General features: G+C 46.6%; 1 long non-coding RNA gene across 1 annotated transcript; it reads right to left on the reverse strand.

Annotated features, from left to right (window-relative positions):
• Positions 1–8,209: 8,209 nt before the first annotated feature.
• Positions 8,210–16,752, reverse strand: LOC144824882 (uncharacterized). Its single transcript, XR_013609161.1, has 3 exons — positions 16,719–16,752; positions 16,030–16,151; positions 8,210–8,335 (listed from the first exon to the last, which is right to left on the reverse strand). It is a non-coding gene; the product is annotated as an uncharacterized LOC144824882 (long non-coding RNA).
• Between the last annotated feature and the right edge of the window lie 55,337 nt (positions 16,753–72,089).

Raw genomic sequence — 72,089 nt, forward strand, 5'->3', positions numbered from 1 at the left:
GCTTCCAAGTGGGTAATAAAAGAAAATAAAGCTATAAAATTCCTATTTGGGGTTGTAGTAAAATCATTATTATAAAAGTTAATCAGGAAAAAAGAGACTTTCCTTTTAAAAAATATAACTTGGAAATGTGAGTTATCTCTAGGGATATACTCAAAGCTCCCGCCCGCGGCAATATTGATCCAAGTGGAGAGACCCCAGATGGGCGTCCCATGCTTGGTTTAACTGCTAGAGAATTAAAGCAGTGGAACCCATTGAGAAACAGGTCCTTAGAGGCCCAGGTCTCCTGGAACAATACAATGTCCTGCTGGTTTATTAAACTGAGCCACTCTGGATCTCCTAGCCTTGACTCTAGGCCTGCTATGTTCCAGGACAAGACAATAAAATCAGTAGGTGCTACTCTACTTTTATGTGGAACTTGAACTTCATGACAAATCGAAAGGGATAAAAAAGGAGGATCTCTAGCAATTTCCGACAATTGGGATGAAGAAGGAGAGTCACTCATATTTACTGACGATTGAGCATTATTATTGTGTGGATTTGATTGTCAGTCAGGAATATCCAGATCTGACAGAGCAGAAAAGTGATTAGCTAAGGGTACAACTACAGGCGCATTGAGGTGGGAGAATGCCAAAGGTTTATAAAAATAACCCAAGGGGAGTGTGCCTATGTCAGTATGTGCAATAAATGTGTGTTCCTTAGATGACAAGATTTTGCGAACCAAGTAAGGACTACGAAAATTAATGCCATTGCAGTCTCTCGTAATATTTTTTGAGGATTGGCCAACCCACCCCACTCTGCGCACCATTAAAATATCGTGTAGATTAGAAGGATTAAAACCTTTGTATTTCTTAAGCCAATCCACGCACTTATTCCACAACTCTACCCATGTCTCCTTCACATTGCTTTTCAAACAAGGGACACCTGCCAAGATCAAAACATAGGGACAAGAGGCTGGAGGAAGATTCAAAACATCAGAGCTTGGGAAACCATTGTAAGTCACCAATCTAGCATTAACTGGAAAGTCCGTACACCCAGTGATATCAACAGAATGGCTAACAGAAGTCATAGACTTGGGGTGCCTAGTTTGGGACTTCACAGTGCGGGCCTCAGCGATAGATTCAGTGGAGGGTGGGTGGTGTAAAACTGAAGGGCCCTGGGTTTTAGAGCAAGTAGAACAATGGTTGACCTCCATAGTGGGGTTAACAGATGGAATCGGGAGACAGCCTCTAAGACTCTCTAAGGGGCATTCCCTGCTGACCAAGCGTTCCAAGCAATCCAATTTGTCTTGCAAAGTACTAAGGTTCTTCTCAAACAGTGCCTTGGTATAGCTCATCATAGTTCTCATGCTAGACTCCATAGCGTCCATAAAATAATCCTTATTTGGTAAAAATAGGGCTTCATCAGTCTGGGTGCCCATGGAGCAAGTGGTCGCTATGTATGTGGGGGAGGCCGTGTTTCTTAGAGTTTTAGAGACAATTTTGGGTTTGGATTTGTATGGGCCAACCCGTTTCCGTTTGGCCGCAGGTTCTAAAGATTTGTTCCGGGTCGCAGTGTTAGAGGCATGCGCCCGGGTTGTAATTCTGTGGCCAATAGGTGAGCCAATAGGGGGGGGATTCAGACATCAGCAATAATGGCGACTGTAAGGGCACATCCTCAGGCAAAGTCTGCAAATCAGGAGTAATAGAAAGGCGATGGTGAAGAATATCTCCCTGATTTAGCGCATCCAAGGATGCTCGCCTATCAGCAGTTAGAAAATCTAACGACAGCCGTCTTTCAGTGAGCTCGATCTCATGTGTGAGTAAGCTCTCGACCCTAACAATAAAGGCGTCCAGAGTGCCCACCGCTCCCTTACGCTTAGACATTATATGTTAGTGCTGATAGGAATGCCAGAAGACCAAATATTTGGTTATAGAAAAGCTGTCAATGCCTGATATAGATTCGATGGCTACAGTACCTTATAATCGCTTCTCCAGATGGCAGAAGTCAGGGGGGTGGCCCAGCCCAGTCTCCTTCGGGCTAGGACAGGTGCAGACAGGCCCGCCCTTGGCCCGGGCTTTGCCTGGGCACGCCCGCACGTGTCCCGCGCTGCGGGAGTGCCGGGTCGGTTTTGAAGGCCTGCGGCGCCCTCTCGCAGCGTCACAGCTTCTGCGCCCCCGCAAAGCACTCTGGGAGCTGTAGTCCTGGGTCCGCTGTTGTCCTCGCGGCCGCGCTGGCAATTGTGGCAATGCGAGGTCTAAGGTCCCGGGCGTGTGGCACAAGGACGGAAAAGATGATGCTAGACGTTCCCCTCACGGCAGGTACAGGATTTCGTGATGTCCTCTCTTTACTCTATTTTGGGTGCAGGCAAGACCTAAACTTTCCCAAATGATACCTCGTGACTTTGAATATAAACTGCAAAGAGTAAAAGCGATTTGAACATTCATAGGATCCAATTTCTCTGTGAGAAAGCTTTTTCAAGCTAAAGCTGTATAATTTTTTCTAAGGCTCTTCTCTTGTGAAATTTCTTTCCACATTTGTTTCATCTCTGTCTTTTCTGATTTTGTTATATATGATGTTTATGGCGTGCAACGGCAATTGAGTTATCTGCAACATATTGATGTCCATGTTTGCATTCCACATTTTCAAAATAACTGGATTATAGTCATTAATATACTTTGACTGTTCTGTTCTTTTTAAGTTGTACATATTCTTTGGAGATTTCCGAGTTACTGTTCTGTTCTTTTTAAGTTGTACGTATTCTTTGGAGATTTCCGAGTTTTTGTATGCCTTACAGCAGATAAAAAAGAATGTACTCTTCCTTTAAAAATTACTGGACGTGGGAATCCAAACCGACACTTAGTATACAATTTCTCTTTAGACTTGTACTTTCGTCTATAGTACTTTCCACAACAGTGACTTTGGAAATGTAAAACTTGTTGTCTCAAGCTTTTTTCTCTTCTTTCTCTTCGAATCTCACTGTTGTGAACGAAAGACAATACTGTTTCATCAGTATCCGTTCCAAATATCGGAGTATTCTTTATCCATAATAGCATGTGTATATGTGTATATGTGGAGCACCTCTCACTTGATACTCTTTTTGCCCAAAAAAATCAATAACTTCTCCAAGAGGACAATTATTTTTATTGCAGATACACTCCATAATAGTTTGAAATCTATGATTACAATACCTGCACACATTTACAGGATCTAATGAACACAGTCATCCAGGTGTCTTCATTTAAATTTTTTTTATATTGGAATTTGCTTCTCGTAGAAATTCAAGTACATCTTCCAATGCATACTCAGCACAGCTTAGTGTTACAAACCATGTTGGTGAACCTAAATTTCTTAACATACACTTAGTTCACCATGATGACGAACCCAATACTCATTAAATCCACATTGACATTCCATCAATTTAATTAATTGTGCTTCTATAATTTCATCTGTTCGTTAAACTTTCTCCATGAATTCTTCAGCTGAAAAAAGTGATTGATGAACTCCCGTTTTAAGTATGTGTCACTGCATACAAAAGGTGAAATATATAGAGAATGCACTGTCGAAACCTAAGACCTTCAAGTATAATCTGTTGACTGATATTCTGAAGCTGGAATCCGTACAGGTCGCTCATCAAATAGTCCACCTTGTCCTGTGGGGAACAGCTGTGGGAAACAATGTGCTTCTAAGCTTTTCTCCCATACACTCATTGGAGTGCCCTTTGCTTTTTTCATTTGAAATAATTCAATGCTGTTTCCTATTAGTTCTTTTGAATGTAGAGAACATATTGTGTAATGTTCATAAATCTCTTCACTCCTCGACTTGTCCACTTTCTCAATTTGACCACTTGAAATTTCTAATTCATCTTCTAAACATATTTTCTGTTCATCAACATTTACAGTTTTATAATAAATATTGTTCTCTACAAGACATAACGTAGCCTTTTGAAGTATTTTAACATCCACAAACTGTCATATTTTCCGACTCTTTGTTGGTACACCGCTTATTAGAATAACTAGTGCCTCATTTTCCTCTCTGTCTCCACATACAGTTTCAATATTTTTCTTGAAATCTAAAGGAAAGTACACAACTCTTCCTTTCAAACCTCTTTATAAGGCTGTTGGGTGCAGTTTACCTGTTTTAGGCTCCATATGAATTATAGCTTGAAATGGATAAACAGATTGAATAAGAACTGACTCATATGTATTCAAATCTGCCAGTTCCTCTGGAATAGGCACTAATTCTCAGTTGTTATGTACTCCTCTAGCTGGCATTTTGTTCTCTTATAATTTGTTGTAACAATATTTACAAATACGTTGATCAGTACCCAACTCAAATCGACCTTCCACCAACAAGTAAGCTCCAAATTGGTGCCACCTATTATTGTTCTCCTTTTCACTTTTTAAATACAAATTAACATTCCTAGATTGACTTTTATAATGAGTACGTCAACAACAAATACAAACATAGTTTGGTTTTTCAGTACACACTGTCTTAAACGTTCTAATTTCTTATACAAACTGATCAGTGCTAATGTCTTTCCCATATTCTTCAACATCTGCAGTTGTCAAGCCATCACTTTCTACACACTTGTTCTGAACTTAAAAAAACAAAACTTAATTTCATCATACATTTTTTCTACATCTAATAAACAACCATGTAAAAGAGCTCTGTTCAATTCACATAAATATAATGCAGGAGTTTTTACATAGTACACTTTCCTTACAAACTTCGGCATTCCTGAATGGTTTACTGCTAACATTCTTAAGTGAGGAAAAGTACTTTTACACACTTTTCGTGAAAGACAAGCAAGGGAATGTCCGTGTAACTAAGTATATTGTCTTACTTTACATGGATCTAGTCCTTGTAACAACCTACTCTTCTGTTAAACACTGTTCTTTGCATAGTGTCATAAAATATTTCACATTATGTGAATAGATTCCTGTTGAATACTGCAAATACTGCCACAATCCCACTTATTTACAGGAGCTTTTGTGCCATTCCCTTGCACTTCTTCAGCTATTAATACTTCTGCACTCTTAACAACTATTTCTTCTTTTGGAATGGGACAACCATTCCGAAATTTGTAACATTGACCTCGAGTATCAACTGCGAATGCTAATGTAATCTGTTGAATGTAGCTTTCTTTATTAAAGAAAGGCTCACTAGTAGAAGTGTGTTTCCATTCACCACTGAAAAATGTACATAGGTTACTCATATTAATAAGTCTTTTTCTTTTACTTTTGTCTTTCAGAAACTTCACGGTGTTATCTAATGATCTTATGCTCTTCAATATTAAAATAAATATTTTTCATTTGAATTTAAAAGCAGTATCTACTACAGTTTCAATCTGCTGTTTTTGTTTAAAGGCTAGTAATCTTCTTTCATATTTTTTACAGTCTTTCAATAAATTCTGAATTACTCTACTTCGAAACAGGCGTTGTCGAATCTGTTGGAATTGTTTTTATCTGTGTTTAACATGTGTTGTTTTCCCAAAAACCTTTTATTTTTACCATTTCTCCTTTTTTTTAAAAAAACGTTATTTACCAACTTCGCATTTATCACATTGTATTACCAGCTCAAAAACAACATGAAAAAAACCTTACACTGTTCACAACATCTTAGTACTTGGTACATGTCCAGTATTTCCACTTTGCTGCTCACCTTTAGATCCAACATCATTACCATTTCACGATGCTTTGAGTCAACCATTCGCTTTTGTACCAGTACCTTCATGTACCCCAACCAGCCCCCATCACAGGATATCTGCGAACTCCCCATTTGACAAACCCAAGTTGCGTATACAGGATGCATCATTTCAGAAGTCGGCCAATGCCAGTAGGCACTAGTCTGCTATTCGGCAGCATGTCAGATTGTAATTGGAACACTGTTGTGTAACGTTTAAACGTACCCCAAATACCCCTTGGGCAAGAGGAACTAGGCAGAGTGGTAGCATACAAGTCATAGTTGATATTGCAGTGTGTTAGACTACGTAGCGAAGTCTTCCACCTCGGAACTGTTTTCAGCCCCCATTTGAGCGCAATCTCCCTTTTTGACAGTAACATCCCCAACGCGATAAACTTCCAGACTGGTTTTGGAATATTGTATACAAATCCCATTAATGAGATGGCCGGTGTGGGATCTATATCAAAATCAACTACGTCCCACAGTGTACGAAATACGTCTGTCCAGAAACTACTGATTGTAGGACAAGTCCAAGCTAGATGTGCAAAGTCTGCATGCTGGGCCTTCATTTAAGACAGTAGTGGGGCCTGTCTGGGTCTCTTTTGTGGGACATCTCGGGCATGATGTAAATGAGGCGTAAAAATTTAAAATGAATAGGCTTGTGTCGACTGTTCAATGACATCTCCTTAGTTTGCATACAACATGCAGCCCACTGCTCATCTGTTAAAGGATGACCCAGGCCCGCCTCCCACACAGTCCGTATTTTGGTATCATGAACTGGGATTGTCTCCGCACAGGCCCTGTACAGTTTAGAAACCAAGTGTTCCCCTGTGTTGTTCTCAATGGTGAGGGACAGAGGGGTGAATGTATCCGGCTCAATCGGAAAGCCAGGAATCTTAGCTTTTATGTCCGCCCTCATACAGGTTAGTACAAATGTGTCCATAAATGATGCCTCTAGATATCTATCCCCGTCCAAAACCGAGACAATTTGACCCTCAATGAAAAGGTCTCCTATTTTGGTCACATCATACCTAGCAATTGTGCGCTGTACTACCTTTTTTTTCCAGTTATCGGTATCCAGCGTTGATTTGGAAGAGGTAAACTCGGGGCATACATAGTCAGATATCCCAGCAACCAAAGCAGTTTTTGCCACACCCAACTGGTGGTAGAGACTATTTGGATGTCTAGAGGGTTGCGGGGATATCCAAGTGGCAGTACTATGTTTAAAAAGGTGTCTGACATAACCATATCTGCTTCGGGCCTGAGATAGGGGATCCTGGCATCTGGGTGGATCCAAGTATGTGCATAGCTGCATTGTGCAATCAGAAAGTATAACTGAAATATGGTATGGTATGATATGGCAGGGCCATGACCTCCCAGCGGACTTCAGGACGCCTACCCCCCCCCAGATCAGCCTTATAAGGTGCGTGCTAAGTGATTTGAAGAAACAGTTCGGCAGCGGGATGGGAAGATTGTTAAATAGGTACAAGAATTTGGGAAGGACAATCATTTTAATCAATGCTATTCTCCCTGCTATAGAAAATGGAAGGCGAAGCCATCTCTCCACCTGCTGCCAGAGGTAAGGGGGAATATAACCGATTTGTGCCAATTTATACTGAGGCCAGAGTGGCTGCCAAACCTAATTATCTCTCTGATCAAGGGGGCCAAGTTATTTTGAGGGTCCCTTACATACAATATAACGTCGTCCACATAGAGTGACACCAATAGCGGTCCCGTGTTAAATTGGAGCCCTCTGTGGAGGTGGCGCTCCTGAAAATGTCAAACGAGCGGGTTCATTGCCAAAATAAATAGTATTGGAGACAGAGGGCATCCCTGTCTCGCATCAGGGGAGGGCGTAAATGAGTGAGAGATCGTACTGTTTAAGCGAAATCTAGCAGTGGGTGCCGAATATAGTGGTGCAGTAACATTTATGAAACCAAAGGGCATGCCTAATCTGTGCATAACCGTCCATATAAATGGCCATTCCAACTAGACGAATGCTTTTTCCGCATCAAGCAGCACTGCTGCTGCCGAAGTAGACGGATTTATGCGGTGCAAGACTGCGAATAGGGAACGTAAGTTTAGGGGGGTTGATCTGGGGAAACAAACCCCGACTGGACTGGGGAGATTATCTTGTCCAGCAGTAGGGCCAAGCGCACTGAGATTGTCTTGGACAGAATTTTATAATCAAAATTTAATAGCGATAGCGGACGATACGATCTGCTATGCAAATGGTCCTTGCGGGGCTTGGGTAATAATATTATCACCACCTCCCTCAATGTGGGTAGCAATTGGTTCCACTCCAATGATTCCTGATAGACTTCCAAGAGCTTAGGGGCTAGCAAATCTTTGTATTGTTTATTTTAAAAAACACCTGTGAAGCCGTCTAGGCCAGGAGCAGAAGCACCATTTAAGGCATCAATCGCGTACAATATTTCATCATTCTTCTTCTCCTTAGTTGAAAAACTCTTCTTTATCCTTTCATTCCTATTCTCTTCATGTAGTTTCTCCACAACTCTTTTAAGAAAATGTTTAGTGCTCTTACCTAAACAAACATCATCCTTAGTAACATTCTCATTTGTTGTAACACAGTTTTTTTTACTTTTCTTTAGGTAGATCTCTTTTTTTTGTTTCCTTTTCTTTTCATCTTTTCTTGGCATCTTAAATTTGTGATCTAAACAAAACAATTTGAAAAACAAAGAACAGTTTCAATAGTTTGTTATATCTGTTCAATATTTTAAAATAATTACATATAATTACTGATATTAACTACCAAGATATAATTTGCATTACTATTTTCTTGATTTCAAATATCAAACACTCCTCATTCCACTTAAATACATAGTGCGTACTTCAAAAATTCCTTCCTAAACACTCATAGAAAGTACCATAAACACTAATTCCTTTGCGGCCATGTCTTTAACCACATTCGCCTGTTGCATCTTCACTACTCAGAAACATGTAAAGTTTTCTGGTTTTTAGGCCCAACATTGGGTACCCAACAATGGGTAGGCCCAACATTGTTAGATGTTGGGCCTACCCAAATGTAAACCAGAAACCCTTAACATGTTACAGTTTAAAGTCTCACCATGTTACTGAAAGCATACATGCATCTCCCTCTGCCTTTTTCTCGTGGCATCATACTTAAAAGAAACATACAAATAGATCTATACCTGTGTTTCATAGGTATAGTATCTTCCGATACATAACTAGTGTGAAAATACATGTTACTATGGCTTGGGCCCATCTGGACTGTTCCCATGCGGCACAGGGTCAGACTCATTTCCATATGGCCATGTCTGAACTGGGGTGGCAGAGTGGGCTAAAGAACGGTGATGGATTAAACCCAGATCTGTTGACTGGGTGTGAGTGTTTGATTGGTTCAGATGCTCCGTCCATCACCACCCCCTTTTGTACCACTTTGTTCGCCATAAGTTGGCAGGGTATGCTCAGATGTGAGTCCCTTGCTCACTTTGCCACTGGATTCAAGCAAGCCGGGCTGAAGACGGCTGAAAGGCCAGAAACCGGTCCTCGGAAGCTTGTTTCTGGTCCAGGGAAGGCATGGCTCGGCAGTTCGGGCTGGACTGCTCCCATGAGACACAGAGTCAGACTGATTTGCATATGGCCATGTCTGAACTGGGGTGGCAGAGTGGGCTAAAGAACGGTGATGGATTAAACCCAGATCTGTTGACTGGGTGTGAGTGTTTGATTGATTCAGATGCTCCGTCCATCACTACCCGCCTTTTGTACGGCTTATTACCCCAGACCAGGCCCGAGACTAACGCATCTATAATTTTAAAATACTTTATGGGGACCGGAAATGGAGTGTTTTCCAATACATACAACAGTCGGGGAAGTGTCATCATTTTATAAAGGGCCGCCTTGGGTCAGGGACAGGTTATGCCAGTGTTTCACATCACTTCGGAACCGGTCGAGGGGGGGCTCCAAATTTTTAAGGAGGAAGGCACTCGGATTGGGTGTCACCCACACACCCAGATATTTAAAGGACTCTTCCGGAATTTTTAGGGGGCAATCTGCCGGAAGTAGCGAGGGCGGGCCTTTAAGAATGAATAAGACAGACTTGGATCAATTGATGTTATAGCCGGATGCCCATCCAAAAATTTTGCAAATATTCAAGAGCATTATGATAGACCTTCTGGGGGAAGTGAAGTATAAAAGGACGTCATCCGCATATGGAGAGATGCGGTCCTCCCATGTTGCAGTCCAGTGTAGTCCCCTAATCATGGGGTCCCATCGAATTCAGGCCGCCAATGGCTCTAATGCCAACGCAAAGAGCAAAGGAGACAATGGGCAGCCCAGGCACATGCCACGACTCAACGAGAAGTCCCTAGAAATATGGCCGTTGGCTACTACGTGTGCCAGGGGATGTGAGTATAACAATTTCACCCATGCACAAAATTTGGGACCAAAGCCTAGATGCCTGAGGACCGCGAACAAATAGGGCCATTCCACCATATCAAATGCCATTCGAGCATCTAAAGAAAGGATGACGGCGGGCTCCTGAAGACACGGCATGTGCGCCACTACTGCGTGTACCCTCCGCAGGTTAAGTGTGGTGTTCCTATTGGGCATAATCCCGGACCGGTCCGGGTGGATCAGAGTCTCGAGATTTGGGGTTAATCGGACGGCAATCATTTTAGCCAGAATCTTAGCTTCGGCGTCGAGCAAGGATATTGGACGGTACGATGAACATTCATCTAGGTTGCTTGCCCGGTTTTGGCACTGCAACTATAGTAGCCATTCGTTGGTCACGCAGCAGTTCCCCGGCCTCCAAGCTATTTAGAAACATTGTCAGGAGATGTGGGGCTGTTAAGTCACATGTGCATTTATAAAGTTCAATGGGGATCCCATTGGGCCCCGTAGCTTTTCCAGACTGCAAAGAGTGGATGGCAGACAGGATTTCATCTGTTGTGTAGTCAGCCTCTAGAGATAGGGCCACGTCATCTGACAGAGCCGGCATTTGGATATCTTTAATATAAGTTTGCGCCTCCTCCGTTGTCATGTGGGAGTTAGAGGTGTAAACCTGTTCAAAATATTCAGCCAAGGTGTCTACTATCTCTTCGTGGGCGGTAACATGTGTGCCATTCGATGTGCCGAGTTGAGCTATTGTTCTCTGCACTCTTTCACTCCTGTCTAACCACGCCAAGAGCCTGCCCGCCTTGTCTCCTAGCTCATAGACAGTATGCTGTATAGCCTGGAGCTGCAATTTAACCTGTTCGCCTTGGTATTCTCGAAGTGTGCACTGTTTAAGACGTAGGTGGTGCGCCATCTCCTGAGAGGGGTTCCGTTCATGTTGTGCCTGAAGTTCGGCCAGTTCAGCCTCAAGTACATCCAACTCGCCTCTTACCGCATGCCTATGGCCCGTTATTGAGGCAATTGCCTGCCCTCTCACCACAGCCTTGTATGCTTCCCATAAGAATCTAGGGGACTGTACAGAGTTCACATTTTCTTGAAAATATTGCTTTGTAGCCATAACTATATCCTTGCGGATCTTTGGGGCCTGCAGGTAACCTGGGGCAATAGGGAAAACTCGCTTTCTCACCTTAATGTGCACTGTATAGGTCAGGGAAACGGGCGAGTGGTCAGATATGCCACGAGGACATATCTCAACATCAATCAAGTGGGGCAGGCTGTCAGCAAAGAGGAGGAAGTAGTCTATATGGGAGAGGCTATTATGTACTCATGATTGAAAAGTGTAGTGTCGCTCCGTGGGGTGTCTATATCTCCAAGCATCTATGAGACCCAAAGCACCAAGGAACCCAGTCATACGGGAATCACCCGCACCTATTGGGCCCAGTAGGAATGTGCTAAGCGCCGGAAAGGCCACAGAGAGGAGGGCAGGGTGGATGTATACTGACACAATATTAAATCTCTTCCCTTCCCATTGGCATGATATGGCCGCAAACCGTCCCTGAGTATCCGTCCAAGTGTGATGTATGATCAGTGGAAATTGCATACGAACAAGAATGTCCACTCCTCTAGAGCCCGATGAGAACTCAGAATGCGCTACCATTTTGTATCCCCAACGATCCATAGCTTTACATGTTGAACCCAGCAGGTGTGTTTCTTGTAATAAGGCCACCGCCGGCAGGCTGCGCCTCACGTATTGTAGCACTAGCCCTTTTTTGAGCCTATCCCCCAGGCCATGCACATTCCAGGTAAGTAACGTCAAGGGAGACATTGGGGTCGTAGAGGGGGCATCAGTACCAATTCTAGAGCATGCCAACACTGTCTCCACCGCCATGAGTAGTATATTGTTGCAAACCAACCCCAATGCAGCGCACCCTTACAATAATACCATGCACATTGTCCTTCAATCTTTGCCCTGAACATAAAACATTAAAACTTTGAACAATTCGCAGAAACCACCCTATCCCACCCACCCCGCACCCTGCCTCCCTGCTTGACGGAATTACAACAACCCGCCACCCCAACAAAGCAGAGTGCTTAGTACCTATTCCCACTCTTCAACGATGGGGGAGTGAGAAAGTGAGAAAACTGCTCCTGCCCCCAACAATGCCCTTTACTCCGACATTGTCAATGACCCAAAGCCCATGTCGAATGTCACTAGAGAGAACTCAAAAGGGAGTAGTCTTTTAATGTCAGATCAGTTGACTGGGGGTGAGTGTTTGATTTGCTCAAACGCTCCGTCCATCATCGCCTTTTGTATCGCTTTGTTCGCCATAAGTGTGGCAGGGTATGCTCAGACATGAGTCCCTTGCTCACTTGGCCACTGGATTCAAGATAGCCTGGCTGATGAGGATTATGAATCCGAAACCCCACCGGTTTCGGATTCTTGTTTCCGGTCCAGGGAAGACATGGCTTGGCAGTTCGGGCTGGACTGTTCCATGAGGCACAGGGTCAGACTGATTTGCATATAGCCATGTCTGAACTGGGGTGGCTGAGTGAGCTAAAGAATGGTGATGGATTAAATCCAGATCAGTTGTCTGGGGGTGAGTGTTTGATTTGCTCAAACGCTCCGTCCATCATCGCCTTTTGTATCGCTTTAGACAGTATCCCAGCAGGACATCCCCACAAAACGTAGCAAAAAAATACCTTAGAGTAGCTTCTCAGCAAGACTGCAGCTATACATCTTCATATCCTACCATATAACGTTACCAAAGCGGGCCCAGTCCCGGAAAAGCAAAGCTCAGTTCCCTCATGGGGCCACAATGTCGGCCCCTCATCCTCAGCTTGCCAGAGTTTAGGGACCTGCATTCATTCTTGTTCCACGTCATCCTGCCGATCGTTTTGTCGCGGGTCGCGATGAACAGTGCGACCCTGCCTCGGTACATTACGCCATCACTCCAGCCAGTCTTGTGCCTCCTCAGGCGTGGGAAAGAACCACACTTTTCCCTCATCCTCCACTCTCAACTTGGCTGGAAATAGCATAGAGTATTTTATCTCACGCTCTCGAAGGGCCCTCTTCACATCAAGGAATCCCCTGTGCTGTTTCGTGACTGCCGCAGTTTAGTCCGGGTAGATCGTGAAACCTGCATTGTCAATGCGGATCGGCGGGGCCTTCCGGGCCGCTTGTAAGATTGCATCCCGGTCCCGAAAATAAATATGCGTGCCAGGATAGGGCGCGGGAGTGCCCCAGGTTTCGGCCTGCCCCCGGGACTTGATGTGCCCATTCAACAGAAAAAAAGGTGGATAATCCTCGTGGTTGGAGGTGAGTCGTCACCAGGTCCTCCACAAAAAGGTCTAGGGCCGGTCCCCCTGTCCCCTCCGGCACGCCAATTAGGCGAATGTTATTCAGCCTCGAGCGCCCTTCCTGATCCTCATGGCGGGCCTTTAGAAACTTATTATCCTCCTCCAGCTGATGCACTTGTTTCTTGAGAGTGGAAGTGTCTTAGGAGAGGGCTTCCGTTGTAGTCTCGATGTCCGAAATTTTGGCGGACATTTTGTTGAAATCAGCTCTGATTAATGCCAGGTCAATAGCGAGAGTCCCAATTCTGGAATCTATCTTATTTAATGTTGCCATAATATCCTGCAGGGTGACCTGCGTGGCTCCCCCCGCCGCCCCTGCCGAGGAAGGGACTTCCTTGTCCTGCGCTTCACCCTGCGACTTGGTGAATGCAAATTTGTCCAGCTTTACCTGTTTGGCCCCCTTTGAGTTCCTGCCGCTCATGGTGGCAGTAGAGGGGAGGAGTGCACGTGGAGCAGGACCCCAACAACAGGTGCCCACAGGATAGTTCACTGTATTCCTTCAAATCAGTAAACCCGAAAATGCCCCAATCCAGTGGAGGGGGAGATTGCAAATGTCTTAGGGAGTCTGGTGGTCCACAAAGTTGTGACCCCGCAGTGGGTCAGGTGGGTGTCCGGTCGAGAGAGCATTTAAAACAGTACGTGTCCCTGGGCCAAGTAGATATAATAAACGATCCTTCAGAATGGAGCAGCGCCCCAGGGGAGCAAAATAGCAGCCCAGCGATGATTACAATCTATGCTGTGAGGTCGTGCTGTGAGAGCATGTAGGAGGCTTTAACCCCTCTACCTAACCTTCCCCAGGCGCCCCCGCCAAAGCAAGTGCCCTGTTCAGGGCTGCGGGCGGTTACTCACTGGCACAAAATGGCAGTCGGGGGGTCCATCAGGTCGTCGCTCTGATCAATTATGGTTCCTGCTCCGGCTCCATTGCGAAAATGCCACCAATGCTTATCCTTGCCGGCCAGGCCGCTCCTCGATAGTTTGCTTCCCGCCGCCACCCCTAGGACGAAGAGGGGGGGAGCGCTCCGTCCTCCGGCACGGCCGCTTCCTCCAGGTCCGATGTTCAGCGCGTCCCCCACCACCTCAAAGCCAGCCGCAACGCAGTAGTGGAAAGCGCGTGGTCTATAGCGCTCTCTATCCCATAATGGCGGTTGGGGGGTCCTTCTCAGTCCTCGCCCTGACCGCTAAACTATTCACATGTAAACGCCCCCAAAGGGACTTCACCAGGCTCTGTGCTGGGCTTCTGGGCCCGTTGTATGTCGCCTTCACTCACCACTCCCACGAGGATAGTTAGGGGGGGAGAGCTCCCCGACCACCGGCACCACCGCACCCCTCCGATCCGGCACTCAGGCTTCTGTTACCGGGCACTTTCACCACTGTGGGTCTCGGCTGCTGCTCACTGTTAGGCCTCAGATCTCCACTCTCCGCCACGGCCGCTGGAAAGATTATGGGCCACTGTAATCGGCCTCGGACGGTGCCGTTCACCTTCCGCCGTGTTCCCGTGAGTTCTGGGGCTAATGAGGTCGCGGATAAATAAACGGGTTGACTGGGCCCTGAATTGGGAGCCCGGAGCCTCTCTATGCTGCGGCCATGCTCTTCGGCCGCAAGCCACGCACCCCCTGTTACCTTCCTTTTACAAATGAGGAAAGAGGAACTGTTAGAGAGCAAGAGGAAGGAGGGGGAGGTCAAGGCACATGTCATTCCCAGTCTCTCTCTCTATCTGCCGCCCCTGTAATGTAGGCAGCTTCAGCACCTGCAGGAAGCCTGACAAATACCTTAACTTATATTTACATGTGCTTCACCAGTATGAGCAAACCTGTGCACTAAGTATGCAGGCAACATTTTATTTGTTTCATCCCCCTAAAGTTAATAAAGCATGTTCCTGTTAAAGCTCCCCGCCCCCCAAGTATTTTCCAACAAATTTAATTTTACAGAATGCAGTTTTTTTAATATTTCCTGAGCCTACATTGAACCCTAATTCATCGGTGTACCTTAGTCACAAGACCATGTAGTCCTTGCAACATGACACACTGCACTCGAGTCCCATTGAAAGCGATTTTGACTTTCTCTGTGTCGTACAGATACTACCAACAGGCCAGTGAAGGTCTAAGTGCTATTTTTTACGGTAGATGGGCCTCTGTTACCTTCTTTTGACAAACAACGGGAGAGGAACAGTTAGAGAGCGGGAGGAAGGAGGGAGTCAAGGGATGTGTCATTCCCAGTCTCTTGATCTGCCGCCCTGTGATGTACGCAACTTCACCAACAGCAGGAAGCCTCACATTTACCTTAACTTATATTCACGTATGCTTCACAAGTGTGCGCAAACTCGTGCACCAAGTATGCAAGCAACATTTCATTTTTTCCATCTACCTGAAGTTAATAAAGCATGTCCCTGTTAAAGGTGCCCCAGTATTTTCCCATAAGGTTCAATCTGCAAAAGAACTAAGCACTAGGGCACTGGGTAGTGCCCCAAACCACGGCACTGTGACTGCTGCTTTTGCAGAAATCTATCGTTCCAATTTTTCATTTTTAATCCTGAAATATACTTGTTTTCATCACTTTTTCTCCAACGTTCGTTTTTTTCATTTTATGACACATTGCATCCACTTGTAAGGAAATGCTAATTTTCTGTGTTTCTCATACCCTCAATGGGCCATCCATGCCTCTTTAATCAAGAATACGTACTGGTGCAATTTTCATAAAAAGCAGTTTTATTAAACATCCCAATGCATTTCAGGCCTCCATGGGCCTTTCGTCAGGGGTAACTAGAAAAATGAATGAAACAACAATAAATATATGTACAATATGACACTTTTTCAATGAACTTAACGTCCTCTATAACAATTGTCTGTCATCTATAACATTAATGCCGCACTGACAATCCTCAACCTGATTAGCCTGAGAGCATAATAATGGTATCCTCATATTTCAAATTCGTTAAAAAATTTCGTTAACAGAATTCTCTTTTTTACCAATTATTATTAAAATCTTTTCCCAATGCCTGCGCGTTTAACCACATTCCCTTTCCCTCATCAGTGTACCCTGTTCGTATACATACATCTCCTCCCGAACTACGTTCCCCTTCATTCTTTATGCTTCAACATGCTTCCTCTATCCACCCACTATCAATCCCCACTATCAAACACAACGAGCTTCCTTCCGTTACGTTAGTATATCTTGCACCCTATTCGTGTAAAAAATGCTTCATTTCTTTTTAACTCCACACCCGCTTTATTAAGCTTACTCGTCCTTGCTGCAAATGACATCTACAGTAAAATTCTAGAAATCCGTTCACTCTGTTGTTTAGCGTCCTACATGAAACCCTCGCATACCTGCTGAAAATAGTTCCGGTCTTCTCCCTTCCTTTAGACAAAGCAGTCTTAGTTCACAACACTCCCCATGCTACTTAAGCAGCACAAGCCCCTCCTCCTATACCTGGGCTATACCTCCCATTAACTTCACGACTCACACCTGGCATTGTTTGTATATTGTAGTCAATAGCACGCACTACTACTCCCAGAATACTCGAGTTCTATAACAAATCTCTTCAGTTTGAGAACCCATTCTCTTTAAACAGGATCATAGCATTCCAAAAATATCAAAAACGGCAAAAACGAGTCCATAGTCCTTTATAAATGCTTCATATCTAGTTTGCTGCCGGCGCTTCCCAATATCAACATGCTTCATGAAGTCTGGTGTTCCGCCTTATTCGTGGATGTTGAAGGTGCCATTTCTGGGTAAATCTTTTATGTTCCATGTTTTTGTGGGTGCAAACCTAGTTGAGGCAGTTCGTAATAATTATTGTCAATGGATAGGTTGCACTCCGATTTTTAAACTGTTCATCATATGTTCATGTTTAAGTTTAAATCAACCAATCGTGCTCAATGGTGACGTGCCCTGCCCCTGTGGCACGTAGAAACAATTAAACTAAGCACTAGGGCACTGGGTAGTGCCCCAAACCACGGCACTGTGACTGCTGCTTTTGCAGAAATCCATCGTTCCAATTTTTCATTTTTAATCCTGAAATATACTTGTTTTCATCACTTTTTCTCCAACGTTCGTTATTTCATTTTATGACACATTGCATCCACTTGTAAGGAAATGCTAATTTTCTGTGTTTCTCATACTCTCAATGGGCCATCCGTGCCTCTTCAATCAAGAATACGTACTGGTGCAATTTTCATAAAAAGCAGTTTTATTAAACATCCCAATGCATTTCAGGCCTCCATGGGCCTTTCGTCAGGGGTAACTAGAAAAATGAATGAAACAACAATAAATATATGTACAATAAGACACTTTTTCAATGAACTTAACGTCCTCTATAACAATTGTCTGTCATCTATAACATTAATGCCGCACTGACAAGCCTCAACCTGATTAGCCTGAGAGCATAATAATGGTATCCTCATATTTCAAATTCGTAAAAAAAATTTGTTAACAGAATTCTCTTAATAAAACTGCTTTTTATGAAAATTGCACCAGTACGTATTCATGATTGAAGAGGCACGGATGGCCCATTGAGAGTATTAGAAACACAGAAAATTAGCATTTCCTTACAAGTGGATGCAATGTGTCATAAAATGAAAAAACGAAAGGTGGAGAAAAAGTGATGAAAACAAGTATATTTCAGGATTAAAAATGAAAAATTGGAACGATAGATTTCTGCAAAAGCAGCAGTCACAGTGCCGTGGTTTGGGGCACTACCCAGTGCCCTAGTGCTTAGTTTAATTTCATTACAAGACCGGAGGCTACATTATGCATTTATCCTTTAATAGCAACTCACACAGCCGCACTACATCACAAAGGATAAAGTTCTAGAGTCATAACAAAGGATGTATCTAGGAGATGATCTGCCTCTTTTAAAAGCGGCTCGCCAGCAGATAAGTCACTACTATTACTTGCTCCTTGTTTTTAAGCCTAGACTTGTATTTTGCTTTACTCTATATATCTATGTCGCTTTATTTGCATTGTATTGTATAACCCAGGTACCTTTATGCCTATTTGGACCTATTTTCAGCGTTTTAAAACTGTTTTTTCAGCGTTTTCTGGCATCCTCGCCATGTTCTTCCTTTAACTCTGTGCCTCAGCACAGATCTTAATGGTGGTGGGTGGCGCAGGCTTCCCCCCTCCCATCCCACCCTCCCTACTAATGGACTTCCAATTTATGGTTGTCCACCCCCCTTCTCCCCTATAAAACGCGCGACCGCGCTTCCCCTTTTACCGTCTTTCTTACTGCCCTTCCGCCGCCTTAAACGCGGATCTCCGCTTCATTCGGCAGAGGCTCGCCCGAGATTTTAATCCATTTCCTGACTTTCGGATTAGAGGAAAGCACGCTCGCGACACCCGCGTTGCGTGCCTTCCCTGCCAAGCTACTTTCCTTTCCCCCGGCGGCTGAGCTCGAGCACGACTGATTTAGCTTGTCAGTTGCTCTGCTTCAGCCGCCGGGGACCTACGACCACTGCGCTCGTCTCCCTGTCTCACCTGGGAATATTTCTAAACACGCTTTAAGCGTCCCTTCATTCCCCAATACTTCCCTTCTTTTCAACAATACCCTGCTGTTGCCTTAAACTTTGACTTCCCCATTATTTCGTTTTTGACTATGCTGTTCACCATAATTATACCCCTTTACCTGTAAATAATTACCTTCTAATTACCAAAAAAAAAAAAAAAAAAAAAGGGGGAATAGCCTGAGGCTTCACCTGCAAAAAAAAAAAAAAAAGAAACCAATTAAAAAAAAAAAAAAAAAAAGAGGAGTAATAGGGGGAGCGATTATCTTACCTGTTAATAGTCTTTCATCACCACACCATGTCTGACGTGGATTCTGATGATGCCACTGCTAGCTCACCTGCCCCCATTGACGATTCGCTTAAAAAATTTCTGCAACAAGAAATTAAGTCTTGCATGATGTCCTCCCTCAGAGATGTCATGCTCTCTAAAAGACCAGGTGACCCCCAGGATCTCCCCTTACACGGTAAGAGACCCAAAAAGACCAAACATTGCGAAAGCACTACAGGCCCTAGCGCCTTTCAAAACATAGGAGGTCCTAGCACCTCACTTTGGATGGGAGGCCACCGCGCCCCACTTGAACCTGATGTCCCTCGGGACACTCCTTTGACCGGTGCCCATGGCGGCACAAATGTGTACGGTGTCCCTCGCGGCACACTTTGGAATAGTGCTATTCAAACAAATTCAAATGTTGGTCTTGACTCCTCTCCCTCCTCCTTGGATGACAACTCCTCCAAAGACCCCTCAGACGAGTTCGTCTTTGACCTGGATGAGGTCCAACATGATCTCAACTCCCATTTCGATCCGGAACCTACTCCAAAGAATATTATTCTAAACCCTATTGGGGAGGAAATGTTTTCCCCCCTAAACATTTCTCACCCCAACAGCTCTAAATGGTTCCCGCAGGATCATGTTTCCAAATTTGTGGCACGCTGGTTGAGAAACCTTCTGGATAGAAACACCAGAAACACAATGAGGTCTGAATCCCCCAGACCTACCATTGATGACAGAGTCTGCCAAACTCCAAACCTAGACCATAGCCTCATTAAATTCCTATTTAAATTAGGACGTGACCCCAGAAAAGGCTTGGAGAGGGCCCTCAAGGGCTGCCAAGACCGACTCCTGGACGTCCTGGGACCCTTGGTTAGAATCCTAGATATGGCGGAGCAGTCCCACCTCTCCTCTACCCCCTTGAACGTCGACCTCGTTCGAGGCTGGAGCCAAAGGGCTATCGTCCTCCTTGGCAACGCCAACTCTGGTTTGAACATTGAGAGGAGGAGATCTATCCTGAACAAAATCAACCCCAAATTAGGTGACATGGCGGAGAAAGAACCCTCCCAGAACCCCAAAGGCCTCCTTTTCGGAGAGGACATAATCAAAGAAATTGGCAAATATGTAAACACCTTTACTGCCCTTGATAGAGCCCAGAACAACCTGAGACGGGTCTTCAACACCAACCTTTTTGGCCAGGCCGGCAGAAGGGGTCGCTCTTCCGGCCGAGGCAACCAACGACCCTACTCATCCTTCAGAGGAACAGGAAGGGGCTTCTACCCCCCTAGACAACCCTTCTTCCCCCAAAGAGGAAGAGGCCCGAGAAACCGTGGCTCAAGAGGCCAAGGCGCTCCCAACACCTCCAACTCTACAAGTAAGTACTACTCCTCCTTCTTCTATCCCCATAGTAGGGGGCAGGCTAAAACAGTTTTATCATGTTTGGGATTCAATTACCCAAGACCCATGGGTTTTAGAAACCGTCAGGGGCTTCAAGATAGACTTCTTACAGATTCCCCTCCAGTCACACCTACCCCACCCCTTTGTCCTCTCAGAAGATCAAGAAAAGATCGTGGAGGAAGAAATCGCTTCCATGCTCAAAAAAGACGCAATAGTGGAGGTTCCTTGGTCCGATGCAAGGTTCATAAGCACTCTGTTTCTCGTTCAAAAAAAGGACAAGGGTTGGAGACCCGTAATAAACCTTCGAGAAGTCAACAAATTCCTAGTTTATCGCCATTTCAAAATGGAGGGTATCCACCTCCTGAGGGATCTCCTTCTGGAAGGGGACTGGATGGCCAAGTTAGACCTGAAGGACGCTTACTTCACGATTCCCATGTACAAGGAACATCAACCCTTCCTTCAATTTGCTTGGAAGGAACATCTCTACCAATTCCAAGCTCTTCCCTTCGGCCTCTCTTCTGCCCCTTGGTGCTTTACCAAGATCATGAAGTGTGTCGTTACAATTCTAAGAGAAAGGGGTATCCGCCTCATCATTTACTTGGACGATATTCTTATCATGTCCCAATCCCGTTCAGATCTCCTAAGAGACCTAGAAACCTCCATGAACCTGATAGAGAGCCTTGGGTTCATCATCAACAGAGACAAGTCCATGCTCTCTCCCTGCAGGACTATAGAATTCCTCGGCTTCACTCTAGACACCACGAAATGTCTCCTCCTTCTTCCGGCCAAGAAGATTGCCAAGATCCGGAAGGAGATCAGATCTGTTCTGAAACAAGAGTCTTTAACTCTCCGCGAACTAGCCAGACTTCTTGGGCTCCTCTCCTCGTCCATCCAGGCCATTTTTCCCGGCCCTCTGAACTACCGCGCACTTCAGAGAATAAAAAGGAAAGCCCTCAATTCAGGTCTGTGGTATGGGGACCTTGTCTCTCTAGATCCGGATGCGAGAACAGAGCTTTTTTGGTGGCTAGAGAACTTAGATGCCTGGAACGGCAAAGCTATCTTTGGCTCATCCCCGGATTTTGTCCTAGAATCAGACGCCAGTCTTCATGGCTGGGGTGCTCGCTTTGGAGACCAGGACACCGGTGGGGTTTGGACCCTATCGGAATCCTCCCAACACATAAATTTTCTGGAGTTGATGGCTGGTTTATACGCTCTTATGAGCTTCAAACACTCCATCCAAGGGAGGTCCGTTGTTCTGAAAATGGACAACGTCTCCGCTGTGGCCTATATCAATCGCCTTGGAGGGACGAGATCTGCGGATCTCTCCAACCTTGCCAGGAGACTTTGGATGTTCTGTCTGGAACACAAAATTTCCCTCAGGGCGGAATATCTCCCCGGGAAATCGAACATTTCAGCAGACTGGAATTCGAGATTCCTTATAGACTTCTCGGACTGGAAACTCGACGTGAACGTCTTCAATTCCCTCTCCCTCTTTTGGGGTCCCATAGACGTGGATCTATTCGCCAGCAGGCTCACCTTCCAACTTCCCAACTACTTCAGTTGGATGCCAGACCCGGGCGCTCTTGCTGTGAACGCGTTTCTCCAACCCTGGTCCCACTTCCTGGGTTATGCCTTTCCTCCTTTCGCCATGATTCAGAGGGTCCTTCAGAAGGTCAGATCGGAACAATGCTCCCTAATCCTGATAACTCCCTTTTGGCCGTCCCAAGCCTGGTTCCCAACAGCCCTGGAACTAGCATGCGACATTCCCTTTCTCATCCCAGCCTCTCCAGGCCTGGTCTCAAACGCAGACGGGGAAGATCACCGTCTTATTCTCGAGGGGAATTTGAACCTTCTTGCCTGGAAAGTGTCAGGCAATCTAACGAGCTGTCTGGACTTTCGTCGACAGCTCTCTCTCTACTCGGAGAATCTTGGGCACCTGGGACACACCTTAGATACAACAGCATTTGGAAGAAATGGTTTCATTGGTGCCTGGAAAGGAGTCTGGATCCCGTGGAGACTCCTGTCGTGAATATCGTTAATTTTCTGGTCGAACAATTTGACAGAGGCCTTTCCTATCGCTCTATTAACTGCTTCAGATCCGCAATCTCCGCTGGTCACGCTCCTATCAACGGTAAATCGGTAGGTAAAAATCCTATCATTTGTAGGGTCCTCAAGAGTATAAGACTAAGGAGACCCCCTAGGCCTAAATATCAGACCCTTTGGGATGTCAAGTGCATTTTAGACCTTTTTTGTTCCTGGCCAGATAACTCTTCCCTTAATAGAAAGTTTCTCTCCTTTAAGCTTGCTACACTCTTGTGCTTAATTTCCTGTAGGAGGGTTTCTGACATCAGAAGTTTAGACATTTCTAATAGATGTTATGATATGTTTGGTGTCAAGTTCGAATTACTTAGAAGAACCAAAACGATGTCAGATTTTATCTTCTATCCTCGTTTTGACACCTTACCTAAACTTTGTGTGGTTGCTTGCATGAAAGAATATGACGCTAGGATGTCTCTCCTGCGCCCCAATGGCGCAAATCAACTCTTAGTTTCCTTTGTGAAACCTTTCAAACCTGTCTCTTCCACCTCCATTGCTAGATGGGTTAAGTCTACCATGAAGCTCGCTGGTGTTGACCTCTCTAAGTTCCAAGCTCATTCTGTCAGAGGAGCTATGGCCAGTAAGTCCTTCTGGTCAGGTGGTAAGTTGGATGATATTCTGAAAGCTGCTGACTGGTCAAATGCTAATACCTTTGCTCGTCATTACTGTAAGCCTATCGAGCATATGTCTGAGGTGGTCCTTCGGGGCTACGAACATGCATAATGTAGCCTCCGGTCTTGTAATGAAATTGCGATTCTCCTATTAACATGACCAGAGAATCTGGATTTCATTAAAGACACGGAGGCTGACATTATCCCTCCCTCCTCCCTTTCACAACTTGAGGGGTGTCAACTTATTACATCTACATCTTTGATGTATTGTATTTGTGCATGATTTTATGAATTGCTTCAAATGGTTTTAATCTTTGTTATGACCATGTGCTGAATTTACTCTTCAGGCTCTTGGTTCTTACTCATTTCTTTCTTTCAGGCAACTCCGTTTAACCGGCTGGCCTTTGACTTGCTGAAGTTCCTTCCTTGATGTTTCATCTCACGAAGTTGTTTCCCGTTACCGGATCTCTCAGTTCCTTTTGAAGTTCTTCCTGCTGCGATTCTTTTAAAAGAGGCAGATCATCTCCTAGATACATCCTTTGTTATGACTCTAGAACTTTATCCTTTGTGATGTAGTGCGGCTGTGTGAGTTGCTATTAAAGGATAAATGCATAATGTCAGCCTCCGTGTCTTTAATGAAATCCAGATTCTCTGGTCATGTTAATAGGAGAATCGCAATTGTTTCTACGTGCCACAGGGGCAGGGCACGTCACCATTGAGCACGCTTGGTTGATTTAAAGTTAAACATGAACATATGATGAACAGTTTAAAAATCGGAGTGCAACCTATCCATTGACAATAATTATTACGAACTGCCTCAACTAGGTTTGCACCCACAAAAACATGGAACATAAAAGATTTACCCAGAAATGGCACCTTCAACATCCACGAATAAGGCGGAACACCAGACTTCATGAAGCATGTTGATATTGGGAAGCGCCGGCAGCAAACTAGATATGAAGCATTTATAAAGGACTATGGACTCGTTTTTGCCGTTTTTGATATTTTTGGAATGCTATGATCCTGTTTAAAGAGAATGGGTTCTCAAACTGAAGAGATTTGTTATAGAACTCGAGTATTCTGGGAGTAGTAGTGCGTGCTATTGATATACAAACGATGCCAGGTGTGAGTCGTGAAGTTAATAGGAGGTATAGCCCAGGTATAGGAGGAGGGGCTTGTGCTGCTTAAGTAGCATGGGGAGTGTTGTGAACTAAGACTGCTTTGTCTAAAGGAAGGGAGAAGACCGGAACTATTTTCAGCAGGTATGCGAGGGTTTCATGTAGGACGCTAAACAACAGAGTGAACGGGTTTCTAGAATTTTATTGTAGATGTCATTTGCAGCAAGGACGAGTAAGCTTAATAAAGCGGGTGTGGAGTTAAAAAGAAATGAAGCATTTTTTACATGAATAAGGTGCAAGATATACTAACGTAACGGAAGGAAGCTCGTTGTGTTTGATAGTGGGGATTGATAGTGGGTGGATAGAGGAAGCATGTTGAAGCATAAAGAATGAAGGGGAACGTAGTTCTGGGGGGAGATGTATGTATACGAACAGGGTACACTGATGAGGGAAAGGGAATGTGGTTAAACGCGCAGGCATTGGGAAAAGATTTTAATAATAATTGGTAAAAAAGAGAATTCTGTTAACGAAATTTTTTTACGAATTTGAAATATGAGGATACCATTATTATGCTCTCAGGCTAATCAGGTTGAGGCTTGTCAGTGCGGCATTAATGTTATAGATGACAGACAATTGTTATAGAGGACGTTAAGTTCATTGAAAAAGTGTCATATTGTACATATATTTATTGTTGTTTCATTCATTTTTCTATTTACCCCTGACGAAAGGCCCATGGAGGCCTGAAATGCATTGGGATGTTTAAGAAAACTGCTTTTTATGAAAATTGCACCAGTACGTATTCTTGATTGAAGAGGCACGGATGGCCCATTGAGAGCATGAGAAACACAGAAAATTAGCATTTCCTTACAATGCAATGTGTCATAAAATGAAAAAACGAACGTTGGAGAAAAAGTGATAAAAGCAAGTATATTTCAGGATTAAAAATGAAAAATTGGAACGATAGATTTCTGCAAAAGCAGCAGTCACAGTGCCGTGGTTTGGGGCACTACCCAGTGCCCTAGTGCTTAGTTTAATTGTTTCTACGTGCCACAGGGGCAGGGCACGTCACCATTGAGCACGCCTGGTTGATTTAAAGTTAAACATGAACATATGATGAACAGTTTAAAAATCGGAGTGCAACCTATCCATTGACAATAATTATTACGAACTGCCTCAACTAGGTTTGCACCCACAAAAACATGGAACATAAAAGATTTACCCAGAAATGGCACCTTCAACATCCACGAATAAGGCGGAACACCAGACTTCATGAAGCATGTTGATATTGGGAAGCGCCGGCAGCAAACTAGATATGAAGCATTTATAAAGGACTATGGACTCGTTTTTGCCGTTTTTGATATTTTTGGAATGCTATGATCCTGTTTAAAGAGAATGGGTTCTCAAACTGAAGAGATTTGTTATAGAACTCGAGTATTCTGGGAGTAGTAGTGCGTGCTATTGACTACAATATACAAACAATGCCAGGTGTGAGTCGTGAAGTTAATGGGAGGTATAGCCCAGGTATAGGAGGAGGGGCTTGTGCTGCTTAAGTAGCATGGGGAGTGTTGTGAACTAAGACTGCTTTGTCTAAAGGAAGGGAGAAGACCGGAACTATTTTCAGCAGGTATGCGAGGGTTTCATGTAGGACGCTAAACAACAGAGTGAACGGATTTCTAGAATTTTACTGTAGATGTCATTTGCAGCAAGGACGAGTAAGCTTAATAAAGCGGGTGTGGAGTTAAAAAGAAATGAAGCATTTTTTACACGAATAGGGTGCAAGATATACTAACGTAACGGAAGGAAGCTCGTTGTGTTTGATAGTGGGGATTGATAGTGGGTGGATAGAGGAAGCATGTTGAAGCATAAAGAATGAAGGGGAACGTAGTTCTGGGGGGAGATGTATGTATACGAACAGGGTACACTGATGAGGGAAAGGGAATGTGGTTAAACGCGCAGGCATTGGGAAAAGATTTTAATAATAATTGGTAAAAAAGAGAATTCTGTTAACGAAATTCTTTAACGAATTTGAAATATGAGGATACCATTATTATGCTCTCAGGCTAATCAGGTTGAGGCTTGTCAGTGCGGCATTAATGTTATAGATGACAGACAATTGTTATAGAGGACGTTAAGTTCATTGAAAAAGTGTCATATTGTACATATATTTATTGTTGTTTCATTCATTTTTCTAGTTACCCCTGACGAAAGGCCCATGGAGGCCTGAAATGCATTGGGATGTTTAATAAAACTGCTTTTTATGAAAATTGCACCAGTACGTATTCTTGATTGAAGAGGCACGGATGGCCCATTGAGAGTATGAGAAACACAGAAAATTAGCATTTCCTTACAAGTGGATGCAATGTGTCATAAAATGAAAAAACGAACGTTGGAGAAAAAGTGATGAAAACAAGTATATTTCAGGATTAAAAATGAAAAATTGGAACGATAGATTTCTGCAAAAGCAGCAGTCACAGTGCCGTGGTTTGGGGCACTACCCAGTGCCCTAGTGCTTAGTTTAATTGTTTCTACGTGCCACAGGGGCAGGGCACGTCACCATTGAGCACGCTTGATTGATTTAAAGTTAAACATGAACATATGATGAACAGTTTAAAAATCAGAGTGCAACCTATCCATTGACAATAATCAATCTGCAAAAGGCCATTCATTTTACATTTCCCTGGCTGACTTTGTATCCCAATTCATCCCTGTACCTTAGTCACAACACCATGTAGTCCTTCCAACATGACACACTGCACTTGTGTAGCACTGAAACCAATTACGACTTTCTCTGTGCTCTACAGATGCCACCAACAGGCCACTGAGGGTCTAAATACTATTTGTCATGGTACATGGGCCTCTGTTATTTCTTTTTAGAAAGAAGAGAGGGATAAACCTTTGGGGATGAGAAAATGGAGGTGGAGACGAGTCAAGGAATGTGCCATTCTCAAACTCTAGATCTGCCGGCCCTCTAATATATGCACATTCAGCATGACAATTACCTTCACTTATATCTGTGGTTCCCAAACTGTGTGCCGTGGTTCCCTGGGGAGCCGTCAAATCTAGCCAGGGGAGCCGCACACCAAGCACTTTAGCTCATTTAATGTTGAAGGGTCTGTTGGTTTCAGTTAAACTATTTAGACTTAAATGCATGGTGTTGATGATTTGTAAATGGCATGCCTAAAGCTGTAAATGTAGTGCTTAATTGATGTCATGTCGAAGGAGATCACCTCCATATTTTACTGGATCCCCAAGTTCCAACACTCCCAAATTAAGCTGAAGATGCCTGAATTATTTTGTTAGACTTGTTAATAGTTGCGTTTTTTTTTTCAAATGCATTTTGCACAATGTAAGTTATCAGGAAAGTACAGTTGTCCTGTCTATTAAACACACTAAGTATTATTAAGTATTGACAAATATAGTTGAATCATAGGTACTTCCAGTGCACATTTCTTTCAGTACACGCACATTTCCAGACAGGTCTGCTCTCTCCTTGAGTACAGGGAAGTAAAACACCATAAACGGCATAATGCCAACATTTGGAACCAAGAAAGAGGGACGTTAAAAAAAAAATTATCAGAGGAATTTATTTTACTTGCATTGATTTGGAGCTGATTTTAGGGAGTCAACAGCAAAAATAAAGCTGTATGTGGTTTAAAAAATCGTGAGTTACCCTGCTGAGACAGGTGTGTTGACATGTATGACAAGGGTAGAAATGGAAGTGCACGCCAATCTTCGTCAAGCGCAGAAACAGTGGCAATGGGGCCTACATGCATAGGAGTGTTATCTAGCATAGTAAGTGTGATAAAAAAGTTTGAATTCTTACTCTAAAAAAGGCATGGGCAAAGAAGTGTAAGTAGGAATTTTGTATTAAATGCACCGCCTTACTAATACAAACCACCCTCCGTATATGATTATAGTACCTTCATCAGCTTCATCCCAATTATGTTCAGGGAGAAAAATGCAAGCACTTCCGAGGCCGGGCTTCCATCCATCCTACCATGCAAAAAAAGTAACAGTGGAGAGCCACGGGCAATGGCCAAAGGGTCAAGGGAGCCACGGGTCAAAAACATTTTGGAACCACTGACTAATATTCACACGTACTTCACCAGTGTGAATAAATCCGTACACAAAATATGCATGGAACATTTCCATTTCCTTTTTATCTCCCAGACATTCATAAAACATATCTCTTATAAAGAAGCCCCCCCACACCTGTATTTTCCGACAAGGCACAAACGTGGCCATTTCTCTTATGTTGACCAGGCCCATTTTGGATCTTAAATTAACCCTGTAGCTCACTCACAACACCATGCAGTCCTTTCAACATAACAAACTGCATTCCTCATTTCATGAACACACTTAAAAAATACAGCCCACTTCAACTATATCCTCCCAAAAACTCATACGAACTACCATAATCAGTAATCCCTTTCCCACCATGTCTTTGACCTCATTTCTCTTTTGCACCTTCACTACTCACCAACTACTAATAGTGTTGTGCCTACCCAAATACAAGGCAGAAACCCATTCCCTGTCAGACTTCAAAATCTCACCATATTACTGAAAGCATACATGCTTCTCTCTGTGCCTTTTCCTAGTGGCATCATACTTAAAAGAAACACATAAACAGATGTATACTTGTGTTTTATACGTATTGGATCTTCTGATACAGAACGTGTCTGAAAATACATGTAGAAGCATACACATACTCCAGCAAACTCAAAACATTAAAACAAACACTAGAGCAATATACAATAGGCCACTATGTAACTTGCAGCTATGCAGCTTTTATATATACTATTGAAAGCGATTGCGACTTTTCTATGCTGATCAGATGCCACCAGCAGCCCAGTGAGGGTCTAAGTGGTATCTTTCAACGAATATGAACCTCTGTTACCTTTTTTTTTTACAAAATGGAGGACAAATAGCGTTAGTAAGGGCCAGGAGGAGGGTGCGTGGGGGGGTCAAGGGAAATATAATTTCCAGTCTCTCCATCTGCTGGCCCTGTAATATACGCTAATTCACCACCAGCAGGAAGCCTGACAACTACCTTCACTTATATTCATGTGTGCTTCACAAGTGTGAGCAAACCTGTGCACCAACTGTCCTGCCATTATTCAATTTTTTTCTATCTTCCTGAAATGAATAAAATTCCACCCCTCTCCCCCCCAAATATTTTCTGACAAAGACCAATCTGCAAACTTTTTTAATGAATATTTTTATTTTGCATAATAAAACAAAACATCAAACAAAGCATGAATATACAATACACAGTACAGGGCATTCCATTTTGGCAGTGTAGAGCAGTTATAAACACAAACCGGCTGTCTGGATAAGTCAGTAAATGGGTTGAAGCAGACTGGGCGCAAAGGGAAACAAGATTACAGTTACATTTCTCATGGTTGTAAACGATAGAAAACCAACTGTACATCGTTCAAGGCTCTGTCCCCGGTCTTTCGGACAACGGATTCCTGCCCTCTGTGACTCCCTCCACCTCCAGCCCGTAGCATTTAATCCATATTTTCTGGAACTTCCTGGGACAGCCCCGGGCCTTATATGTCACATGTTCCGCAACCATGTACAAGTCCAGACTAGTCCTTCATTCAACAAGGATTTGCAGGGCCCCCCCGTATTTAGCAATATCCCATTTGGCTACCACCAGCCCCAAGTTGGCTAGTAAAAGTTTGCACCTCAGGATGTCTACATCTGTCAGAATTCCCAACAGAAGAAACCTTGGCTCCAATTCTATTTGGACCTCCATTATATTATTGATCTTCCCTACAATCTTTCCCCCATATAACTGTATCTCACTGCACTCCCAAAGGGTGTGTATGAACATCCCATGTTCCGTGTGGCAGCGAAGACATTCCGGGCTCTCGGCTCTCCCTATTGTATGCAATTTGGCTCTATCAAAATACGTGTGGTGTAATATTTTGTATTGAATGAGATGCAACTTCAATTTCATTGCCACTTCTCGTGGATGCACGAGGGTGGCCTCCCAACCTATATTGTCCAGCACCCCAGTGATCCTTTCCTATTTTGCTCGGAGTAGGCCTAATTTAATCGGGCATGTAGTGTTCTGTAGGTAAACAAAATGGTCTTAGCCGGGTTTTTCTCCTGAAGGAGGCGACCCTCTAGTGGGGCATATTCCGTAAGTGCCTCCCCATGAAGCCCCTCCGCAACCCATGCATGCCTCAAACGGAGGTATGCATATGTCTGAGTGTCTTGAAGTTGATATCTGGCTTGGAGGGTACTGAAAGATGCAAACACACCATGATCCAGGACATCGCCTATTTTAGAAATACCTATCAGGTTCCACTGCCTAAAACCACGCAGCTTTCCAATCTCTTTCAGCCTAGTCCCTTCCCACAATGGGGTTTCTCTGGTACATTTATGATCCCACTTCATTTGTCGCTTGGCTCTCTTCCAGGCCTCCAGCGTCCTTTGGGTCACTTGGAGCAATCTACTACACCCCTTACCACCCTAGATATAATAAAGATGAGTACGGTCTCTAAACTGTAGCCTTTCAAGCCTATAAGTTGGGTGATCCCCGGGTGCGCGGATCCAATTGTTAATTGTGATAAGATGGGCCGCTCTATAATACAGTCAAATGTCTGGCAAAGCCAAACCCCCAATATACGGGTTCCTCTGTAGTGTTGGGAGTGCGATGCACGGATGAGTCCCATCCCATAGGAGTAGTTGCAATTGCTATCAATGCTGTTAAACATCACGTCTGGAATCTTAACGTAGTTGTTTTGTAGTACAAAGCAACTGCGGGAGCGTTACCATTTAATTAATGGCAGCCCTTCCCATAATGGTCAAAGGAAGTCTCCTCCATCTCTTAACGTCCTATTGAAAGTTTAAGAAGACTCGCCTAATGTTTCAAACTAGGCTTGTTGCCGCATCCATAGTGATATAGAGACCAAGATAAGTAAATCCCTCTGTTGACCAATGCAGGCAGCTAGGAATCCCTTGTGGCACCACCACCCCTCCCACTGGGTATAGGGTAGATTTAGTCCAGTTAATCCTATACCCGCATGGCGCCCAAAGTCTTCAACGAGTCATAGGATTTGAGGTAGCGCCTCAGTCGGGTTTATCGCATATAGTAAAAAACGGCGTCCTCATATAAAGATATGCGTTCTTCGTCTATCAGTCGGGAATCGTCTACAAAACCACCCAACCATGGGAATGCCCTGACGGCACTAGCCAGGGGCTCCAAAATAAGGGTGAACAATAATGGGGAGAGTGGGCATCCCTTCCTAGTTCCCCTTTGACCCGCCAGGTCCCGGAAAGAGTTTCATTGACCCTGACCCTGGCTGCCGTAGCATTTTATAGTAGCACCACCCAATCCCGAAACCCCGGGCCAAATCCAAATTTCTCCAGAGTGTGACACATAAAGGGCCAGTGGATGGTGTCAAAGTTTTTTCAGCATCCAAAGAAAGTAGGAGATGGGCCTCTTCTCGGTCTCTAACATCCATCCAGTTGGCCAAGTGACGTAAATTGTAGCGTGTGGCTCTTTTTGGCATGAAGCCTGACTGTCTTCGTGTACCTGCGAGGTAATAACAGATAAAAGGCGTTTCACCAGAACGGTGGCCAGGAACTTTGTTGCTACATTTAGCAGTGAGATGGGGCAATAAGACCCACACTCATCCGGGGGTTTCCCCGTCTTATGAATCACCACCACTGTTGCTAGTCTGAGATCTGCCGGGAGTATTCCGCCCTCTTTGGAGGCTGTGAACATCTTAAGCAAATGTGGGGCCAACAGGGCCCCATTTGCTTTAAAGAATTCCCCTGGGAAGCCGTTCGGACCTGGGGTTTTCCCTGTTTTCAGCCAACCAATGGCTTCTATGACCTCCGCCAGAATGATATCTTCATCTAGCCTGTCCAGCTCGTTTGGGCCCAGGCAGGTAAGCAGAACCCCTTCAAGATTTTGGGTTACATACGCCTCACTTGCATAGGGCTGGGCTGCATATAGTGTAGAAAAGTATCAAGCAAAGGCCCCCACTATATCCTGAGGTGCCGTATAAATCTTGCCTTGCTCACTGATAGACGCGACCCACCTCGACTCTTGTTCCTTCCTGCCCAGCCACGCTAGCAGTTTGCCCGCTCGGACTTGGACTGCAAGCTGGTATGCCCGTGCCTCTTTGGTAACCAGTGCCTGGTATTCCCTTTTAGTAATGTCAATTTGCCGGAGCGTGTGCTCACTTAATATGGGAGCGCCCTCGTTTTCAAGGTCTACCAGCTTGTGCTCCAGCGCAGGATCGCTTGAAGCTCCCGTCGTTTTTTGTGGGTGATAATGTTTTGTGCTCTCTCGCATATCACAGTCTTGAAAGCTTCCCAAAGGGTGATTGCAGACTGCACTGAGCCTTCATTTTCTTTAAAACAAAGTTCGGTGTCTACCCTAATTTCCTTAGCTACCGTTTCGTCCTTCAGTGCCCATGCGTTCAGTCTCCATGTTTTGCCCTGACTTCTCCATCTCCCACCCACCCAGAGATGAACCTGGATGGATGATGGTGCCTCCAGAGGTCTGTGAGCCCTAAGGCCTCCTGAAACCAAGCCAGCGGGGTAGGTTCGCATGGCCCCGGTCACGTCAGTGTACGATCCAAGGAGGGGGTCACACACATTATTGAAGTCGACTCACATAAGGTGTATAGCGGGCCCCGATTGCAACAGAATGTCAGACAATTTATCCAGCGTACGTTGCTGAACACGTGGGGGAGCATAAACACTAATAATTAACTAGGGAGTGTGATTCCAGATTACTTGGACTGCCATGTACTTGCTGTTGGGGTCCTCCCATCGCCGAGTGACTCGGAAGGGGGGTGATTTTTTAATGAGGATTGCCACTCCACGAGAACCTCTGGTAAAACCCGTGTGTGCCAGGGTAATGTAATGCTCCCTACCCAGGAAAGAACAGTGCGGCCACATAAGATGTGGTTCCTGTAGTAGTATGATATCCGGTTTGAGCCTTTTAAGATAGTTTGAGACTAACCCTCTCTTGATTTTGTTCCCTAGTCCATTGACGTTCCATGTTAACACTGAGTACCCATCCAATAGCCATTGCATGAAAGACCAGAGCATCCCACTCCCACCCAAGCCCCCGAGCACTACCCATACCATGCCAGTTCATCATTGTGTCAATATTCATGCAAATTATCCAAATAGAACTACCCTCCCCTCTTCCCACAAAACCAACTCCAAAACATTTAAAGTGTCCATTGCAACCCCCTCCCCACACTCTGCAGGCACCCACACCACCCCCAATTTCGTCAACATGACAACACTGGTGTGGGTGAACCACCCAGAGGTCTGTAGCCCACCCCCGTTCCCTACTCACTGAATGATGTTACAATACCGAAACAACAACCCACTGTATACTTCCCTTTAGCGCAGCAAAGGTTCCAAGTGTCCGCTATGCTTCGCGAGTCTAACAGCATTTCTAGATGGGCGTCTGGCCCCAAACCATCATTCCTTCTTGCCATTGCTGAGAGGCGGCAGAGGTTGAGAGGCCTCACCCGGAGGGTTCTGGCCCGAAGCCTCCATCTGTTGAATGCATTCCAAGAGAAGATGTCTACTGTCCGCAGTATGGGCCTTGTGGTTCTCTGACTGGTCCAAATCTCCATTGCCACTTGATCTCTGAGATGCTTGTTACGTACATTCCAGGGCCAAGTCGTCTTCCGTGTCCGATATAGTAGGTTTCTGTTCCCTAGGCCTCAGGGACCTCCCGGCGTAGCCCTGCTGTAGATCCGGTGTTTTAGCACTCGTTTCTGTCGCTTTTCTTTAGACAGTTCCCAACTGGAGCTTGGCTGTTTGTCAGCAGATGGGAGAGCAGTAGAAGACAACCCACGCTGCAGTTGGGGCCGTTCCTCAATCCAGGACCATGCCTCTTCTGGTGTCTGGAAGAACTGTGTAGTGCCCTGAAAGATAACTTTAAGTTTGGCTGGGAACATCAGCATGTATTGAATCCCAAGAGCACGAAGTTTCACTTTTATGGGGTCAAACGTACGCTGCAGTTTTTGAACATCTCGCGAGTAGTCTAGGAACACCATCACTCTTGTGTTCTTGTATTTGAGCTCCCCCTTCTTCAGTAGTTCTCTGAGTACTAGATCTCTGTGCTGAAAGTTCAAGAATCGAGCTATCTTTGGCCGAGGGGCCCGGCTGCGGTCGGACACCAGGCATCCTGTGTGCTTGTTTTATGACGAAGCATGATGAGAATTGTGTCCCTGGGAGGGCATCTTTGAGAAATGCCAATAGGAAGTGTCCCGGATCAGAGCGTTCCAAATTCTCCGGAAACCCTACAAACCCCAGATTGCTCCTATGCGCTCTGTTTTCAGTATAATCGACTCCCCCGACCACGTCTTTCACTGTCTCCATAAGTCCCGCTACCTCTGTACTTGTTGTCCGGAAGGTGTCTTCCAGTTCCGAGACACGCTGATCCACTTCGGTCACTCTTTTGGAGACCTTTCTCAGATCTTGGCGCAGAAAGGAAACTTTCATCTGCACCTCCGCCAGCTTACCTTCCAGGCTTTCTCGTGACGTATGGATTGCCTGCAAAATCGCATCCGTATCCAGGCGAGGAGCCGTGCCTCACTCCGCTTCTGTGGGCACAGAAAGTAGCTTGGCGTAGCGGTCCAATTTCCCCTGTTTAGATGTCTTGGTCACCTTGTCTTTTGACATGATAGACAAGTTGTGGGTAGTTCGCGGCCGCGATCCCCGTCCAGGCTATGCCCCCACCGCTTCTTTCAGGGGGGATATCTCCGCTCTCCACCAGGCCTGTAGCACCACCATGTTAAGCCCGGTCAGGCCACCAAAAAGGTCCAGGGGTATGCCCTGATCACTTTCACCGGCCAGGCAGGCGGAGAAACAGTCTGCAGTCCACCTCTCTGGAGACGCTGTCTCTAGGATGTAGGCCAGCGGGCCCTTCAATGTCACCACAAGTCAGGAGAGCACTGTGTACTTACTGCCACACCTGGATTGTCACTGTGCGTTGCTGTGGCAGACCATGCTCAGGTCATCCACACATGTGCCCCATTGTATGGAGCAGTGCAGGTGGTTTTGTAGTCCCCCAAGACTGAAGGTTCTCGGCCAGGTGTGTCACGGCCTCTGGTTCTCCACCTGCACGCTCCAGATGCCAGAGGGTCACACACTGCCAGCCCTCACTTATCAAGCCAGGGAGGGCGAGGTAGCAGGGCGCGCAACGTGGGGAAATGGTGGCAGGAACACCCCCAGGAGTTGCTTCACTCTGCCGTCAATCCATCACCAGTGCCTACCCCTGGCCTAGTCATGTGGCGTCGCCTCATCCGCCGCCTCATCCGCCAAACGCCAGGTGCACCTTCCGCCCAATTCACATTAGGGGCCCACAATCCAACAAGAGCGGGAGACCCACGGAGCTGGGCTCTCCTCCGCGGAAGATCCCACCAGTCTCCATCAGGCAAATGCAGGGATCAGCAGCAGCAGCTCCGGCCACAGGACTCCCCACTCGCCAGCAAGGGAGTCCTCTTCACTCCTTCCGTTTTGGTGCTACCGCACCTCCAGCAGGGTCACAAGCTCCGCTACCATGGCCTCAGGACTCCCCCCTCGCCAGTAAGGGGAGCCCCCTCCACTTCCTCAATCACGGCGCCGCCGCGCCTGTGCCAATATCTCAAGTTCTGCTGCCACGACATGGGAGCCAGGGCGGCTTGCGAGCCGATCTCTGTCACTGCAGCCTTTGCTCGTCGGAGCATTTCACTGCCCCAACGGACAAGAGCTCCGCCGCTACGGCCCGCAGCCCCTGCTACGCTGCCCCAGCCGCCATCTTGAGAGACCGCGTGCCGGACGTGGCACCGAAAAGGTCTCAGTTTGGCATGGAAAACACCTCCAAACCCCTCAAAAGGATCACCACCGCTTGCCCATGCCTTCCATTCGTGTTTATAGGTGAGAAGGAACAGGATAAGCGGAGGATATAAGTCGGGGCCAGCAGAGCTTGTGTCCAACGCAGATACCTGGCCATGTTGCTGGCCATGCCCCAGTTACAACAATCTGCAAACGTAGGCAATTTCCTTTACATTCCCCAAACCGATTTTGTACTCCAATTTATCCCACTACCTCAGACAAAACACCATATAGTTCTTTCAACATAACACACTACACTCATGTATCATTGAAACTTGTATTTCTGTGGAGAAATGCGGCTCAATGGTTAGAGCGGCAGACCCTGATGCAGAAGTCTGGCCTGGGACCAGGGTTCAATTCCCGCCTCGGTGGGTCTCGGGCTCAATTTCCTCGGACCTGATAATTCTCGCCTCGGTGCCTATTCTAATCATGAGTCACACTCTGCAACTCTGGGCAATAGCTTGCTTAATCTCCACAACGGCCCCAACAACGCTAGGATGCCTGGCTTCACCTTGGGGGTGCCCAGGAGTGGGCACCTCACAGGGAAAGGCCAGGAAGGGTTCCACAGCGGTATTCATACAAGCGCAGAGATTCGTACAAGTGCGTAATTATCACTGTTATTATTATTTATTTGCTTAAATTTACAAATTTAAGAGAAAAATGTTCAATCTATTTTTGTGATATTATTTCATTATCCAACTAGCCATAATTACTTTTAAAAATATGAAAGGCACATGAGGCGTTATTCAGTGATTGCATAAGCTCTTTTGTACTACTGTAAGTCATTCTCTGACTGTGTTGCAGATTACATAAATACATACATACTCCTGTAGTGAAACAAAATGACTGTAACAATACTGTCTCACAGTTTCTATGAGTAGCAGTGTATTGCCAGAATAATTGGAGAAATGCTTTCATTCTACATCACTGAATAGATAAGTTCATAGATAGTACTTCAAGAAATTAATCTTTGCATACATAGTGCCTCAATGAATACTTGAGTGCAAAAGTACTCCCTCGCTCATTCCATAGCTGTATAAGTAATCCATGTTTGATTTAACTTGTCTGCTAGTACTGCCTACTTGATTCTATGTGTCCATGGCTGCTGCCTAAGTGACTACATCAGTAAAAAGATAATACCTACCGCTTTAAAACACTACATGGAAACTGCCTGAGTAAAAAGATGACTTTGAGAGAAATTTCGGGGTCATTGTGGGAGTGCATGGGGAGCACCTGAGGGAATCGATGACTGCTTTCATACTACCTGACTTATTAATTAAGTACAAGAATAGAAACGTGGGGTTTGCATAATTGTGTTGGTAATGTCTGATTCATTCATGTCTGTAAAGCACAACCTCCATGATTGCATAAAACATTACCCCTTTCATACATTTAACTACCTAGAAACTACCTTTATTTATGAATTGGATTCCTTGGTTTAGCATTTTCCTATCAGAATAAACATAAGTAATTTTTCCTAACACAGAACCAATTGGTTTGTTCCGTTCAATATTCTCTAGTTTCTACACATGTTAAATTAAACGGATATTTTAACTTTCCGCCCCTAATTGAAAAAGTTTTTTAAACTAACTCCAGTAGCTGCTGTTCTGCTTTTCAAGAGCAATTATCTTATTCCAATTAACAGCAACTGCTATTCCCTACAAGCAGGTGTCCTGTACATAGCAACTCTTTCAAAACGTGTAACATGTTGCACCAATGTGTTCTGTCCTCCCCCACATGCCTTTCGAGATAGTTTGGTGTGGCCTTCCATTCCTACTTTGAAAACAGATTTTAATACCGAACACAAAGTCAAAGCTCTACTGTTTCAACAACAAGTGCTCTCACACAACAGCTCGTGAGACCTTCAAATGGCAGGTAGCTTAACAACCAGGTGACATTGACTCACAGCTCTATAACAATATCCCACTACATTTTGCACAATTTATACGCCAAATATTTAATCACTCTGAAACCGAAGGCCTACCACATTTTTTTAAACTAGTCGACTCCCGCCTTGTTATCTCTTTTCAGACTATTTTTATAGTAGAACCGGATTTCATTCATTGTAATTTTACAAATGCATTTGGAGGGTTCCCTTGCTGCTGTTGCTGTTTGCACAGTGCTCGTTCTTTAGCTCATGCTACGAGAAGGCTGCCCATGTTGGGCTTCAACCCCATCCACTTCAATTGCAGCTCTACCGTGAACGGATGCTACAACTTTTTGAAAGCTTGCCGTTGGCGATATTTGGCATCAGATAAGGCTGAATTTCCGCTACGTGTATTTCACTTGCATGCATCTGTCTTCTACTGTCTCCGGCGCCCCTTTGAATGCGACCTGCATGTCTGCCTCTCTACTACTTCACGCGATCCCCTCGATTATGAACTGTTGCTGCGACCATTGCTGGTTCACAACAAGGACTGTCCCGGAGACACACGCTTGATGGATGCATTTCATAATGCAATAAGGTGGAGATGGAGTACATGTGCCCATACGCCTCTTACCCCAGACTATCATTGCAAGCAGGTGCCCAGACCCCACCCCCAGGCCAGCAGACCATTGGCTATTCAGCTACCAGGCAAGTCTGAGCCCTCCTCTCACACCTGCCCAGGCCCCTTAATGCCTTGCTGGGTGCACCCCAAATCATTCTCCTCTATCTTGTGAGTTGCAGCCCACATGTGCCCCAGATTGCAGTGAGCAGAGTCCAGAAGGTGGTAAGGAGACAGACTAGTGCTGTCTCTTCCCAAGACAACGATTTTCACTTTCTGTGTTTACTGTCTATGGCTGTGGTTGTTACAGTTAAAAAATGTAGTTTTAGCCTGCCATATTTTATCACCTGTGTTGTGTTTTAAATGTGTGGTTTCCCCTGCCCATGATTACCTTCATTTAGTGTGTTGAATTGTGGGATTTGCAGTCCAACCTCTGTAGTTTGTCCCTCTCATTCCTTGGTGACAAATCTGTTTTGCCTCCAAATTTCTCCTTTGCTCTGTGCTTAGGCATGTGTGTTCAAACAGTGCACCCCCAGCCACCATTTTGTGTTCACAAGCCAGTGAGGCCAGCCCCCATGCCCCCCTAGCATCAGGGGTTTTCTACATCAGAGGGTGCTTCTGTGAGCTGTTTAAACGGTATTTACTGGGGCTTGTGCACTTTGTTTTTTGGCCAGCAGGGGGTAAAGCTTTATTCAAACAGTATTGTTAGATTTCGAGTTAGTAAAGCCTTTACCTGCTGAAGTCCAAAGTTGTGGATGGAGCCTGTCTGTCTCCTAGGAGATTCTGAACAGGAGCAAGCAGCTGCCCAGACCCCACTCCCAGGCCAGCGGACCATTTGCTATTCAGCTATCAGGCAAGTCTGAGCCCTCCTCTCACACCTGCCCAGGCCCCTGAAGGCCTTGCTGGGTGCACCCCAAATCATTCTCCTCCATCTTGTGAGTTGCAGCCCACATGTGCCCCAGATTGCAGTGAGCAGAGTCCAGGAAGTGGTAAGGAGACAGACTAATGCTGTCTCTTCCCAAGACAAAAAAGTTGTTTAAAAAACGATTTTCACTTTCTGTGTTTACTATCTATCCCTGTGGTTGTTACAGTTAAAAAATGTAGTTTTAGCCTGCCTGTAATTGCATATTTTATCACCTGTGTTGTGTTTTAAATGTGTGGTTTCCCCTGCCCATGATTGCCTTCATTTAGTGTGTTGAATTGTGAGATTTGCAGTCCAACCTCTGTAGTTTGTCCCTCTCATTCCTTGGTGACAAATCTGTTTTCCCTCCAAATTTCTCCTTTGCTCTGTGCTTAGGCCTGTATGCTCAAACAGTGCACCCCCAGCCACCATTTTGTGTTCACAAGCCAGTGAGGCCAGCCCCCCTGCCCCCCCACCCAGCAACAGGGATTTTCTACATCAGAGGGTGCTTCTGTGAGGTGTTTAAACTGTATTTACTGGGGCCTGTGCTCTTCGTTTTTTGGCCAGCAGGGGGAGTAAAGCTTTATTCAAACAGTATTGTTAGATTTCGAGTTAGTGAAGCCTTTACCTGCTGATGTCCAAAGTTGTGGATTGAGCCTGTCTGTCTCCTAGGAGATTCTGAACAGGAGCAAGCAGCTGCCCAGACCCCACCCCCAGGCCAGCAGACCATTGGCTATTCAGCTACCAGGCAAGTCTGAGCACTCCTCTCACACCTGCCCAGGCCCCTTAAGGCCTTGCTGGGTGCACCCCAAATCATTCTCCTCCATCTTGTGAGTTGCAGCCCACATGTGCCCCAGATTGCAGTGAGCAGAGTCCAGGAAGTGGTTAGGAGACAGACTAGTGCTGTCTCTTCCCAAGACAAAAATTTGTTTAAAAAACGATTTTCACTTTCTGTGTTTACTGTCTATGCCTGTGGTTGTTACAGTTAAAAATTGTAGTTTTAGCCTGCCTGTAATTGCATATTTTATCGCCTGTGTTGTGTTTTAAATGTGTGGTTTCCCCTGCTCATGGTTGCCTTCATTTAGTGTTTAGAATTGTGGGATTTGCAGTCCAACGTCTGTAGTTTGTCCCTCTCATTCCTTGGTGACAAATCTGTTTTCCCTCCAAATTTCTCCTTTGCTCTGTGCTTAGGCCTATGTGCTCAAACAGTACACCTCCAGCCACCATTTTGTGTTCACAAGCCAGTGAGGCCAGCCCCCCTGCACCCGCCCTCCCAACAACAGGGATTTTCTACATCAGAGGGTGCTTCTGTGAGCTGTTTAAACTGTATTTACTGGGGCCTGTGCACTTCGTCTGTTAGCCAGCAGGGGTAGTAAAGCTTTATTCAAACAGTACTGTTAGATTTCGAGTTAGTGAAGCCTTTACCTGCTGAAGTCCTAAGTTGTGGATTGAGCCTGTCTGTCTCCTAGGAGATTCTGAACAAGAGCAAGCAGCTTCCAACTCCCTGGCCAGCAAACCTTGTCTGAGGTTGCTGGGACCTTATATGGTGTGGTAGTGGTTGGCACATGTGTACACTGATTGGTGGTTGTATCTGGTATTTCTATTGGGTTAAGGTTAATGTCCTCATTGGTTGGGTATTTGAGGGTTCTGATTGGTTTCTCGGTCTGTGATTCAATCATTGCAGGGTTGGGACTAGGGCTAGGGTTAGGATTTCTATTGGATGTAGGGACTAGGGCTTCCTATGTTATTGGTTGTTGGGAGTAGGGTGGGACTAGGGCTAGGGTTAGACCTTTAATTGGAAGTAGCTCTTTAGGGCTTCCGGTGTGATTGGTTGTTGGACCAGTTGTGGAACTAAGAGTACGGTTAGGCTTTCTATTGGAAGTAGGGACTAGGGCTACCTGTACCATTGGCTGCTTGGACTTGGGTTGGGACTAGTGGTAGGGCTAAGGCCTTTATTGGACGTAGAGATCAGGGTTTGTGAACTGATTGGGTGCTTAGACTAGGGTTAAGATTGGCTGCTAGGTCCTGGTCTCCTATTGGTTCTAGATGTTAGGGCTAGTGTTGTGATTGGATAGTGTTAGGACTAGGGTTCCCATTGGCTGAAGCGATCACCTGAATACTAGGTCTACAAAAAAGGCCAGGCTTAGGGCGTCTCAGCCCGGGCGTCGAGGCTAAGGGTGGAGAGGACAAGGGTAGTTGCCTGTTTGAGCCTGTTAAGGGTTGGGAGGACAAGGGTAGTTGCCTGTTAAGGGTGGAGAGGACAAGGGTAGTTGCCTGTTTGAGTCTGTTCGAGACTGGTCGGGACTAAGGCCAGAAATGCTGCCTTTTTTCTCATTTAACAAAACCCAGCCCACACCCTCTACAACCACAAACAGAGCAACACACTCACACCAAATATACACCACGCACAACACTATGCACAGATTAAGGTACCAGCATGCACCACCAACCCAACCAAACCACATCTACACACCCTACTATGCCAACTACCACACATATCCACCATCACTCACAAACAGTACACAACGCTATCCTATACCACTAACCAATACACTCATTACTAACACGCCACTCAACACCATAAATAACTACATCCCACTCAGATACACTCTCCCTGCTGTAATTACACCTAACAGTCCACCTTTTATCACTAACAAATATATAATGATCCTTCCATCAGTTGACTTAAAACAAAAAAAATCCTTCACTCTTTTATCCCTCCACTATCCTTTTTCTATCAAAATTAACAGACTAACATGTTCACTTCTCAAATTCCATATCCCATATTCAACTATACTAATATACTGCCCACATAACTGAATAACATATCTACTACTCAAATTACTTCATATTTATACTATACTAATTTTCAACACTAATCCTTTATGGGTTCCGGAGTGGCGTGCTACTCGCCAAAAAAGTGCTTCAACACCCATCAGGGGTATCAAGTGCTATATGAATGCAAATCTTTCTTCCCCTTTTATCCATCCGCTATCCTTCTCACTCCAAGTAACAGACTAATATCCACCACTGAAATTACCTCATATTTCACCATATTAATTCACCACTAATCCTTTATAGGCTCCCTGAATAGCATGCGTCAACAAGCGAGCGATAAATAAATACAAACTTTTGTCCTACTCTATCCTTCTGCTATCATTCCAAATCCAAATAACTGACTAACCTATCCACCACTTAAAATGTACTTGTATGTTTCACTATACTAATTCAACATTAATCCTCTGTGGGTCCCGGAGTAGCGTGCTACCCGCCGAAAAAGCGCTTCGACGCCTCATCAGAGGTAGTAAGCGCTATATAAATGCAATTACAATACAATACAATACAATATAATCAAAGTTGCCCTGACATACTCCTGCTTGCAGAAGATTATGATGACCATGTCTGTTCTTTCAACTTGCTGAATTGGATTGCGACCCTCTTTGCTTGGAGAGGGGCAGATGATGCATGGTAACCCGATTTGATGACCTCTTAATTTCTATACTTCAAGAACTCTTTTTTTTTCCTTTTTCTCATTTTGCTTTTCCTTCCGTTTTGGATTATCAGATATTGACTTTCTTTACCAATTCTATCATACAGTTTTAATTTTGTTGTGGCACATATACTGAACATTAGGCCATTTCCTTTAAAATAATTTTATTTGTTGAGTTTCATGTCTCTGTCATATGTTACAACTACAATACGAACAGTTAATTCCTTTCCCACCATGTCTTTAACCAGGGCTTTAACTGGTGTGAAAAAACTGGAGAGTCTCTCAAAGGGGCGGCGCCAATATAATTAAGGGCGTGGCTTAAAACACGTAAGCTAAAAATGTGTGCTTAGCATAGAGTGCCACACAAAGGGTATGCTGTTTCTGTCATTGCATCCAGATATGATACAAGTAACATCATGCCTATAACTAGTCAGGACTATTAGCTTTGCCAATGGTTGTTAGTTGCATAAGAGAAATAAGCAGCAATTATGGTTAGTATATAATATTGAAAAAACTTCCACTTAAAGCTCTGGTGACACCCCAACAATGTTGCTGCTCCCGAGTTTCAAAAAGAGAAGGGAAATTCAGAGAGAAAATTACTCTCTTCAAAGGATTTCCCTTCTCCTACCTACAACGCTCACCTGGAATGACGTCATGCCAGAGAACAAAGCAGAGCCCGATAGAGACCTGTTTCCAGACCTCCTTTAAAAAACTGCCAGTGCTCAGCACCGGTGAGTCCCGGCCCACTTAAAGCCCTGTCTTTAACCTCATTTTACTGTTGCATCTTCATTACTCAGCAACTACTAACAATGCTGAGCCTACCCAAATGCAAACCAGAAACCCCTTCCATGTCAGTTGAAAGTCTCACCATATTACTGAAACGATGCATTAATCTACCTCTCTCTTTTCCCAGAGGCAGCATTCTTAAAACAAACGTACAAATAGATCTATACCTGTGTTTTATAGTTATTGCATCTGCCGAAACATAACTCGGTTGGAAATACATGTTGAAGCATAGACATACCTCAGCAAACTTAAACTGTTAACACGAATTGTCCAGCAATGTAAATTGGAGTGATATGTAACATGCAATTGTGCGCGACTTTTTTTGTATAGCATACAAATCTATTATTACTTTCTCTGTGCTCGTCACATACCCCCAGCAGCCCAGTTAGGGTCTACGCAAATAGGCCTCTGTTACCTTCCTTTTACAAACGAAGGAAGAGGAATCCTTGGAGAGCGGGACGAAGGAGCGGGAGGTCAAAGGACGTGTCATTCCCAAAGTCTTCATCTGCCGGTCCTCTAATATACACAGATTCAGCACAGGGAGAGAGCCTAACAATTATCTTCACTTATAGCAGTGGTTCCAAAATGTTTTCAACCTGTGGCTCCCTTGACCCTTTGGCCATTGCCCGTGGCTCCCCACTGTTACTTTTTTTGGAGGGTTGGATGGATGGAACCCCAGCCTCTGGAGTGCTTGCATTTTTCTCCCTGAACATAATTGGGATAAAGCTGATGAAGGTATTATAATCATATACGGAGGCTGTATCCTTGAACCTTATATTGATGTGCCCAATTTCTCTATCCTTGGGGATGTCAATTTCCATCTGGAAAACTCCAACTCGCCTGACACCATATCGCTTGTGGTCTCCCTGGCTTCTTGTAGGCTCCTACAAAAAGTGAGATGTTCCACCCACTCGGCAGGCCATACTTTAGACGGGGTCTTTACAAATGACCCTAGATTGGTAGTAGGCCTCCCCATTTCCCTCTCATGATCTGATCATAAGGCAGTCCCCTTTGAGTTCGATCCTGGGCGACGGGATCCGCCTCCAAAGGAAAATAGCGTTTGGATTCTCAAAAGGAACTATAGAGGCCTTAATAACGTAGCCCTTAGCCCCTTCATTGCTAATCTCATCTCTTCTTCCAAATCTGATACGGATACTGCCGCTCAGGAGCTGTCCAATACCATCACAGAAGCAGTCAATACTCTTGCCCCGGTCAAGCCCCACTATTGTGCCAGGAAACGTCCTTCGGCCCCTTGGTTCTCCGACTCCCTTAGACTACGTAGACAGGAATGCAGGAGACAAGAAAGACTCTGGAGAACTCACCATGACCCTGATGAAAGGATCAAACATAAAAATCTTACTTTAGGTTATAAGGCCGCAATTCTAGTGGCTAAACAATCCTATTTTACCAACCTGACCTCCTCTCTTAGTTCCCCTAGAGATCTTTTTAAAATTGTGGACTCTTTGTCTTTCACCCCGCCCCCAGATTCCACCGTCCCGTCTCAGGAACTCTCCGACCAGATCTCTACTTTTTTTTACACCAAAATCGTGGATATTCACTCTGCTTTAGAAGCCCTTAACTCCACTCAGGATTCCGCCTTGCCTTCCGACCCCCTGCCCCGTCCCGCTTTGCTCTCGGTATCTCTAGGACGTTTGTCCAATTTTCCCCTCCTTTCCTATGAAGACTTAAATGCTCTCCTTGATAAACTAAAATCGGGCTCTCCCCTGGACCCCTGCCCTCTCAAAATATTGAAAGACTGTAGAGAAGTTCTGCTCCCCCCTTATCTTGATGTCATGAATTCGGCAATTTCAAATGGCGTCTTCCCTGCATCATGGAAGCTGCCTATTGTAAAACCTTTATTGAAAAAGCCATCTTTGGATCCCGGTACCCTTAAAAACTTTCGTCCTATTTCCCTTCTCCCTGCCCCAGCCAAGATGCTGGAGGCCCACCTCAATTACCATCTTTGCGCCTTTCTGGACAATGCTTGGCTGCTAGATTCTTCACAGCATGGCTTTCGAAAGGTCACTCTACCATCCTGATCCTGCTCGACCTTACAGCCGCCTTTGACACCCTGTCCCCATCCATCTTGTCTAGGCGGCTCGGTGAGATGGGAGTGGATGGACCGGCTCTCGGTCTTTTGACATCCTTCCTTAACCAGCGTGCCCAAAAGGTCAAACTGGGTGACTTCCTATCCTCTGCTAAGCCTTTGCATTGTGGGGTCCCACAGGGCTCATCCTTGAGCCCTACTTTGTTCAACATATATGTGGCCCCACTTGCAAGCCTTGTTAGATCCTACGGATTGGAAGTCCTATCGTACGCTGACGACACCCAGATAATGGTCTCCCTATCTCATTCTGTGGAGTCCACGGCCCTTAATTTTAAGAAATGCATGGAAGCCGTGGCAGGTTGGATGTCCTCAAACTTCCTCAAGCTAAATGGGGAAAAAACCGAGATCCTCATCTTTGGCGGTAAACAAGATCTCTCGTCGGATGACTGGTGGCCACCCTCCCTTGGAACCTGTCCCAAGCCGTCTCTGGTTGCCAGAAATTTGGGGGTCACCTTTGACACCACACTGGCGTTTGATAAACAAGTTAACAAAACAGTTTCGACTTGCTGTGAGGTTTTGAGGATTCTCAGGAAATTAGTACACTACCTCTCCCCTGATGCTCGGAAACAGGTTGTTGTGGCCCTCATTTCACCTCGCCTGGACTATTGCAATGCCCTCTACCTTGGCATTTGCAAAAAGCTTATTCATCGCCTCCAGATTATCCAGAACGCTGCAGCCAGGTTTGTGGTGAATGCCCCCAGACGTGTTTCTGTTACAGGAATCAGAAAAAATCTCCACTGGTTACCTGTACAGGCCAGGATTAACTTTAAGGTTCTGGTTCTGACCTACCGTGCTCTACACGGCCTGGGTGCTGAGGACAATGGGTCTCTCGTGTCCTTCTATACCCCGGGCAGGGCCCTGAGATCAGCTCACAAAAATCTTCTGGCGACCCCTCGGATCGTCAAGGCCAGGTGGGGAGGTAGGGCTTTTTTCTCCCTCGCCCCCAAACTGTGGAACATGCTTCCAGCTGACCTTAAGGGCCAGCCATCTCTTGCCCTTTTCCGGAAAAATCTAAAAACTTGGCTATTCGCAGAATCCTACCTGTAATATCTGCTTCTTTCAGATGCCTCCGACCACTCAGCTGTTTTTCCATCTGATGCGCCTTGATGCCTCCGGGTTAAGTTGCGCCATATAAATTCCTAATTCATTCATTCATTCATTCTGTTTTGTATTAGTAAGGTAGTGCATTTAATAAAAACATTCCTAGTTACACTTATTTGCCCATGCCTTTTTTAGAGTAAGATCTAAAACTTTTTTATCACACTTACTATGCAGATAAACCCCTATGAATGTAGGCCCAATTGCCACTGTTTCTGCGCTTGATGAAGGTTGGCATGCACTTCCATTTCTAACCATGTCATAGGTGTCAACACACCAGTCTCAGCAGGGTGACTCATGATTTTTTAAACCACAAACAGCTTTGTTTTTGCGGTCTTCTGCCTAAAATTGGCTCCAAATCAATACAAGTAAAATACATTCCTCTGATTATTTTTTTTAAACGTCCCTCTTTCTTGCTTCCAAATGTTGGCATTATGCCGTATATGGTGTTTTACTTCCCTGTACTCAAGGAGAGAGCGGACCTCTCTGGAAATGTGTATGTACTGAAAGAATTGTGTACTGGAAGTACCTATGATTCAAAGTACAAATTTCAATACTTAATAATACTTAGGGGTCGATTAGGATGGCGGACGGAAACGTGTACCGTCCGCCGCGGAAGGTGGCAAGATACTCCGGACCTGTCGGCGGAAAATCCGCAACAGCAATTAGGATAAAACATGCAAAAAACGCCGACCACGGCGTACGGAGCACACCAATCCCCGTCCGCGGCGGTCGGAGTACACCTGAGTCCGCGGCAGGCGGACGGAACAGAAAGAACACCGACCGCCGCGTACGCACATGACCGCGAATACATCCACTACCCCCGCGATACCTGCGCAATGTCCGTGTCCGCAATTAGGATAACTCCGAAGTACCCCGGTAGTCACCGCCATCCACGTCCGCAGCGGTACCAATGCACCGAGAATCCGTGCTCCACAGCGGAACGACAACACAAACAACATCCCTACTGTCAAACCAATGCCATACATTGCCACGGAAGTTATCACCAAACACACGAAAAAAAACGGCCACCCACCGAAAACATCCAAACCAATCACAACACACAATGATCCACCGCCAAGCACCACACAATCCACACCTGGCAACACTCCCACCTAGCACCTGACTGCCAATAACCATTCAGACACGGCCAAGACACACACCATAAAATAACTCCCACCCACTCCACAACTCCTCTGCATCACTGCATAGCTGCTAGCAGGATACACTACTGAACTGACACCAAAGACATATATCATTCACACAACCCACACCCAAACACACCCACCACACAAAGACCCACCACACCATTCCTACACACCACACACCTGCACCTCCCCATCCACGCAAACCCACACCCCGAGCACCACACACCATGGCACCAAAAAAAAAACCAAAATTCACTGACACCGAGTTAAAGGTTATGGTAGATGAGATAATCCGTGTGGAACCCCACTTATTCGGGGCCCTAGTGCAGCAGACCAGCATAGCCAGGAGAAACAGCATGTGGGACCGGATAGTAACCAGGGTGAATGCCTCCGGGAGCGTCCCGAGGACGAAGCAGGATATACAGAGGCGGTGGCATGATCTAAAGACCCGAGTGAAATCCATTCGAGCCAAGAACTATCTCCGGGCAAATCACACAGGCGGTGGAACCCCCCCGGAGCCCTTACCCTACACCGAGTGGGAGGACAAGGTGATGACCATCATCCACCCTGAGAGCCTTGATGGACTTCCTGAGGGAGAAGAGGCTGGTAGTACAAACCAAGCACCACGAGCACAACTACATGGTGTGCCTCACACAACTGTGAAGACACATCTCCCAGACCCCAACCCATGCATGCAGTCCACATACTCACCAGCGTCGAAATGACTCCAACAGGCCCCCATGTCCATAGGACTGGCGGTGGTGGTGGTGGGTGGTGGTGGGTGTGAGGGGATGGAACTACAACTCCCAACAGGCCCCCATGTCCATAGGGATGGCGGTGGTGGTGGTGGGTGGTGGTGGGTGTGAGGGGATGGAACTACAACTCCCAACAGGCCCCCATGTCCATAGGGATGGCGGTGGTGGTGGTGGGTGGTGGTGGGTGTGAGGGGATGGAACTACAACTCCCAACAGGCCCCCATGTCCATAGGGATGGCGGTGGTGGTGGTGGGTGGTGGTGGGTGTGAGGGGATGGAACTACAACTCCCAACAGGCCCCCATGTCCATAGGGATGGCGGTGGTGGTGGTGGGTGGTGGTGGGTGTGAGGGGATGGAACTACAACTCCCAACAGGCCCCCATGTCCATAGGGATGGCGGTGGTGGTGGTGGGTGGGGTGAGTACCAGTGCAGACAGAATCGGCAACAAAATGAAAACAACCTGTCAAGTCCACATTACTCATCCTCACATTTTGGTTTTGCAGGTCATCCTAATCTGACAGCTGGAAGCAACACCCGCCCTCCAGACTCGCCACTCACAGAAGTCTCAGGGGACGATTGGGCAGCCACCTCCGGGGCAGAGGATGATCCCGGCACAAGCAGGCAGCCAGGGCCATCTGGCTCCCAGGTCACACCTGCACCAACGACTACGGCCTCTGCCATTGTCACAACACCGGCCACTGTGACCTGCACAGCCACCACCAGCACCACCTCCACCACCACCACTACTACCACCACTCCTGCCCCTGCCACCCTGCCCAACCCAACGGCCAACGCCGTGCCAGCGCCATCCCAGCCACGCAGGGAGAGTGTGAGGCAAGGCAGAGATGCAAGGCCAGATCCGGCAGGCAGGAGCATACGCCAAAGACGACATGAGGATACCAACACACCCAATCCTGTGCAACAGTCATTGGAAGCACTGGGCAGGGTGGAGGTGAGCTATCAACGTGGTCAGGCACAGGCAGACCGGGCCCACCAGGACTTTGTTGACAACACTGCAATGTTGGGGGCCATTGAGAGGCGGCTTGGCCAACTAGTGGACATCTTTACCAGGACAACCAACATGCGGATGCCATGTACATCCGCTAACACCACCCCACAAACAACGCCACCGCCACCTGCGGCGGATGTGGTACCTGATGCCCCAGCGCAACCAGCTGACTCCGTACCGGCACAAAGACGGAGGGGCCGTCCGAGGCTGGAAGTGGGCGAGAGCAGTGTGGAAGCAGCTGGCACACGCTCCAAGAGGAACCGAAAATGACTATACCAGTACCTGAGCATGCCATTCACCCTGCCAACTATCCGGTCCCACCTGCCACAGGCCTGCTGTACTAGGCAGACACCACCCTATGTGGTGTCAGCACGGACATTTCATCTGCCATAACCTTCTACTCTCACTCCCCCACCCCTTCACTCATTTGTAAATATGCACCTACACCCATGCACAATTTGTAAATAAAAGCCACTTACTCAATCATGTGTTGCCTCCATGTTTATTCACATGAATGCATCAGAAACAGATGTTACTAGGTACAGGTATCCAACTGGTACAGAATCATGGCGCTGCGGGAGTGACCTAGGGAAAATAGAAACCGCAAAGACACGTCAGGAAACATGATCACACTCATCAGAACACACTGCAGTGCAACATTGAACAACCCACACGCATCACAACAGTAATGGATGAGACGACACACATCATGTAGACGTGCATTGGCCACAATTTAGCACACACACACACATGCATGCATCACATAGCAGAACACAGAGATGAAGCACACCACTATGCCACAACACCAGCACACATTCACAGGGCATACCCAAGCAGCACAAGAGGAGCACACTCACAATCAAGGGAAGTAGCGATCAATGATCTGGCGCCTCTGGTCCACACCTTCCTCCTCACCACTATCCTCATCAGTTGACATGGGTGGGTCGGGAGGGCGAGGAACTTGCAGTTCATCAGGGTCCAAGAGCAGTTCAATGTTATAGCGCACAGCCAGGTTGTGGAGCATGCAGCACGCTATCACGATCTTGCATACTTTGCCTGGTGAGTAAGGCAGGGCCCCTCCAGTCTTATCCAGGCACCGAAACCTAGACTTGAGCAGGCCAAATGTCCGTTCTACCACTCGACGTGTCCTACCATGGGCATCATTGTATCTCATTTCTCCAGCTGTAGTGGGATTGTGTATGGGACTGAGCAGCCAAGGCCTGTTTGGGTAAGCCGAGTCGCCTGTGTTGGTGGAAGAGAGAGAGAGAGAAACATCACAAACTGCATTGTGGGGCACACCATGCCACACAGATATCACTCCTGTCACCACAGCATACTCACCAACAAGCCACGCTTGTGCCGGACGCAGATTAGCCATCAGTTGGGGGACCATGCTGCTCCGCATGATGTGGGCGTCATGTGCAGAGCCAGGGAATCTTGCACACACATGTGAGATGATGTTGTCGGCCTGGCACACCACCTGCACGTTCAGGGAATGGAAGTGTTTCCGATTCCTATACACCTGCTCACGTGCCCGTGGTGCAATGATAGCGATATGCGTGCCATCAATGGAACCCACAACGTGTGGTATACGACCCAGGGCATAGAAGTTAGCTTTGACCGCTGCCAACTCCGCCGCCTGAGGGAAATGTATATAGTCATGCTTGTACAGCATCATGGCTGTCAGTACATCCCGGAGTACCGTGCTGAACATGGCCTGTGACATTCCCCTGGCATCTCCAACTGTGTACTGGAATGTGCCTGTTGCAAAGAAATGGAGTGCCGCCATCACCTTTTGCGTGGGTGTCATGGAACCTGGATAGGTTCTTCGCGGCTGCAGGTGAGGAGACAATAGGGTCACAAGTTCCAACAATCGACTGCGATCCAGCCTGAATTTCCGGATCACCTCCTCGTCCACCATATCCTCCAGCACAGTGTATGGGCGAAGGACATTTGGAGCCCTCCTGTGTGGGAGTAGATGGAATGGAAGTCAATTCACATACAACGCATGTGTGTGCAACTCAATCACATGTCAACGCCCTCTACCAACATGTAGTATCCAGTGTATGCTTGTCATATGTGTGACTCCTCTGATTGTCAGGACAACATGGATTGACGTAGCAACAATGTGCATCCACTAGCAACATGATGTTTAGCAACATGTGCAATGCACAGTGTCTCACCTCAACATCACTGCCAACCAGACATGTGACATGACCCACATGTGTAGGCCCAACATCACATGCACACATGCAAGTACATGCACACATACTAAATTAAACACCCCCCACCCCCCCATTTCATGATGCACCAATGGCAACACCAGTAATGGTGGGCATACGGACATCACATGCATGGGGACACAATAGGCAACACACATGTACAGTACACAACAGAACCCCCACCATAGTCATCATCTGACACATACCACTCACTGACAACTGATTCACAGGTGCCCATACATACGGGATCTACTGTGTACATGTGAGATACGACAAACTTGTGTAGGGTACTACCCGATGTGGACATGCACACGTGATGGACACTTGTGGCTCACCGATGGCCATGGTATGGACACACATGGGATGGAGCATGACATGTGTAGCCACGCAATCACGCACACAACCGTGAGCAGGCAGCTGCAGACAATGGTACAAGGTGCATCATCGGCTAAGATGCAAACATTGACCACGCCATGGCGGTGCACTGCATCCGCTGTTTACGTCTGGGCATACGCGGGCCGCCTTCGACATTCACATTGTCTGCACGTGCACAGACCGTCACGCTCACACACCGGCAAGTGCATGTGCAAGGTTCCGGGACGGATGGTCGATTTGCAACAATGTTGTATCACTGGCGCCAACATGGCGGGGCACGTGATCGGCGGGGGACGTGCAGGCCAACACATCCATTAGCTGATGTCAATGCACATGGCAGGTCATGCCCCCCCTTACAGTGCCATTGCATCATCCAGCCTTCACCGGCCGGCCGGCCGGCTGGCCCTGCCCTGCCCAGGACCGCCGTGCAGGCCATGGCAACCACCGCCATTGCACGGCCCTTCCACTACCGCCGTGCCAGGCCCTGCCCAGGACCGCCGTGCCGGCCATGGAAACCACGGCCGTTGCACGGACCGCCAGGGAACGCCGGTAGTGGAAGGGCCGTGCAATGGCGGTGGTTGCCATGGCCGGCACGGCGGTCCTGGGCAGGGCCTGGCACGGCGGTAGTGGAAGGGCCGTGCAATGGCGGTGGTTGCCATGGCCGGCACGGCGGTCCTGGGCAGGGCCTGGCACGGCGGTAGTGGAAGGGCCGTGCAATGGCAGAGGTTGCCATGGCCGGCACGGCGGTCCTGGGCAGGGCAGGGCAGGGCCGGCCGGCCGGCCGGCCGGTGAAGGCTGGATGATGCAATGGCACTGTAAGGGGGGGCATGACCTGCCATGTGCATTGACATCAGCTAATGGATGTGTTGGCCTGCACGTCCCCCGCCGATCACATGCCCCGCCATGTTGGCGCCAGTGATACAACATTGTTGCAAATCGACCATCCGTCCCGGAACCTTGCACATGCACTTGCCGGTGTGTGAGCGTGACGGTCTGTGCACGTGCAGGAATGGGAGGTGCGAACAAGGGCGGCGTGTGCCCAATAGAATGTACCGTATGCTGGACAGCGCAACACCAGGGCCAGTCATTGGCCCATTTCCAAACACGCTTCTAGGGCTGCCCAATGGCTGTCGCCGTATGCCACTGACATGGCCACAGGGCCCTATAAATGTGTCATGTGCAATACCACACATTCCACGATCACCACCGACTGCTGCCTGTGACCATCACCTCCAACTGCTGCTGCGGAGCTGACCACCGACTGCTGCCTGTGACCATCACCTCCAACTGCTGCTGCGGAGCTGACCACCGACTGCTGCCTGTGACCATCACCTCCAACTGCTGCTGCGGAGCTGACCACCGACTGCTGCCTGTGACCATCACCTCCAACTGCTGCTGTGGAGCTGACCACCGACTGCCGCTCTAGTGCCCTACTCCGTGACCTTGCCATGTCGAGAGGCAAAGAGATCCGGTCTCGTCCCTTCACCGCCGCGGAGCTGGATGTCCTCGTGGACGGTGTGCTCCGCAACTACGGACGCCTGTACGGCGCACCCGGACAGGTGGTAAGTGCAGTGGGGGACAAGTTGGTGTGCATGATGTGTACCATGACACCTGGGCTCTGGGATCTTGGCGGTGTGATGTGGGACCAACGCATGAATCGCAATGTGCATGGCTGCTTGAGAGTAACGTGTTGCCCCAATCTGTGTGACTGGCCAACTGTCCACTAACTTGCACCCTTTTGTCTCCCATCATGGTAGGTCAAGCTGCACCTTCGCAAGAACGTGTGGAGGAGCATTGCACGTGATGTACGAGCAGTGGGGGTGTCCAATAGACGACATACACACTGCCACAAACGCTGGGACGACATTTCCAGGCTGAGCAGGAACGTAGCGGAAGTGACACTAGGGATGATTCCAAGAACGGCACGACTGGCCCGACGCTCAATGACCCCTCTCATGCACCGTATCATAGCTGTGACGCATCCTGCCCTGTCCGAGCGGTTGCGTGTGGATGACCAGCAACGTGGCGGTAAGCATACTGTCAGTGAATGTTGCTTGTGAGTGCAATGCATGTTATGTTGGCCAGACACATTAGTGACTTCCGTGATTCGTGCGTCTCGTTGCAATGCCATGTTGGTGACATTGGCGCAGTTAAAAGTCACTTTCCGGTGCGGCATATTGAGACGGCACTCGCTAAGCAGTTGAGTGTTGGTGCACATGCTGTAGTGCTCCGTCACCCCATGGCAAGACTGGTGTGCAGATGTAGTTGCTCATGCCCTGTCCGCATGCTGTACATGTCGCACGGACAACGCCACTTATTTCGTGTGAGGATGACTGGTAGGGGTGGCCCGTGTGTAGGTTGGGGGATCGAAGTACATCGTCAGCAATGGCAATAGGGTTTCCGTACCAGTACTGTACGTGAGTGTGGCCGTGACTTACACCTCTTTCCTGTGAATTTCAGCTTTGCCAGTGGACACTCAGCCACAGACCGAGGAGATATTTGAAGCCAATGCATCCGGATCAGACGTCGGGCACACGCAGACTGACACAGAAGGGGGCAGCGCCGGAGAGGGGGACAGGACCGTCCCGGAGGACTCGCATGTGGAGACAACATCGTCAACATCTTCCGACAGTGTTGGTGAGTCAGCACTGTTGTCACAGACTGGGAGTGGGCAATTCACACCTTTGGTCGGGACACAGCACACAGGGCCCACCCTGCCGCCAACTGCACCATGTACTGTTCGTGCACGCAGGAGTAGGGGGAGCAGAGTAGCGTTCGGTGCCGGAACCGCTGCCCCGGCCTCCGTGAGCCAAAATGCTCTTTGTGCTGAGGCTGTTGATCTGCTGCGACAGCTGTGTGTGGGGCAGACCAATATGATTAATGCTTTGCAAGACCACGATAGGAAGTTGGGGCAGGTGGTAGCTTTCATGGAAGGTATGCATGGCGATCTGGCTGCTCTACACAGGACAGTGCAGTCATTGGGGAACAGTGTGTCGTCTGCCATTGTACAGTCGCAGGGACTGGGTGCAACTTCTGTTCCACCATCTACAACACTGGATGTCTCAGGGGGGAGTCATTTGTCTGACACAGGTCATTGCACTAGAAGCAGCGTCAGCCAGCACGTCAAGTCTCGGAGGGCTCAGACACCATCCCCTAGGTCAGCTAAATCTGTTCACAGAGACACCGTCAGAGACAGTGGAGTACAGACACGTGATCCAATAGAGGGTTTGGGTTCAATGGCAAGACATGCTGCACAGGCATCCCACACACAAGGTACTCCCAAGGCAAACCTTACTCCCAGTTCCATTGACACTACCTTGGACATGGACAGTGAGAAGAGGAAGGCACCTCATGAGAGCAGGGACCCTCCCAGGGGCAGGGAGACTAGGAAGGAAGGAGCCACTCCCAGGGGCAGGGAGACTAGGAAGGAAGGAGCCACTCCCAAGGGCAGGGAGACTGGGAAGGAAGGAGACACTCCCAAGGGCAGGGAGACTGGGAAGGAAGGAGACACTCCCAAGGGCAGGGAGACTGGGAAGGAAGGAGCCACTCCCAAGGGCAGGGAGACTAGGAAGGAAGGAGCCACTCCCAAGGGCAGGGAGACTAGGAAGGAAGGAGACACTCCCAAGGGCAGGGAGACTAGGAAGGAAGGAGCCACTCCCAAGGGCAGGGAGACTAGGAAGGAAGGAGACACTCCCAAGGGCAGGGAGACTAGGAAGGAAGGAGCCACTCCCAGGGGTAGGGAGACTAGGAAGGAAGGAGCCACTCCCAAGGGCAGGGAGACTAGGAAGGAAGGAGCCACTCCCAAGGGCAGGGAGACTAGGAAGGAAGGAGACACTCCCAAGGGCATGGACAAGGACAGTCACAAGACATACGCACCTAAGAAGAGCACGGACACTCCCAGGGGCAGGGACACACACAGGGAGAAGGTGTGTCCTGGGGATGTGTACACCAAAGACAAGTCTGCTGCCTGGGACAGGGCACCATCCAGGGAAGAGGGAGGATCCACAGACATCATTCCTCCTACGGAAATTGGACATCCAAGGGCAAAGGCATCTCCCATGGACAGTGGTGCTGTCAAGGACAGGCATACATCACCCCTTGATGCACTGCGGTTGCTGTTTTCTGGGAAACGGAATACAGATGTCTCCGCAGTGGAGTCACCCCTTACCTCCACTCCCATCAGGGCCCGTCAGGAGCGGATGGAGGTTGACCCTGTAGTAGCATCCCCCATGCCACATGTTGCTGAGGCCAGAAGGCAGCCACACAGCAAACGACAAGCTGGCTCAAGCACGTCCCCAGAGAGCATTCCCCCGCCAGCAGATACACCTCCCATGGTGGGTGATATTTCTGCCCAGTCAGGCCCACTTGCCAGTCCTGTCCTGTCCAGGGTGCAGTCACATGTCACCAAGAAACGGAAACACACACCATTGACACATGCCCAACCCGAGGTCGGCCAATTGCAACTATCCCCCGCTCCCAGAGCCACCCTGCCTCCTGGCCCATACAGCCCTGTGGCTCATCATTTCAGTGGTCCCAGTGGCGCCGCTGCAGTTGACTCGCATGTGTCAGGTAGTGGCACTGTGTCTGTTGTTTGCTGTCATGCATCATGTAGTGCCACTGTATCAGTTGTGCCTCATCCTGTTTCAGGTGCTGGCAGTCTGTCTGGGTCTGTGGCCCATGTGTTGGTCACTCGGGCTGTGGCTGTGTCTCACACTCCTGTTTCAGGTGCTGGCAGTCTGTCTGGGTCTGTGGCCCATGTGTCGGTCACTCGGGCTGTGGCTGTGTCTCACACTCCTGTTTCAGGTGCTGGCAGTCTGTCTGGGTCTGTGGCCCATGTGTAGTTCACTCGGGCTGTGGCTGTGTCTCACACTCCTGTTTCAGGTGCTGGCAGTCTGTCTGGGTCTGTGGCCCATGTGTCGGTCACTCGGGCTGTGGCTGTGTCTCACACTCCTGTTTCAGGTGCTGGCAGTCTGTCTGGGTCTGTGGCCCATGTGTCGGTCACTCGGGCTGTGGCTGTGTCTCACACTCCTGTTTCAGGTGCTGGCAGTCTGTCTGGGTCTGTGGCCCATGTGTCGGTCACTCGGGCTGTGGCTGTGTCTCACACTCCTGTTTCAGGTGCTGCCAGTCTGTCCGATGCGGGAACTTCACGCAATCCACCTGATGGTCTGATGTAAGGTGCTGTTGTCTTCACTCACATGTAATTGGACATGGTGTGTGATTTGTCCATTGTACACAGTCTTCCACTGCTGTGGACCTTGTTACGGGTTGTTGGTGATTCGTACTTGTGGTGCCTCAGATACTGCTGTATGTCCTGTGATGTACTGCCTCTGATGTACCTGCTCTGGTGTCCACACTGCCCTGTTGCTGTTCTCTTGCTGCTGTATGTCCTGTGATGTACTGCCTCTGATGTACCTGCTCTGGTGTCCACACTGCCCTGTTGCTGTTCTCTTGCTGCTGTATGTCCTGTGATGTACTGCCTCTGATGTACCTGCTCTGGTGTCCACACTGCCCTGTTGCTGTTCTCTTGATGCTGTATGCCCTGTGATGTACTGCCTCTGATGTACCTGCTCTGGTGTCCACACTGCCCTGTTGCTGTTCTCTTGCTGCTGTATGCCCTGTGATGTACTGCCTCTGATGTACCTGCTCTGGTGTCCACACTGCCCTGTTGCTGTTCTCTTGCTGCTGTATGCCCTGTGATGTACTGCCTCTGATGTACCTGCTCTGGTGTCCACACTGCCCTGTTGCTGTTCTCTTGATGCTGTATGCCCTGTGATGTACTGCCTCTGATGTACCTGCTCTGGTGTCCACACTGCCCTGTTGCTGTTCTCTTGCTGCTGTATGCCCTGTGATGTACTGCCTCTGATGTACCTGCTCTGGTGTACACACTGCCCTGTTGTTGTTCACATGCTGCTGTATGCCCTCTCATGTGCTGCCTCTGATGGACCTGTTCTGTGCAATGGACTGTTGATGCACTTAGCCCCTCTCACGTGCTGCCTCTGATGGACCTGTTCTGTGCAATGGACTGTTGATGCACTTAGCCCCTCTCACGTGCTGCCTCTGATGGACCTGTTCTGTGCAATGGACTGTTGATGCACTTAGCCCCTCTCACGTGCTGCCTCTGATGGACCTGTTCTGTGCAATGGACTGTTGATGCACTTAGCCCCTCTCACGTGCTGCCTCTGATGGACCTGTTCTGTGCAATGGACTGTTGATGCACTTAGCCCCTCTCACGTGCTGCCTCTGATGGACATGTTCTGTGCAATGGACTGTTGATGCACTTAGCCCCTCTCACGTGCTGCCTCTGATGGACCTGTTCTGTGCAATGGACTGTTGATGCACTTAGCCCCTCTCACGTGCTGCCTCTGATGGACCTGTTCTGTGCAATGGACTGTTGATGCACTTAGCCCCTCTCACGTGCTGCCTCTGATGGACATTTTCTGTGCAATGGACTGTTGATGCACTTAGCCCCTCTCACGTGCTGCCTCTGATGGACCTGTTCTGTGCAATGGACTGTTGATGCACTTAGCCCCTCTCACGTGCTGCCTCTGATGGACCTGTTCTGTGCAATGGACTGTTGATGCACTTAGCCCCTCTCACGTGCTGCCTCTGATGTACCTGCTCTGTACTCCACAATGCCCTGTTGATGCTCTGATACTGCATTCTGCCCTCTCGTTTACTGCCTCTGATGTACCTTCTCTGTACTCCACAATGCCCTGTTGATGCTCTGATACTGCATTCTGCCCTCTCGTTTACTGCCTATGATGTACCTGCTCTGTACTCCACAATGCCTTGTTGATGCTCTGATACTGCATTCTGCCCTCTCGTTTACTGCCTATGATGTACCTGCTCTGTACTCCACAATGCCCTGTTGATGCTCTGATACTGCATTCTGCCCTCTCGTTAACTGCCTCTGATGTACCTGCTCTGTACTCCACAATGCCCTGTTGATGCTCTGATACTGCATTCTGCCCTCTCGTTTACTGCCTATGATGTACCTGCTCTGTACTCCACAATGCCCTGTTGATGCTCTGATACTGCATTCTGCCCTCTCGTTTACTGCCTATGATGTACCTGCTCTGTACTCCACAATGCCCTGTTGATGCTCTGATACTGCATTCTGCCCTCTCGTTGACTGCCAATGATGTAGCTGCTCTGGTGCCCACTTTGCCCATGCTCACGCATGCACTGTGATTATACCCCTATTTTGTACAATAAAGGTAGTCTATCAAGTCTCGTGGTCTGTCGTTGTCATTCCTGCTTGCGTACTACTAATGTGTATTCGTATTTGCTTCTCATCAGTGGTTTCGGTAACATGACACTCCCCCTCCCTACGTCACGTCCCTTACTGGTATTCCCCTGCAGACAGCCAATGGTTTGTGCCTTACCTGCGTCGTCGTCCATGGTGGGCCATGACTAGGACGTGGTGGATCGCGAAGAGCATCGGGAAAGCGTGTAGCGCTGGGTCCATGGTGGTGGTCAGCTTGCGGTGGGTATCTCTGCTATGTCACCTATCTTCGCTGTGGGGATTCCGCCGTGTTCAGACAGGTTGTTTTTCCGCTGCGGTTTTATGTGTATTTTCCGCCATCTTGATTTGGGGGACGGTCTTCGACGTCAGTACGTACGGCGGGGCCTCCGGATGTGTTCCGTCCGCCACGGTCTCGTGTGTAGTTCGGCGGCGGTGCGTGCTTTTCTGTCGCGGACGGAAATTTGACACGTTTTCCTATCCTGATATGGCGGACGGAGTATCCGCGGCAGGCGGACACGGAAAAGGCTTTTTCCGCCTACTCCAGGGCCGCGGTGGCTCTTCCGTCCGCCATCCTAATGAGCCCCTAAGTGTGTTTAAGAGACAGGACAATAGTACTTTCCTGATAACTTACATTGGTGTAAAATGCATTCGGAAAAAATCCAAAACAAAACAATTCAGGCATCTTCAGCTTAAATTGGGAGTGTTGGAACGTGGGGATCCAGTGAAATATGGAGGTGATCTCCTTCGACATGCCATCAATTAAGCACTACATTTACAGCTTTAGGCATGTCACTTACAAATCATCAGCAGTATAATGAACAAGGGAACCCGTTTTAGGTAGCGAAGGACCTCGGGTGATTAGTCATTTTATAAGGAACAGCGGTCCTTGGCTTAGAAAAATATAAAATTGTTCATAACAAGCATAGACTTAAATAAGTGCTACGGCGTAGTTTTTTCTCCAATGTCCAGCCAGACAAGGAATTATTTATTTTCAAGGTAGTATGAGGAGTTACGAATATGTGGAACAACAAAATCAAACACACTGGGTACAAGCCTGTACCAAGTCAAGGAAAGTAAACAATAAGGGGAAAGAATAAGGAAGGTTTAGACAGGCAAAAGTTGGAGCAAGTGGCGGCTTACAATACAATGCAATCTTGTGCAAACTCAAACCAACAATAGCTGCAATAAATATATACAGGTAAACCATGCAGTACTGTTAAAACTGTCGACGTGACGTTTCGATCCCTAGCTCCTAATATTAAACGGGGATCATCTTCAGGACTATTGTTAGAACTAATGCCTGAATTAGTTGTAGCCTGTGAAAATAAACAGGGGAAAGAAAAGGGAAACATTTTCAGCAGTAAGCATAGCTAATGAAATCAATAGAGCATGTCATTCACTTATCCGTGGTTACAGTAAGTGCAGGGCAGAAACTTAAGAACCAATGATATTCGTGTAGACCGTGATTGGGTCATTTTCCGAATTCATGCAAATGTGGCGCACGTGTTTGGTGAATTGTGACATTCAAATATCATTCCGGACTGAAGTGGGGCAATGGTGTCAGGCACGGCGAATGACGAGGTTACATAGTGCCCTTGTGGTGGCGAACAGGGTCGTGCAGCTGGTGCTGGACATGCAACTTATGTTGGGCAAGGTGATTGACTATTATGTCCACTATCGTGCACATGTTGGGATGTGTGAGGTATTGAGAGCAGGGGTGAGCGGTCGTCGGGTGTTCAGGCGGGGAAATATTACCTTGGGAGTGCTTGCGCCGAGCCAGTCACGCTAGTGCGTGTGGGTATCGCACCGCACATCTGATAGACAACTTTGGTTGTATTCAGCCGAAGCCGGGAGCGGCTTCTTGGAGCTGATGGACAGGGGGGAATGCCTCGTCGCTGGAGCCTATAATGGAAGGAACCAGTGAGGCAAGAAATATCTCGGAATTATAAGGGGTCATGCATTCACGGCAATGTACCTGTAAAATTACTGTTCAGGCCTTGAGGGTGTACCTTGGAGAGAGAGTTATTGGAATGGGGTCGGCTGCTAATTGCGGCAGTCCGCCTCGTATCCGACCTGTGGGAGTGAAAAGGTCAGAATTTCACTCGACATGCTGAAGCAATTCGTGCATTCAGGTCGGGGGAAGTAAAAGGGGGTGGGGAAAGCTTACCGTGATGAGGTAGCGTGTAAGACTCGATCTCGGGCGTCTTGCTCAATGGCAGAGGATCGCAGCCTCCGTGCGTGTGGTCTAAAAAAGCATGCAGATAGTGAGTAGTGAAGATAGTGGAAGGACAAGTCTCGGCAGCTTGTTTTCCGGGTGCGCGCCATTTTGAAGTGGTGAATACTCGTGAGAAAGCGGCGGGCATCGTGAAGGAGTGAAGGAGTGAGCAAGATAATACTGATACAGAACAGTTTAAACAGTTCGTTGGAAAAAACAACTGGTTACACTGTAGTTGCAAAAATTGTAAAAAGACTGTTACCATAGTTCGACATAATAGTTTTAAGAAGTGCATCACGCCCTTCGTGCATTTTTCAGTTATTTTTCAGTTATCTGCCTAAGATGCCAGTAGAGAACGAACTTACACAGATTGTACTGGCATATCAGTCTTTACAATAAAGAGAATTAAGCACCGATCTGTAGGCGGTCTTAAAAAGTACTGTGAGTTCTTAGTGTTTTGTTCAGTCCATTGCCAGGGCGGCTATTCAGAGGGGTAATAAACCGGTTGTAGGTTCACTACCACAAGGATGGAAAAGGCTCGGTATATTACAGCAAACTGGTCCAATCCTCAGATCTGTTTAGTCCATCTTGAATTGAGTTGAATTGGATGACCGACTTGAGTTCCTCTTTGTTCAGTAATGCTGCCATGTTGCCACCCCTTGGTGGTAGTTTTAGTACCTTAAGTACTGTCCATTTGATGTCATCCTCAGTGTGTCTTGAAGCTGCATAGTGTTCGACAAGGGGGGCATTTGGGGTTCCGCATCGGATGCGGCTTCTGTGTTGTCCAATCCTGGTGCGGATCTTTTGTGTAGTCTGTCCTATGTATACTTTGAGACATGGACATTGAATCAAGTATATTACATTTTGAGTGTTACAGTTCGAAAACGAATGACTGTGCACAGTGATGTTGTTAAGTGTGAAGGTTTTCCCTTCCATTGTCAAGTTACAAACGTTACACCCACCACATTTTGCGTGACCAACAAGGGGGGACAGACCCCATACAACATCAAGAGTGGACGCTGGGGGTGCATAGGGTAGTGTCGCCCTTACCAAATGGTCTTTTAGGTTTTTACTTTTTTTAAAAGCAAAGATAGGTTTATCAATGTTGAGGATGCCAGAATTGATAATAGACCATTGTTTAAGTATTGTTTTCCTCAATTGATGCGAAATGGGCGAGAATGTGGTGACACATGCAATGCGCTTCAAGTCATTTTTGGATTTGGGGGTCAGCAAAACTTCTCTCGGGCAGTACCATGCCCGTTTCAAAGCATTCTTGACGATTTTGCGAGGGTAACCACATTCTCTGAGTTTGGAAGTGAGGACTGCGACTTCCTGAAAGTAATCATTTTTGAATGAACAGTTACGTCTAATTCTCAAAAATTGAGAGTAAGGCAAGGAATCACGTAGAGCCCTAGGGTGATTACAGCTATAGGCCAAGAGAGTATTTCTTTCTGTGGGTTTCCGGTAAAGCCTGGTGAGAAGATGACCATCACAGTGAAAGATCGAGAGATCTAAAAATGCTATGGAGTCAGTGGCTGAAGTGACAGTAAATGTGAGTCCAGAGCAGTTATTATTCATCCAATGGAGGAATTGGCGCAGGTATTCGACGTCCTGTTTCCAGATAATGAAAATGTCGTCGATATACCTGCGCCAAAAACCTATGTTGGCAAAGAATGGGTTGGAGGGTGTGAGAATGACATTGGTCACCACATTCTCGCCCATTTCGCATCAATTGAGGAAAACAATACTTAAACAATGGTCTATTATCAATTCTGGCATCCCCAACATTGATAAACCTATCTTTGCTTTTAAAAAAAGTAAAAACCTAAAAGACCATTTGGTAAGGGCGACACTACCCTATGCACCCCCAGCGTCCACTCTTGATGTTGTATGGGGTCTGTCCCCCATTGTTGGTCACGCAAAATGTGGTGAGTGTAACGTTTGTAACTTGACAATGGAAGGGAAAACCTTCACACTTAACAACATCACTGTGCACAGTCATTCGTTTTCGAACTGTAACACTCAAAATGTAATATACTTGATTCAATGTCCATGTCTCAAAGTATACATAGGACAGACTACACAAAAGATCCGCACCAGGATTGGACAACACAGAAGCCGCATCCGATGTGGAACCCCAAATGCCCCCCTTGTCGAACACTATGCAGCTTCAAGACACACTGAGGATGACATCAAATGGACAGTACTTAAGGTACTAAAACTACCACCAAGGGGTGGCAACATGGCAGCATTACTGAACAAAGAGGAACTCAAGTCGATCATCCAATTCAACTCAATTCAAGATGGACTAAACAGATCTGAGGATTGGACCAGTTTGCTGTAATATACCGAGCCTTTTCCATCCTTGTGGTAGTGAACCTACAACCGGTTTATTACCCCTCTGAATAGCCGCCCTGGCAATGGACTGAACAAAACACTAAGAACTCACAGTACTTTTTAAGACCGCCTACAGATCGGTGCTTAATTCTCTTTATTGTAAAGACTGATATGCCAGTACAATCTGTGTAAGTTCGTTCTCTACTGGCATCTTAGGCAGATAACTGAAAAATAACTGAAAAATGCACGAAGGGCGTGATGCACTTCTTAAAACTATTATGTCGAACTATGTTAACAGTCTTTTTACAATTTTTGCAACTACAGTGTAACCAGTTGTTTTTTCCAACGAACTGTTTAAACTGTTCTGTATCAGTATTATCTTGCTCACTCCTTCACTCCTTCACGATGCCCGCCGCTTTCTCACGAGTATTCACCACTTCAAAATGACGCCCACCCGGAAAACAAGCTGCCGAGACTTGTCCTTCCACTATCTTCACTACTCACTATATGCATGCTTTTTTAGACCACACGCACGGAGGCTGCGATCCTCTGCCATTGAGCAAGATGCCCGAGATCGAGTCTTACACGCTACCTCATCACGGTAAGCTTTCCCCACCCCCCTTTACTTCCCCCGACCTGAATGCACGAATTGCTTCAGCATGTCGAGTGAAATTCTGACCTTTTCACTCCCACAGGTCGGATACGAGGCGGACTGCCGCAATTAGCAGCCGACCCCATTCCAATAACTCTCTCTTCGAGGTACACCCTCAAGGCCTGAACAGTAATTTTACAGGTACATTGCAGTGAATGCATGACCCCTTATAATTCCGAGATATTTCTTGCCTCACTGGTTCCTTCCATTATAGGCTCCAGCGACGAGGCATTCCCCCCTGTCCATCAGCTCCAAGAAGCCGCTCCCGGCTTCGGCTGAATACAACCAAAGTTGTCTATCAGATGTGCGGTGCGATACCCACACGCACTAGCGTGACTGGCTCGGCGCAAGCACTCCCAAGGTAATATTTCCCCGCCTGAACACCCGACGACCGCTCACCCCTGCTCTCAATACCTCACACATCCCAACATGTGCACGATAGTGGACATATTAGTCAATCGCCTTGCCCAACATAAGTTGCATGTCCAGCACCAGCTGCACGACCCTGTTCGCCACCACAAGGGCACTATGTAACCTCGTCATTCGCCGTGCCTGACACCATTGCCCCACTTCAGTCCGGAATGATATTTGAATGTCACAATTCACCAAACACGTGCGCCACATTTGCATGAATTCGGAAAATGACCCGATCACGGTCTACACGAATATCATTGGTTCTTAAGTTTCTGCCCTGCACTTACTGTAACCACGGATAAGTGAATGACATGCTCTATTGATTTCATTAGCTATGCTTACTGCTGAAAATGTTTCCCTTTTCTTTCCCCTGTTTATTTTCACAGGCTACAACTAATTCAGGCCTTAGTTCTAACAATAGTCCTGAAGATGATCCCCGTTTAATATTAGGAGATAGGGATCGAAACGTCACGTTGACAGTTTTAACAGTACTGCATGGTTTACCTGTATATATTTATTGCAGCTATTGTTGGTTTGAGCTTGCACAAGATTGCATTGTATTGTAAGCCGCCACTTGCTCCAACTTTTGCCTGTCTAAACCTTCCTTATTCTTTCCCCTTATTGTTTACTTTCCTTGACTTGGTACAGGCTTGTACCCAGTGTGTTTGATTTTGTTGTTCCACATATTCGTAACTCCTCATACTACCTTGAAAATAAATAATTCCTTGTCCGGCTGGACATTGGAGAAAAAACTACGCCGTAGCGCTTATTTAAGTCTATGCTTGTTATCAACAATTTTATATTTTTCTAAGCCAAGGACCGCTGTTCCTTATAAAATGACTTACAAATCATCAACATCATGCATTTAAGTCTAATTAGTTTAACTGAAACCTGCAGACCCTTAAACATTAAATGCATTAAAGTGCTTGGTGCTCGGCTCTCCTAGCTAGATTTGACGGCTCCCAGGGGACCACGGCGCACAGTTTGGGAACCACAGACTTATATTCACATGTACCTTACCAGTCTGAACAAATCCATACACAAAATATGCAGGGAACATTTCCATTTCTTTTTTTATCTCCCAGACATTCATAAAACATATTGCTTCTAAACAAATGCCCCTCCCCCTGTATTTTCCGACAAGGCACAATCTACAAACATCCCTATTTCTCTTACAATTACTGGGCCGATTTTCGACCATAATTCAACCCTTTACCTTAATCACAACACCAAGCAGTGCTTTCAACATAAAAGACTGCATTCCTCATTTCACGAAGACACTTAAATATATACAGCACACTTCAACAATATCTCCCCAAAGACTCATACAAAGTACTATAATCACTAATCCCTTTACCAGCATGTCTTTGACCTCATCTGTCTTTTGCATCTTCACTACTCAGCAACTACTAATGATAGAGCGCGCGAGGTCACCCAGCCAATGATTTCGCCGTTTCCGGCTTCAGGGCCCATATACTTTCAATTCACACTATTCATTGACCAGGCGACTTCACGGGCTGCTACCAATTTGTGTGTGTTCCCTAATGTTATTACTCAGTGTACCCAACTTACCATCCACCGACACGGGTACCTATGAACTCAATGGATCAGGGGCCTAGCTGTAAAAGGAAAGGCAGCAAATGCAAATTCAAATGACATTCAATACTGTTGTAAATGACCACGGACAACTGGAAGTTTAAAAGCTTTATCTAAAGTTCGTTTTCATCAAGCATTAAACTTACAAGAATAAGACAATCAATAACCAAGATAATGAAAAATACATAACTATAGAGAAATAAAGTCCGGGTAATCATAGAAACGCTAATATGAGATGCCACAAATAACGCTATGCATTCAGGGCAAGGATTCTTTAGACAAATTAAGTAAGGCCGTTCTAGACCATATCAGAAAATGACAAACTGCAATGCAAAATATGATTTCTAAAAGGTAGGGGAACATAGGAACAAGTTATGAGAATATGCAATTGACTTTATGTTTCAATAGTTGCGGCAAAAGCATGGAAAAATCACCATATGCAAAGGTGTATCTTTATTAAAGCAAAAGACAGAAAATAGAAAGGTGCAAGTTTTAAAGAATTTAGAACTGTATTTACCTAGACTGGTGTGGAAACCAAACCCTGGCCACGGGTCAGTTAAAGACAGGAAACCCTCAAGGAAGGATACCCCTCAAAGGACAGCAGGTGCAGAATGGACACCCAGGACAGGACAGGATACCCTCAGATTTGGAATCAGGACAGGACCCTCAGGACAGGACAGCAAACCCTCAGGACAGGACCGCTCAGGACAGGACCGCACCCGCAGTTTGGAAGCAACGCCTGCGCTCCACCCTCTCTGCAGCTATCGATCAAGACCCCGATTGGGTCAGCGAACTCCCAGCAAAGTGCTTCGCCAGCACTTTAAGGTTCAGTAGAACCTTAGTCTATGGTCAATTTCTGACAGAGTGCTCTGCAGCGCTCTATATCTTCAGTCACCTATTGAGTGCGATGGGTCAGTGACAGGTCAGCTAAACCAGACAAGTCGGACAATTCCCTAGGTGAACCCAGGGTAGATATACTCTTTTGGGACGGTGTACCACCCCCCAATGTTGCAAAGTGTCAGAATCCCTCAATTTGGATTGGTCCTAAGGTAGGCTTTGGGTAACACAACTATCATAACACACTATTTGGATGCTTCATTTACATATCTGGGTACTGCCTAGCGAGATTGGGGTTCCCATGAGAAACTGCGCAGAAATACAATGACAATTGTACAATGTAGCGGAACAGGGACAAATGACTTCGTCCAGCCGAGTTCGCAGGTCAGTTCTCAGGAGCATCTTGCCCATCACTGCCAACTGGCGGTGTTCCAGCAGCCAAGGTTGTCGGTGCCCCAGAAAGTCGCACATGCGTAGAAGGGACCTCCAAGATGGCTTTTGGTGCCGTCAGACCCCCATTCCCCGCGGTTCATGAAAAGCAAGCGAAAACAAATTAATACATAGAAATAACATTATGAAAACACATCACAGGGTTTGTACTTTCAACTTATTACTAAGAAATATACTTATGCAGTCTAAATGTTAGCTACACATAACAGGTATGAGAGCAGTGGCACGAGCAGTACCACGTTATCGGCAAAACTATGTATTACGCATGCGCATAAATTTCCCTCCAATTCTGCAGACACGTCAGGACACGTGAGTGTGACTGACGCATGCGCAGTAACTAAACACAAGCGGCGGCCATGTTTTAAGTACACGGATTAAATGCATTAGAAATACACATAGGCAAGCTTCATAACTTTACTCAAACATAAAATAAACGTTAGTAAGACGTACAATTATTACCTTGTTACACATAGACGAGGTTCATGAATACAGCAAGTCGCAAAATATGCGAAGCTTTGCTTCATCAATCCCCTCTTTGATGATATTTACTATCATCACAAAATAAATGGAACCAGATGCCAACTTTCTCTCACACTTTATGCAGCTCTATCTCTTCCAACAATCGCTCTAGCTTTTCTCTTTCAGTTTTGGTAGGATGAGAACTCTTCACCTTTTTATAGATCTGAATATTCATCTCTTCCAATTCGAGCTCATCCACACTTCGTTTCACCCCTCTTGCATTCACTTCATGCTTTCTGGTGTGCTTCCGACATTTGCAACAGACAAATATGAAGAATAGGATGAGACCTATAATTCCAATTGGCATCAGTACCTTGAACAATAAGCTTTTACCTAAGCTAGCAAACCAATGACCTACATTTGAGAGACCATCTACCAGTCTCTTCCAGGCACTATCAACCTCGAGTGGTTTGAGTTCCTTTGCCAAATTAGTAATGTTTTTCACATATCTTTTGATCTGTACACTTTTATCCGGAATATAAGTGCAACAATGTTGCGCCTTCAACATCCGGCAGACTCCGCCCTCTTTCGCCAATAAGGTATCAAGAGCAAGTCGATTCTGCAAAACCATTGATCTGATCGCAACCATTTCAGTATTGACCAGCAGAAATCCATGAGCTGTCTCAGTAGACAACACATCTACTATAGTAGACAATTTGCAAATTCTGTGAGTGTTCAGAACCACTCCCACTCCAGGTATCAGTGCACTGAAAATACTACCCATTATTTCACCTATACTTTCTCTTTTACTACGCACTAAGCCATTAGTATTTTCACTGCTTCCAGCAACTCCATTCACGTGGTATATTTTCGGGAAGACAATGCCAAAATAGCAGCTTCCATACCAGTGATCCGGCAATTTGAAATAAGCCTTGTCCCCACAAATATAATAAATTCCAGGAAACACAGGCTCTGACCCATTTTTGAAACCCCAACCTCCAATTACCTTGTAATTATGTTCGCATTCACTGGAACCAATGAAAATGTTATTATAATAGCTAGTCTTCTCGCGGTGAAGACATAGCTTGCCTTTCTTTTCAAAATCCAGCAACAGAGCAGGACCCGCCCCACCAGATGAGGTGCCTTCCATGTTCTCTGCCCATCTTGGCTTTTTCTGACTTTCGTCATTAGCCTTCTTTTGTATTTTAATTCTCCTTTTCTCTGCCATGTTCAGGAACATCTTTTCCTGCTCACGCAAAGAACAAGTCAAGTTATCTCTGTGTGCGTCAGCTATGTCGATATTACCTATAGTCAGAAAGTAGTCTCCCATATATCTTATTGTGTCACTTTTGGTATGGACAGGATTCAAGTTCCCACGTATAGGAAGTTCAGAAAAGATCACGTCATTGTTAGAGTAATAATACTGTAACGGTCCTCTTTTGTAAAATAAACTAGCTAAAATGCTACAGGAGATTCCATATGTCAGCGGCAAGTGATGGTATGTCACGCCTTCAGCTACAGAGGTAGGTAGCTTCATGCAGACATAGCAATCTTCAATTTCCATAGTCTCTACATAGTGTATTAACAAGTTTGCAAAAACATTTAAGTGTGTCCGGTTCTTAACTCCATGAAAATGTAGTCCTCCCTCATCTGATGCTTCTAAGTCTTGTTTTGTTTGTCTCATTGCTCTCTCATGTCTTGCTACACTCTGTGTTGTCAGCTCCTCACTGTCAGTATTTACAATTTCAGTAGGGACAATATTAGTATCTTTACTTACAGCAAAGGGAATGAAAATTGTTAGTCCTATCCAAAGTAATATCAGTACAACTATACTACAGACACATATCTTGCAGCATGTTTTGCAACGACTGCAACTAGGGCTACCATTCACGTTTGAATCAGACATTTTGGCTTCAGAAGAAGTTTCTTGACCCCTCTTTGTGACTTTACACGAGTATCTTACTATGTGCAAATTCACGGTGGCTCGTCTTCTTCTTCGTCAGAGTACTCAGGGACGGGCTCGCCGTCGCTTACGTCAGTTATATCAAGATCTTCAAGTTCTTCCAACACAAGTGTCCATTCAGGTGACTTGTACTTCTTGTTTTGTCTTTTTATTCTTTCACTCCTTCTTTTGGAAGTACCTTCTTGTTGCTCTGCTATGCGAGCACTTCTCCTTTCTTCTGCACGTTTTTCTTCCACCGTCTTTATCCTTAGTCTCAATTTCTTTACGAATCTAGGCTCAAGATGCTTTCTTTTCTTAAGTCTTTTGATTGGTACTTGGACTTCGGTTCCTTCCCTTGCCCTTTTGTTCTCATTAACTGTTGGCAATTCTGTTTCAGTTTCTTCTTCTTCTATCTGACTAATTCCAGGTCTCGTATCTGTTTCTTCTGCCTGGGTACTAATCTGGCCTTGTTCAGGTGAATTTTGTTTTTGCTTTTCAAATGTCTCTGTTTCTTGTTCCTGAACACGTTCTTCTACTTCTGTCTGATCCTGTTCAAGCACTTCGATCTCTGGACTTTCTTCTGCTCGAACTATTACGCTATGTCTAGTCTGTCCCTTCTCGATATCAGGAGTCAGTGGAGGAGTATCAATTTCTTGCTCTGTATTCCTCACTGGTTCAGTATCCTTCACTTGTTCATTATCGGGCTCTAGTTCTGCAGCATTCACTTGTTCTGTATCAATCACGTGCTCTGTCCCTGTCTGACCTTCTCCTTCCTCAGTTTTGATGTGAATCTCAATATTCTGAGGCTCTTCGCCTGTGCCTTGCTTTTCCTCCCTAGTCCACTCTCTACCTTCCCAAAGTCTCTCACTCGTTCGAATAGGGTCTTCAGTGAGATCAATCAATGGAATCCATTCCTCTGGCCATATGCTCGGCAGCTCGTCTTCAGCTACTTCTGGCTCAGCTTCTTGGACCCCTTCAGCAGGTTGGGCTCTTGGTAGTTCGTTGTCAACTATTCTTGGGCCAACATCTGCTGATTCTGCAGCTTGACTGGTACTGGGCTGTACGTCGTCAGCTACTTCCGGTCTGGCTCCTGCAGAGTCCTCTGCTGGACGTCCTTCTGCTTCAGGCACCTCGTCTGGTGGTGCCTTCTGGGTATGGCTGGCGTGTATCCAACGCGGAACCCCTGCACACTTGACTGCTGTGGTAGTTACCAGGATTACCTGACGTTTTTCTCCCCACCTTGGCTCCAGGCAGCTCTTCCGAGTATGCTTCTTTATCTTCACCCAGTCCCCCGGGACCAGTTTGTGG

Source organism: Lissotriton helveticus, chromosome 3_1 (assembly GCF_964261635.1).
Source record: "Lissotriton helveticus chromosome 3_1, aLisHel1.1, whole genome shotgun sequence".
Lineage (NCBI taxonomy): Eukaryota > Metazoa > Chordata > Amphibia > Caudata > Salamandridae > Lissotriton > Lissotriton helveticus.